Source organism: Ambystoma mexicanum, chromosome 3p (genome assembly GCF_040938575.1).
Source record: "Ambystoma mexicanum isolate Mex_15411 chromosome 3p, UKY_AmexF1_1, whole genome shotgun sequence".
Lineage (NCBI taxonomy): Eukaryota > Metazoa > Chordata > Amphibia > Caudata > Ambystomatidae > Ambystoma > Ambystoma mexicanum.
The window spans coordinates 19,989,599-20,061,687 of record NC_090925.1 but is presented as its reverse complement, the minus strand read 5'-3'; the positions used below and the strand labels follow the sequence as shown (position 1 = coordinate 20,061,687).

The 72,089-nt window shown below is 47.2% G+C and overlaps 1 protein-coding gene across 1 annotated transcript; it reads left to right on the top strand.

Moving 5' to 3' along the window:
* Positions 1 to 41,927: 41,927 nt before the first annotated feature.
* On the top strand, positions 41,928 to 42,887 carry LOC138579669 (taste receptor type 2 member 40-like). Its single transcript, XM_069649908.1, has one exon. The coding sequence runs from the start codon at positions 41,928 to 41,930 to the stop codon at positions 42,885 to 42,887; it is 960 nt and encodes a 319-aa protein (XP_069506009.1).
* Positions 42,888 to 72,089: the final 29,202 nt, after the last annotated feature.

Sequence of the window (72,089 nt, the reverse complement as noted above, 5' to 3'; positions counted from 1 at the left end):
ATGGTCAGGAAGAATCTGGATACTCTGGTGATGAAGACGAGTCAGACAATACATAGAGGGTCAGGATGAATCTGGATACTCTGGTGATGAAGACGAGTCAGACAATACATAGAGAGTCAGGAAGAATCTGGATACTCTGGTGATGATGAGGGTCAGGAAGAATCTGGATACTCTGGTGATGAAGACGAGTCAGACAATACATAGTGGGTCAGGAAGAATCTGGATACTCTGGTGATGAAGACGAGTCAGACAATACATAGAAGGTCAGGAAGAATCTGGATATTCTGGTGATGAAGAGGAGTCAGACAATACATAGAGGGTCAGGAAGAATCTGGATACTCTGGTGATGAAGATGAGTCAGAGAATACATTGAGGGTCAGGAAGAATCTGGATACTCTGGTGATGATGAGGGTCAGGAAAAATCTGGATACTCTGGTGATGAAGACGAGTCAGACAATACATAAAGGGCCAGGAAGAATCTGGATACTCTGGTGATGAAGACGAGTCAGACAATGCATAGAGGGTCAGGAGGAATCTGGATACTCTGGTGATGAAGAGGGTCAGGACGAATATGGATACTCTGGTGATGAAGACGAGTCAGACAATACATAGAGGGTCAGGAGGAATATGTATACTCTGGTGATGATGAGGGTTAGGAAGAATCTGGATACTCTGTTGATGAATACGAGTCAGACAATACATAGAAGGTCAGGAAGAATCTGGATACTCTGGTGATGAAGAGGAGTCAGACAATACATAGAGGGTCAACAAGAATCTGGATATTCTGGTGATGAAGACGAGTCAGACAATACATTGAGGGTCAGGAAGAATCTGGATACTCTGGTGATGAAGACGAGTCAGACAATACATGGAGGGACAGGAAGAATCTGGATACTCTGGTGATGAAGACGAGTCAGACAATACATAGAGGGTCAGGAAGAATCTGGATACTCTGGTGATGATGAGGGTCAGGAAAAATCTGGATATTCTGGTGATGAAGACGAATCAGTCAATACATAGAGGGTCAGGAAGAATCTGGATACTCTGGTGATGAAGACGAGTCAGACAATACATAGAGGGTCAGGAAGAATCTGGATACTCTGGTGATGATGAGGGTCAGGAAGAATCTGGATACTCTGGTGATGAAGACGAGTCAGACAATACATAGAGGGCCAGGAAGAATCTGGATACTCTGGTGATGAAGACGAGTCAGACAATACATAGAAGGTCAGGAAGAATCTGGATACTCTGGTGATGAAGAGGAGTCAGACAATACATAGAGGGTCAGGAAGAATCTGGATACTCTGGTGATGAAGACGAGTCAGACAATACATTGAGGGTCAGGACGAATCTGGATACTCTGGTGATGATGAGGGTCAGGAAAAATCTGGATACTCTGGTGATGAAGACGAGTCAGACAATACATAGAGGGTCAGGAAGAATCTGGATACTCTGGTGATGAAGACGAGTCATACAATACATAAAGGGTCAGGAAGAATCTGGATACTCTGGTGATGAAGACGTGTCAGACAATACATCGAGGGTCAGGAAGAATCTGGATACTCTGGTGATGAAGACGAGTCAGACAATACATAGAGGGTCAGGAGGAATCTGGATACTCTGGTGATGAAGAGGGTCAGGAAGGATATGGATACTCTGGTGATGAAGACGAGTCACACAATACATAGAGGGTCAGGAGGAATCTGGATACTCTGGTGATGATGAGGGTCAGGAAGAATCTGGATACTCTGGTGATGAAGACAAGTCAGACAATACATAGAGGGTCAGGAAGAATCTGGATACTCTGGTGATGAAGACGAGTCAGGCAATTCATATAGGGTCAGGAAGAATCTGAATACTCTGGTGATGAAGACGTGTCAGACAATACATAAAGGGTCAGGAAGAATCTGGATACTCTGGTGATGAAGAGGAGTCAGACAATACATAGCGGGTCAGGGAGAATCTGGATACTCTGGTGATGAAGACGAGTCAGACAATACATAGAGGGTCAGGAAGAATCTGGATACTCTGGTGATGAAGACGAGTCAGACAATACATAGAGGGTCAGGAGGAATCTGGATACTCTGGTGATGATGTGGGTCAGGAAGAATCTGGATACTCTGGTGATGAAGACGAGTCAGACAATACATTGAGGGTCAGGAAGAATCTGGATACTCTGGTGATGAAGACGAGTCAGACAATACATAGAGGGTCAGGAAGAATCTGGATACTCTGGTAATGATGAGGGTCAGGAAGAATCTGGATACTCTGGTGATGAAGATGAGTCAGACAATACATTGAGGGTCAGGAAGAATCTGGATACTCTGGTGATGATGAGGGTCAGGAAGAATCTGGATACTCTGGTGATGAAGACGAGTCAGACAATACATAGAGGGTCAGCAAGAATCTGGATACTCTGGTGATGTAGACAGGTCAGACAATATATATAGGGTCAGGAAGAATCTGGATACTCTGGTGATGAAGACGAGTCAGACAATACATAGAGGGTCAGGAAGAATCTAGATACTCTGGTGATGATGAGGGCCAGGAAGAATCTGGATACTCTGGTGATGTAGACATGTCAGACAATACATATAGGGTCAGGAAGAATCTGGATACTCTGGTGATGAAGACGAGTCAGACAATATATTGAGGGTCAGGAAGAATCTGGATACTCTGGTGATGAAGAGGAGTCAGACAATACATAGAGGGTCAACAAGAATCTGGATACTCTGGTGATGAAGACGAGTCAGACAATACATTGAGGGTCAGGAAGAATCTGGATACTCTGGTGATGAAGACGAGTCAGACAATACATAGAGGGACAGGAAGAATCTGGATACTCTGGTGATGAAGACGAGTCAGACAATACATAGAGGGTCAGGAAGAATCTGGATACTCTGGTGATGATGAGGGTCAGGAAAAATCTGGATATTCTGGTGATGAAGACGAATCAGTCAATACATAGAGGGTCAGGAAGAATCTGGATACTCTGGTGATGAAGACGAGTCAGACAATACATAGAGGGTCAGGAAGAATCTGGATACTCTGGTGATGATGAGGGTCAGGAAGAATCTGGATACTCTGGTGATGAAGACGAGTCAGACAATACATAGAGGGTCAGGAAGAATCTGGATACTCTGGTGATGAAGACGAGTCAGACAATACATAGAAGGTCAGGAAGAATCTGGATACTCTGGTGATGAAGAGGAGTCAGACAATACAGAGGGGGTCAGGAAGAATCTGGATACTCTGGTGATGAAGACGAGTCAGACAATACATTGAGGGTCAGGACGAATCTGGATACTCTGGTGATGATGAGGGTCAGGAAAAATCTGGATACTCTGGTGATGAAGACGAGTCAGACAATACATAGAGGGTCAGGAAGAATCTGGATACTCTGGTGATGAAGACGAGTCATACAATACATAAAGGGTCAGGAAGAATCTGGATACTCTGGTGATGAAGACGTGTCAGACAATACATCGAGGGTCAGGAAGAATCTGGATACTCTGGTGATGAAGACGAGTCAGACTATACATAGAGGGTCAGGAGGAATCTGGATACTCTGGTGATGAAGAGGGTCAGGAAGGATATGGATACTCTGGTGATGAAGACGAGTCACACAATACATAGAGGGTCAGGAGGAATCTGGATACTCTGGTGATGATGAGGGTCAGGAAGAATCTGGATACTCTGGTGATGAAGACAAGTCAGACAATACATAGAGGGTCAGGAAGAATCTGGATACTCTGGTGATGAAGACGAGTCAGGCAATACATATAGGGTCAGGAAGAATCTGGATACTCTGGTGATGAAGACGTGTCAGACAATACATAAAGGGTCAGGAAGAATCTGGATACTCTGGTGATGAAGAGGAGTCAGACAATACATAGCGGGTCAGGGAGAATCTGGATACTCTGGTGATGAAGACGAGTCAGACAATACATAGAGGGTCAGGAAGAATCTGGATACTCTGGTGATGAAGACGAGTCAGACAATACATAGAGGGTCAGGAGGAATCTGGATACTCTGGTGATGATGTGGGTCAGGAAGAATCTGGATACTTTGGTGATGAAGACGAGTCAGACAATACATTGAGGGTCAGGAAGAATCTGGATACTCTGGTGATGAAGACGAGTCAGACAATACATAGAGGGTCAGGAAGAATCTGGATACTCTGGTAATGATGAGGGTCAGGAAGAATCTGGATACTCTGGTGATGAGGATGAGTCAGACAATACATTGAGGGTCAGGAAGAATGTGGATACTCTGGTGATGATGAGGGTCAGGAAGAATCTGGATACTCTGGTGATGAAGACGAGTCAGACAATACATAGAGGGTCAGGAAGAATCTAGACACTCTGGTTATGAAGATGAGTCAGACAATACATAGAGGGTCAGGAAGAATCTGGATACTCTGGTGATGAAGACGTGTCAGACAATACATAAAGGGTCAGGAAGAATCTGGATACTCTGGTGATGAAGAGGAGTCAGACAATACATAGCGGGTCAGGGAGAATCTGGATACTCTGGTGATGAAGACGAGTCAGACAATACATAGAGGGTCAGGAAGAATCTGGATACTCTGGTGATGAAGACGAGTCAGACAATACATAGAGGGTCAGGAGGAATCTGGATACTCTGGTGATGATGTGGGTCAGGAAGAATCTGGATACTTTGGTGATGAAGACGAGTCAGACAATACATTGAGGGTCAGGAAGAATCTGGATACTCTGGTGATGAAGACGAGTCAGACAATACATAGAGGGTCAGGAAGAATCTGGATACTCTGGTAATGATGAGGGTCAGGAAGAATCTGGATACTCTGGTGATGAAGATGAGTCAGACAATACATTGAGGGTCAGGAAGAATCTGGATACTCTGGTGATGATGAGGGTCAGGAAGAATCTGGATACTCTGGTGATGAAGACGAGTCAGACAATACATAGAGGGTCAGGAAGAATCTAGACACTCTGGTTATGAAGATGAGTCAGACAATACATAGAGGGTCAGGAAGAATCTGGATACTATGGTGATGTAGACATGTCAGACAATACATATAGGGTCAGGAAGAATCTGGATACTCTGGTGATGAAGACGAGTCAGACAATACATAGAGGGTCAGGAAGAATCTAGATACTCTGGTGATGATGAGGGCCAGGAAGAATCTGGATACTCTGGTGATGTAGACATGTCAGACAATACATATAGGGTCAGGAAGAATCTGGATACTCTGGTGATGAAGACGAGTCAGACAATATATTGAGGGTCAGGAAGAATCTGGATACTCTGGTGATGAAGACGAGTCAGACAATACTTAGAGGGTCAGGAAGAATCTGGATTCTCTGGTGAAGAGTGGATGCATGATGAACAGATCAGGAAAACAAGAGGACAAGTCAATCAACAACTTTTATAAAAGACGTGACCTTGACGAACGATAAAGCGACCAATATGGTGGATCGAGGAAATGAACTAGTAAATCTTTACTTGGGGGAGGGATGTAACGTCCACATATGGTCGGCCCGTTGTCCTGATTGATGGACGATGACAGGAAGGAAAATGATGTGGTGAGGAGGAGTAGAGAAACAGAAATAAAGTAGTTTAGGCTTCATCATTGAAGTGTGTAGACGTGTGTTATTGAGTGGGATACGTAGATCGTTAAACTCAGCCTGCAGTATTTACCTTTCAGGTATCCCAGATGGATCCCCCAATGATCCGAATCTGGTGATTGGGGTGTTGAGATGTGTCATGACTCGATCATGACAGGATGTTAATAAAAGGAGTCTCCGTATGCACGTGCCTCAGAACGGCGGCAAACTCCATGAATGGCACTGTGTCTCCGTATCTCACTTGTGGGGCCTACAGGCTGCCACCGTGTGACCCTGGTCCTGCCACCCTGCTCATCTGGGTGCCCCTAGATCAGCATGTGTAACATGGGTGCCCCTAGGCCAATGTCCCTCTGTTTAAGCACAGAGCAACTGCAAGTCTGGGAGCCCCCCCCTGGGAGCTGATGTCTTGCTGTGTGATCACGGACAGAAGGGTGATCCCTGCAACTGTGTGCATCTGCTAGGTGTGTCACGCAACCCCTTGGGCTGGCCCGTGTTCCTGTGAGCCAGCCTGCATCTGTCACAACTGAAGAGCGTGCTGGGTGCCCCCGGTGCTGTTTTTGACGGGCCTGTGTGACAACAGGTCCATTCACAAAAATTATGAGAGAGAACAGCATCCGGTTACCCCAAATCAGCAGAGCAAGGGCACTGCTCCCTGGGGATGGGGAGACAGATAACATGTGCCCAGAGAGGCAGCAAGCTTGCACCCTCTAGTCTCAGCCAGGAGCCGGAATGCCTAGGCCAAAGCTTCTCTAAGTACACATGGCCAACAAGCTGCCTTGTCCCCATTGTCGCTGTGTGTGGCACTGATTAACTAAAGCACAAATATGTTGTGGTACCCTGAGCAGCACACCTCACTTTATACTCCTCTGACAGGAAGTCCAGGCCACCTGCTTGTCCTTCTTCAAAAAGTACACAAATTAGTTTATGGCCCTTAGGAACGTGCATATGGGATGGATGGGTTCACACAAGAGTAATTCTGAATCCAAATAATGGAACCAACTCAGGAAGATGGCAAAGTACTGTTTTATTAACAATTATCTAAACAGGGAGGTTACAACGAACATCAATGGACGTACGCTCAGTCTCTCAATGATCTCCACACAAAGTACAGTCCTTATTCTAGATAATGCATCAGAATGACATCATACTATGTGGCAATAGTGAAAAACCTATCAAGGGTTGGGATTGGTTAAGGGAAACAGCTAAGTATATATTTCTATAGGAGCTAGGATTGTTATTGGCTGCCCGTTATCAGGTGGACAACTTATGCCTACCTCCAAAAACATGTAATTTCAGAAACATTAGATATACCGTTTCTCATTGGTCTTCATACTATAAGGTCCTTCGTTATATGGTGAAATCATATGGGCATATCCCCATTTTTTGTTTTAGAGGGGTTGGACTTCTGAGGGAGAGAGAGCAAACCACAAGGAATCTAAGACCGACTACCCCTTTCTCAATCCGCTTGTATATGTGGCAGATTTTCACAATCGTACTGTTTGCTAATTTTAGTAACAGTACATTTATCATGTCAATGCAGGGAGACTACTAAGTTTCCGACAAATTTTATTTAAAAAAACACTAATATTTCACAAGTAAAAAACAGTTTAAGACCTTATGTGCACTTTCCACAAGGCACATCAACATAAATTAAATTAGTCAACAACTTTTGCAATCCGATATTTTACCAGATCGTGGGGTTAGTACGTGACATAATATGTGTACACAATTTTGACAATTTTTGTATTTCAACTGGATTTTGTATATTTTGTCAAATTTAGGCTGTTATTATACATAAGCAAATTGAGAGTCAGCTGTTATCCTCTCACGTATTAGGATTTCTATTGCTATCCATTGGATTGTCTACATATGTTTCGGCACTGAAAAAAACATTAGACACTATCCCTAGTGGTGAGTCTAGAAGGTCACCAGGTAAAGAATATCCCAAGGGTTTTCACCGAAAACCCTACATTTAAAGTGAAATTCAGTGGCGTAGGGAACAAATGCTCCAGTGATTGGCTAATTCTAATAATCGAAATCTCTGAAGAGGAAGCCAAAGAACAAAAAGCTGAAATAGACACTCTTGAACAAAAGATCAAATCTGATCAAATGATCCAAGAGATTAAAGAAAAACTTGAAAAAATAGAAATAGAAATGGTGCAGTTTAAAAAACTTAAAAAAAATCTGGAAATTAAAAAAAGATGGGGAGCTGTACAAAGAAACAAAAACATATCCCTATCTAGTCGAAACCTACTATGAGGACCAAAATAAGCTAAACCAAACGACAGGCAGATTTCAAGAAAACCAGAGAAAACAGTTTGTATCCTTCTCAAACACTAGCAATAGCAAAATCAGTAGCGACTCAGACAACAGCACAAATGCCAGTACGTCACGGCGGGAAACCCAAAAATAGCAGCGGGAAATAGCGGGGGAAAGGGGAATACAGCAGACAGCAAGACCCACCTCGCATGCAAACCCGGAACGGGAGGGGACCAATACACAACTGGTATTCTCTATCTTTAATTTATTCAGTCACAAGTTGTCCGAGGGGGAGAAAAGTGTACTCAGTCGAGGATTAAGTTTTGCACCTATGGTAAGAGCAAATAATTTCCAGACTGAAGTTGAGTTACAAACGTTTTTTAGACTCATTCGCCTGACATATTTCTCCGGTGCCTCCTCAAATACTGAGAAAGAAAAAGAAAAAAACACCACAGGTCTTAAACCTCCCTTTAGTTCCTGCCCTTTAACATCCATGGTGAGTCCTGCCATTGTGGCTTTTGAAAACAAATAATTGAGGAAAAAACAAAAACCTTTGAAATCTATAAATGTTTCACCAGACAATCAAAAGAAGAAAGATTGTCTTTAAAAAGCCTACAGGAAAACCAATTGTTTGTAATTAATCCTGCAGACAAAGGGGGCGGGATAGTACTATGGGACACAAGTGCTTATAACATCGAAGTCACTAATCAATTGAATAATGACATCGTCTATCGAAAGACCCCCAGATTACAAGAGGACATTTTGAGCCTTATGAATTATGCATTATCCGAAGGCTGGATTGATCAGACGAAAAAAAACTTTTTCTCACCAAACGCAATCCAACAACACCTACGTTTTACATTCTACCGAATGTCCACAAAAGCATGAACAAACCACCAGGCAGACCAATAGTGTTGGCTATTGATTCTATATTGGAACCCTTATCCATCTATGCCAACTGGTTCTTACGGCCCTTTGTTTAGCAAATGAAATCATACTAGTATGGTAGAAATTCTCAAAGATTTTCACACTCTCCTGGGAGACCTCCTGGAAACATTAGATGTAGTATTGTTGCATACAAGTATTACCCAGTCGGATTGTATACATGTTCTTGAACAATATTTGAATAAACAAACAACAACACTTTCGCAAGTACCCACAACCTTCATATTAGAATGCATAAGGCTAGCAATCACTGAAAACCTTTTTCTATATGAAGGCACATATTACAATCAGAAACATGGGACAGGCATGGGGGCAACTTTCGCCCCGACATTGCGAATGTATATATTGACAACTTTGAGATTAATTCAATTTACCATCAAGAGAATCCCTTCAGTAACATCATTTTGTGGCATCGTTGCATTGAAAATATTTTTCTAATCTGGAGAGGCTCACGGGAAACATTGTTAGAATTTACAGATTGGCTGAACCAAAAAAATAAACATATCAAGTTAAACTATGACAAAGAAAAAATGCTGTTCCTTCACCTTGAATTGTAAAATCACAGGATGGTTGTTTAGAGACTGTACTCTTTAGAAAGCCTACAGATAAGAATATGTTGCTCGAATATCACAATTTCCACCCGGTAAATTTAAAGGAAAATCTTTCGGTGGGCCAATTTCTCAGAATCCAGAGAAACTATACGCAAATATCAGATTACATAATACATGGGAAAGCTCTAGAAAAACGCTTGAGGGATAGAGGCTATCGGAAAAAACAAATTCATGTCGCATATAAGAGAGCCAAAAATGTAAACAGAACTATGTGCATCAATCCACAACCGAAACCTAGTGTGGAAAAAATAACATGCATTAGCACATATAGTCCCATAAATCACCATCTATGAAAAAACATTCTCAAGAACTGGCATATTATAAAAACTGTGGATTTTAATCCAGCCCCTCCCAGGTTTGCTTTTAAAAGACAGAAGAATATAAAAGATAGCCTGGTTCATACTTATCCCGAAAATAGACATACAGTGACAAAACAAAAAACCCTATGGGATCTACCCCCTGTAGTGGATCATTTTAAGTGTGGTAACTGCTCGGACTGCCCACTTACACAAAACATAAAAAAAGATAAATTTAAAAGGAAAAGACCAGATACTGAACACCTTCACAAATTGCGTGTCACAGTGGGTGGTTTACAGGATTAAATGTCCTTGCGATCTGCTATATATTGGCAAAACTATCCGCCCTGTGAGGCAACGCATTGGGGAGCACAGATCGTGCATTAGAAACCAGATTGAGAATAAACCCTAGTTGCCCACTATATGCGGCTCAACCACAAACCCACTGACATTTTCTAGTTTGTAATACAAACATCGCATGCATCGAAACAAGGAGGGGACAGAGATTCTATGCTTAAGAAATGTGAACAAAGATGGATTGTCAATCTAGATACAGTTAATCATGGACTAAATTCATCAATAGAATGGGAAAGTTTCACATAGACATCATATGTCAATGAGAGAACAAGGCCCTTCCATCAGCTGTGGTAATAAGAAGACACCCTAAAAGTGCAAAAAACAAAAAACAAATCCTTCAAATCAACCTTGACTCTTGAGTCTCCCCAGTGCAAGCATTTTTCATAATTTAGTATAGATAACCCTTAGGTGAACCGCTTAATACTAGAATGAACAATATGATGGATCAACGTTTCTGAAATAACTTCTGTCCGGGGAATGCCTAATAAATTAACCAAATGTAAATATGTTGCATAAGTAAATGATACGCATTGCGACACACTAGCTATAAATGTATAATATCTTCCAATATCAATGCACATACGGTGTAAATACATCAGAGAAACCACAGTCCAGCTAATGAAAAATTTCGAATTGTTGGAAACATTTCGATAATGCGGCAAATGAATATAGAATCCTCGATTACACATTAGATTGAAGATAGGGATTGATAGGTTCCTCCATTGCCATTGGAAAACCAACAGAATAAAAAAACAAACGTGTTAGATATGAGAAAACACCAACACAATATGGCGGCTATTCACACCAGAATACGAATCACAGAACCCAGACACACTAACCATGCAGCGGTCCCCTGACCGCCACAGAAAACAATCCCAATTTTAGGCGAGTAGCCGAGCAGAATGCAGCAGATTCTCGTGGATGTTTCACTCCAAGGCTGGAGAAAATAACATGATCAGCGGTGGGAATACAAACACCTTTTGGAAATACCAAATATGTAAGTAATTTAAGGATACAGGCGCCGCAGTAATTACAACAGTAGCATCCCCGTACTGAGCTAAACAAAACAAATGAACAAGCACTTGATTGACTTTAAAGAAATAATAGGAAAAATATGTCTGAAATATGTTTAAATTACCTATAGCCGTGCTAGACATATAAAGAACTAAAGTATGCCATCAGTAGAAACATTGAACTAACAGACAAGTGTATTCTGTATTACAGATTTTGCGACACTGACAAAGAATTAAGCTCACAAGTTATAAATGTCTAGAGCAAAATCATCAAAGACATAAACAGAGGCACAAAGAAATGATTTCTCCCACACGCTGAATCACACAAGAAGATTCTTTGACAAGCTGATGCGCCATCCCCAGTGAGGCAAGGTTAGCTATTTTTTTAAACGTATAGATAAAGGGATATAACTGAATAGAGTGTACATCCTAGTGATACATATTTTTATTGTGTATCACAGATATGAATAAATGAGAGAAACTTTAAACGCAGATGGAAATGAACGTGTAAAAATGAATTTGGCAACCTTCTAACACACAAAAAGCGATATCCTCCTTTGTTCAAGATAAAGAAGAAGCCTCCAATCCGACTAAGGGTATAAAGCAGGTTAGCCTTTCACAATATATGGGCTGATACTTTCCCCAGATCACGTCTCCCAATTTGGGTTTTAGTCGACGTTTGTTTGGTTTTATTGCAGTGCCTTTTTCAAATTCACCTTTGGGGTTCCTGTGTATACTTTGCTAACATTAAGAATAAAAATGTGTCCTGAAGACGGCCAAAACAAGAAGGAAGAGACACTAGGCATAGTGTCTAATGTTTTTTTCAGTGCCAAAACTTATGTAGACAATCCAGTGGATAGTAATAGAAATCCTAATGCATGAGAGAGGATAACAGCTGTCTCTCAATTTACTTATCTATAACAGCCTAAATTTGACAAAATATACAAAATCCAGTTGAAATACAAAAATTGTCAAAAGTGTGTACATATATTGTTATGTCACATACTAACCCCACGATCTGATAAAATATCGGATTGCGAAATATGTTGACTAATTTGTTTTATGTTGATGTGCCGTGTGAAAAGTGCACATAAGGTCTTAAACTGGTTTTTACTTGTAAAATATTAGTGTTTTTTTTAAATAAAATTCATCGGAAACTTAGTAGTCTCCCTGAATTGACATGATAAATGTAATGTGACTAAAATTAGCAAACAGTACAATTGTGAAAGTCTGCCACATATACAAGTGGATTGAGAAAGGGGTAGTCGGTCTTAGACTCATTGTGGTTTGCCCTTCATTATATGGACTGATTGAATTGGTTGGCACACTTGTGCCATGTCTGGAACATTTGGTTCATCTAGCAGCACGTAAGACCAGACCCAGGTGCAGGGAGATAGGACATGAAACTACCTTACCACTCAATTAGCCCAGCATCTCTCATCATGCATGCCTTCTGTCATGAAATGTTCTTTGGCCTTGGCCTTGCAGAGTTTCCTTGTCTTTGGGAATGCACAGGACTGAGGTCACTCGCTATCGTGTCTCTGACTACAGGTTCAAGCTCTATTACCATCCTTGGCTCACGTGATAGGAGACCATGATTTGGTCCATTTTGCAGCTTTTAAATGCTTTAAATGAATTAAAGTTTGGCATCCTTTGTGTTCTATCTTGCACCTTAATGTGAGTAGGTTCATCCTCTGCATACTCGTTCTTCTTCAGAATAGATAGTGGACTTTCATTCTTGAATCTTGACTCCAGGCCAGGCAGCCTTGCCATGCAGCTTCACAAGCCTATTCTTGCTGCAACAAAGTTTTCTATTCCTACTCCATGTGTTCTGGCCTACTAAATTCATGATAACAATGCCCAGTTTCTATACAATGGCGGCTTCGCCAGCATTCTATTCACTACTCATAGCTAGCTTCTGTGGTGTATAGTGAGTGTCAACCCCTCCCCAACCAACTGAATATTGATAACATGATAGGCAGATCAAATATTTCCATCGTCGAAGACATCAACATTAGATTGCCTTTATTAAAGGTAAAAAGTGCACATGGCACTGTGCATATTTGGGTTAGGATGGCCCAGGAAATGAAGGGTACTTTTAATGTTATACACACACCATAATGGTACCTGGATACAAGGTAAGAGGTGCTTAATTAAATAAATAAATAAATAAATAGCTCCCTTATGCAAAATACAGTGTCAGAATTTTTTTTATTTCAAAAAGGATAACTCAAGTGCAAAATTAGTCCATTAGTCTCGGGAGGATAGCTCAGCGGGAACGTGCTCGCCTTGGAAGCAAGACGACACGAAGCAACACAGGTTTGAACCCCGGGTCAGCGCTTAGAAACCTCTAGGTATTTAAGCGCATTATAAATACACAACTAAAACCAAAAGAACAATTTCGCAACTAAAAAAACAAACAAAAAACAAGCAATTCCTGTAACAGTGCCTCGATGCCCACAGGCTGTGTGAGCGCTTTAAAAATGCAAACTAATAATAATAATAATAATAATAATAATAATAATAATAATAATAAAATGGTTTCCAGGCCCCAGCCAGGTGTGAGAGATTATGACTCATGCCAAAGGTTTTCAGACAAACAACAGATGCTGATACATTGAAGATAGTCTTTGGCAGCATCTCGCAGTGCAGTAATTAGGTTTGTTACGTCAAAATTGGAAATTGGCAGAAAAAGCACACAGGATTGTGATGAAGGCAGATAAGTAAGGAAGCTTAGTTACATTTATCCATGTTCTTATTGAAAAGGGCACAGCGTGTGTCATGCAGACTATTCTGAGAGACCAGCTGTATTATTTTGGCACCATATAATAAAGCATATATATTTCTCCAACAGTATAGAGCACTAACTAACTTGCCATGACTTCAGCAATCATATAAAGATTCGATATCGGTGCGGGAAAAAAAATGTTTTGCAGGAGTTGAGCACTTTCATAGTTGTGTCCAGCCAAGTCTAAAATAAGCTTATCAGTTTTGTGTGTCAGAGAAAGTTGTGGATGCCAGTTATGCTAATGTGGGCTTGGTGTACACCAGTTAAGCCATCCAATGATAGTTATGGAATGTTTTGTTTCTAACTAAGGGGGCCTATCGGAAAGACCAAGGTAGTCATTTACATAAAGATGTTGCATCATCCAAATAGACTACAAAGCAGGTTAGAGGAAAAAAAATGTCTTTGTCATGATCTCTGCTTCCAAAAGGTCAGGACTTACCCAACTCCCTTGGAAGCAGACCCATAACCCAGGTTCCGAGTGCCAACCAGTCCCAATTGGGACCTTTTGGACCCTGTCCTGGCGCCAGTGGCACCAGGCTCATAAATATGCCCAGTCCCAGCGCTGGAAGCGCCGGGCTCATAATGCTTGGGTGGACTTACCTGCAGCAGACCATGCTGCTTACTTACCTGCCAGTTGGGCCTCTAATCCTCTTCTGTTTGGGACTACTTTTCCTGTTGGGTGGGGCAGGAGCCACTCCCTAGGTTCAGAACACTGGAACTCTTCTGGAAAGCAGGAACCCTTTTCTTACCTAGGCGTGGCTGTGGAAGGAGACACCTAAGCACCACAGGAGGCTATTTAAACCACTGTAACGCTCACCTGATTCCCGCAGATGTGCCGGTTTTGACTGGGTGAATGCCGTATCTTCAAAGGTGATGTATAACACACGGTTGGCTCTTTGGGCTGGACCTCTGTGCACTGTATGTCTGACTCGAAGAGTAAGATGTCTGCAGATAGAAAATATGGGATTAATGAACTGGGGTTAATGGGTGCCACTCTCCTCTTCCCTTTCTCTTCTCCTGTAGAACCCCAAAGGTTAACGCCCTCACCTTAGGTAAGTGAACGCCGAGCTCTCCATCTGCCTCGGGGCAGGGTGCCGTAACCAGTTTCTTCACTGGATAAGGGTGCAGGCCTCTTGACCTCAGAGGACTGCTGTCCGTCGTTAACTGCACGAACGGTAAGTTCTGGGCACTTCAAATGTCTTAAAAGTCTTTTGTAATGATATCTCTTGTTTTGCAGGGTTCCGGCGATGGCGGATGGCGGGCTGATGAGAGTTGAGGATCGAACCCGCGTGAGGAATAGAAGCGCCTGGAAGCACGTAAGTAAGCGCTTGTAGCCTGCTTCACGATGCGCACTAACTGTCCCTTTTATCTTGCAGGTACAAGTTCGGAGCTTTAGAGAAGCTGAAGGGTGCTGGAATACCCACTGGATTTGGCGTGGGAAGGAGTAATGGCACGTGAGTAATAAAGTTGCCCAATGTCTTTAAACGCACCTTCTTTTGTCTTTCAGATGTGGGATGCAGCGCCGAAGGCCTCCGGAGCGTGCGAAGAGCTGGTAAGCTTTTGTCTTTCAGATGCCGGAATGCAGTGCGAAGACCTCCGGAGCATGCGAAGAGTAGGTAAGCCTTTGTCTTTCAGATGCCGGAATGCAGCGCGAGGCGTTGGTGACAGCCGATGGACCAGGTAAGAGATGCGCTGCCACTGAAGACCGTAGTGCTAACCTGTTCTTTCTTTGTCTTTACAGGTGCTGCTGAAGACTGGATTCAGGATGGTAAGCCTTTTTCCCTTAGGCCCAGGATCAGATGCAGAAGACACGAAATTTAGCAGATGTGCCTGGATGGCCCCCAACATGGGCCTCCACAGTTAAGTTATGTTATGTTATTGTGCATTTGTAAAGCACATTATATACCATTGGTATGATTTCAAAGCGCTGTGGGTTGAATGCCTCCGGGCACTGTAGTCCAGGTCAGTGGAGAGAGTAGCGTAGTGTATAGTGCTTGGGTGCACTCAGTATGTGTGCAGCCAGTGCAGTTTGGGCAGTGAGTAGCTGCATTCTAATGCTAGGCGCCGTGCAGTGGTTGTGTGACATTAGTAGAAAGAGTGCAGCAAGCCCGTTGACCTCAGAGCATGCATTCTGCCGGTGGTGGAGCTTGTGTATGTGATTATGTGTGCAGCTAGGCTGATTTCTTCATGGGGAATATCTGCGTTCTAAAGACTGTTGAGGTGTACATGGAGGTGTGTAGGTATGTGTGCAGCTAGGCCGAATTAATCAAGGGCTATAGCTGCATTCTATTGTTTGTTGGTGCCGAGGAGAGAATGTGCATATCGTTTTGTGTGAATGTCTGTGCGGATTGGTGGGGTACCTCTATTCTTGATTACCTTCCAGTGCCCAATGAGTGAGGGGGGAGAGAGCGGCATGTTCATACCGCCCAGTGTCAATGTATGACCCTGGATGATAATGTTGGCACCCTGCTCCCCATACACCAGTGGTCTGTTGCAATCCACAGCAGCTTATCACAACTCCTATTTGCCAAGGAAGTAAGGGCACCTATCTTATTAGAGATTTTCCTCGGTTTGATTCTGTACGAATGCTTCCACTATAGTCTGGTGAATGTATTGATTATCTGCATGTTCATAGTAAAAGAGTTTAATACCACCCCAGATAGCACCCACGCAGGTTACTTATATAGTGGTTATAGAAATGGCTGTTGGACTGCTTGTGGTACTTACTTTTCAACACAGTTGAAAAACATATAGAGAAAGATTAAATAAAGGTATTAATTATTAGAAGACTACAAACTAAGGGGGCCATTCATAGCTGGGTGGATTATTTAATACCGCTGAAGAAGTTACCAGCTGCGGTGTGGTATTTTCTAAAATCTGCCTTACTCCAGGTTTGCGACCAGCAGAGGAGGTATTTCTGGAATACCGCCAGTTCTATTTCAGAAATACCACCTCCGATGGCGGTAAAGTAAAAAGGTGTTTAGACATTGTTCTCAGACATTGTCCGCATCAATGTGAAGGGAGGCATGGACCATGTACAGCGGTGGCTCATGTCGCTGCTGCTGATTTTCTTTAAACTCAAAGGGTCAATTCTGGCCATTTTATGCATAATATGGTTACAGTGGTGAGAGGAGGCAATCAGAGATGCCCACCTCTTGACCCCCTCAACATGGCCATTTGTGAAAACATGTTGCACTCTATTGAAGGGACGCACCTGTGCTTCCGTTCTGTGCAGTAAAAAGGAAGGTTTAAACAATTTGCGGCCAAGTTAGATTTTTTACCTCCACCTTCAATGTGAAGGTAAAAACAGGTGGAATTCCACCGCTGGTATTCCCATGAAATACAATCAATGGTATTTGAGCCAACCCTGAATTTGCTGGATGGTAAAATCAATAGTATTTGCCAAACACTGTCGGTTTTACGGTTACCACCCAACTCTGAATGACCCCCTAAGTCTGTGATCGTTTTTCATTGTCTTGTCCAGAGTACTTCTCTCTTGTGTGACCAACAAATGACACACATGCAAATCAACACCAGAATAAGATATATAGATACAAAGTCACATGAACACAGACACATCCTTACAAGTATACGTTACACCGTCACAATTACACTCAAACACATTAACCCAGTCACAGAAACTGACACACACTCACACACACACAGCACACGTTATTTGGAAGGGCACATACATATAACAGGCCACTCTTGCACCCTCTCCATCACTAGGTCCACGATGTATTCCCCTTGCAGTTCTCTCTGCTTCTGTGAGTTATGCAGCCACGCCCACTTGCCCTCTTGCGCTCTGTAGTATCCGAGTGCAGACTCCATAGCCACAATTAACAGAAAACCCTTCACCACGGCTTCTTGTCGTGTATGTCAGAGGCTGACTGTCAAATTAAGGTGGTCTACTGTCCAACTACAAGCCAGGGCAACAGAAGGTGGTGTGGGGCAATTAAAGGGTTTGAATGGCAAGGAATTGGTGACTCAGCAATGCAGGCAAGGGAAGGAGGTGCGTGCAAGGGAAGGAGGTGCATGCAAGGAGCTTCAGGCAAGGGAAGGAGATGCAGGCAAGGGAAGGAGGTGCAGGCAAGGGAAGCAGGTGCAGGCAAGGGAAGGAGGTGTGTGCAAGGGAAGGAGGTGCGAGCAATGAGGTGCAGGCAAGGGAAGGAGATGCAGGCAAGGGAAGGAGGTGCGTGCAAGGAGGTGCAGACAAGGGAAGCAGATGCAGGCAAGGGAAGGAGGTGTGGGCAAGGGAAGGAGGTGCGTGCAAGGAGGTTCAGGCAAGGGAAGGAGATGCAGGCAAGGGAAGGAGGTGCAGGCAAGGGAAGGAGGTGCAGGCAAGGGAAGGAGGTGTGGGCAAGGGAAGGAGGTGTGTGCAAGGGAAGGAGGTGCGAGCAAGGAGGTGCAGGCAAGGGCAGGAGATGCAGGCAAGGGAAGGAGGTGCGTGCAAGGAGGTGCAGGCAAGGGAAGCAGATGCAGGCAAGGGAAGGAGGTGTGGGCAAGGGAAGGAGGTGCAGGCAAGGGAAGGAGGTGCATGTAAGGAGGTGCAGGCAAGGGAAGGAGGTGCAGGCAAGGGAAGGAGGTGCAAGCAAGGTAAGGAGGTGCAGGCAAGGGAAGGAGATGCAGGCAAGGGAAGGAGATGCAGGCAAGGGAAGGAGTATCATGCAAGGGAAGGAGGTGCAGGCAAGGGAAGGAGATGTAGGCAAGGGAAGGAGATGCGAGCAAGGAGGTGCAGGTAGAGGAAGGAGGTGCAGGCAAGGGAAGGAAGGGCAGACAAGGGAAGGCGATGCAGGCAAGGGAAGGAGGTGCAGGCAAAGGAAGGAGATGCAGGCAAGGGAAGGAGGTGCAGGCAAGGGAAGCAGGGGCGTGCAAGGGAAGGAGGTGCAGGCTAGTGAAGGAGGTGCATGCAAGGGAAGGAGGTGCAGGCAAGGGAAGGAGAGGCAGGCAAGGGAAGGAGATGCAGGCAAGGGAAGGAGGTGCATGCAAGGGAAGGAGGTGCAGGCAAGGGAAGGAGAGGCAGGCAAGGGAAGGAGATGCAGGCAAGGGAAGGAGGCGCATGCAAGGGAAGGAGGTGCAGGCAAGGGAAGGAGAGGCAGGCAAGGGAAGGAGATGCAGGCAAGGGAAGGAGGCGCATGCAAGGTAAGTGAAGGAGATTGAATTAACAGTTAAGTTATGGAGCAAAAGGGGAACAGAGGTCTGAAAGTAAATTGTAAGAAACAGGGGGGCATTGAGAGTGTGGTGGAAGGGAAAGGCACCAGAGCATGATGGGTAAGGAAGATAGGGTAAATGAGACAGAGGTACACATTTGCATCGGTGGGTCAGCAGGCTGACTGTTGCTGAGATCTATGTCTGACAAGCATGCCAGTGCACCACATCGTGGGACTGGCTTGATCCCCTTTCTTTTTTCTTTCATACTTGCTTTATGAACATATCTTTCAAATAATAGTTCTCTAATATTTGTTCAGGTTGCTTTATCATGTTACTTGGTGCTTTGAAAATACACATTAACACAATTGTACAGACTAAGAATATAATGATAGTAAGTTTTCATTATAATTATAATCTTAGTCTGTTTCTCAGTTGTATTTGCCTCAGGATACAGACAATTAATAGGCTTCACACTTGTAGAAACATTGGTGCTTTGACAAGCAGATTTATTGAGCACTGTACTAGCTCAGCCATTGAATAACAACTTTGCAGAAAGCATTTTTTTCCTTCTAATATTGAAGATGGAATATGAGAAGATGAAGTTTCCACTGCTTTCTGAATTGGACACTGTGGAACCAGGAAGACAGGGCTTAAACCCCCACCTTCCACACTTCACACATTATGGGCCTCATTACGACCCTGGCGGTAAGGGGTTTACGCCAGCGTTAGCTGCGCCGACCCCTTACCGCCAATTACGAGGTCCCCTAGCGCCATGGTGCTTTTAACACCTGCTTTTAGCAGGTGTTAAAATCCATGGCGCTAAGGGACCATGGAGTTAATTACGCCACCGTACTTTACGGTGGCGTAATTAACGCCTTCCCCACTCCCATTATGCCCTATGGGGCAAAAATGGGAATGGGGAAGGGTAAATGGGGATTGGGGACTTACCGCCCCGCCTAGGTCGGAATGGGGCGGTAAGTCCGCCAACCACCATGGCGTAAACGTAGTTTACGCCATGGTGGTAAAGTCACGGCCCAGGCGGTAACTTACCGCCTGGGTCGTAATGAGGCCCTATGTGATCCTGAGCAAATCACTTTATCCAACTTTGGCACCTCTTTACATTGTTCTGAAGCTAAAGATGCAATGGAATGGGAGGAGATGCAGCCTTCTGTCAAATTACAAACTGTAACACATTGAAAACTGGCCTCAATCCCAGCGTTCCCATTTGACCTATTATATTATCCATGTGAAATAATGTTACTGTTTATTAAGCGGGAGAATTTCCAGGGAACCACAAACATGCATGGAGATTGTGTTGCCTGAAGGGAAAATAATGTCAGTAATGCCTGCTCTATATACTGGAGAATGTGTGGGAGTGGGAGGATGGTATTGGTTATGTCAATAATGTCTGCTCTATATACTGGATAATGTGTGGGAGGGGGGAGGATGGTATTGGTAATGTCAATGATTCCTACTCTATATATTGGAGAATGTGTGGGAGGGGGAGGATGGTATTGGTAATGTCAATAATGCCTGCTCTATATACTGGAGAATGTGTGGGAGGGGGAGGATGGCATTGGTAATGTCAATAATGCCTGCTCTATATACTGGAGAATGTGTGGGAGTTGGAGGATGGTATTGGTAATGTTAATAATGCCTGCTCTATATATTGGCGAATGTGTGGGAGGGGGAGGATGGCATTGGTAATGTCAATAATGTCTGCTCTATATATTGGAGAATGTGTAGGAGGGGGGGTGGTATTGGTAATGTCAATAATGCCTGCTCTATATACTGGAGAATGTGTGGGAGGGGGAGGATGGCATTGGTAATGTCAATAATGCCTGCTCTATATATTGGAGAATGTGTGGGAGGGGGGGTGGTATTGGTAATGTCAATAACGCCTGCTCTATATATTGGAGAATGTGTGGGAGGGGGGGTGGTATTGGTAATGTCAATAATGCCTGCTCTATATATTGGAGAATGTGTGGGAGGGGGAGGATGGCATTGGTAATGTCAATAATGTGTACTCTATATATTGGAGAATGTGTGGGAGGGGGAGGATGGCATTGGTAATGTCAATAATGTCTGCTCTATATATTGGAGAATGTGTGGGAGGGGGGGTGGTATTTGTAATGTCAATAATGCCTGCTCGATATACTGGAGAATGTGTGGGAGTTGGAGGATGGTATTGGTAATGTCAATAATGCCTGCTCTATATATGGGAGAATGTGTGGGAGGGGGAGGGTGGCATTGGTAATGTCAATAATGTCTACTCTATATATTGAAGAATGTGTGGGAGGGGGGGTGGTATTGGTAATGTCAATAATGCCTGCTCTATATATTGGAGAATGTGTGGGAGGGGTGGGGTGGTATTGGTAATGTCAATAATGCCTGCTCTATATATTGGAGAATGTGTGGGTGGGGGAGGATGGCATTGGTAATGTCAATAATGTGTACTCTATATATTGGAGAATGTGTGGGAGGGGGAGGATGGCATTGGTAATGTCAATAATGTGTGCTCTATATATTAGAGAATGTGTGAGAAGGGGGTGGTATTGGTAATGTCAATAATGCCTGCTCTATATACTGGAGAATGTGTGGGAGGGGGAGGATGGCATTGGTAATGTCAATAATGTCTGCTCTATATATTGGAGAATGTGTGGGAGGGGGGTGGTATTTGTAATGTCAATAATGCCTGCTCTATATACTGGAGAATGTGTGGGAGGGGGAGGATGGCATTGGTAATGTCAATAATGCCTGCTCTATATATTGGAGAATGTGTGGGAGGGGGAGGATGGCATTGGTAATGTCAATGATGTCTGCTCTATATATTGGAGAATGTGTGGGAGGGGAAGGATGGTATTGGTAATGTCAATAATGTCTGCTCTATATACTGGGGAATGTGTGGGAGGGGGAGGATGGCATTGGTAATGTCAATAATGCCTGCTCTATATATTGGAGAATGTGTGGGAGGGGGAGGATGGCATTGGTAATGTCAATGATGTCTGCTCTATATATTGGAGAATGTGTGGGAGGGGAAGGATGGTATTGGTAATGTCAATAATGTCTGCGCTATATACTGGAGAATGTGTGGGAGGGGGGAGGATGATATTGGTAATGTTAATAATGCCTGCTCTATATACTGGAGAATGTGTGGGAGGGGGGAGGATGGTATTGGTAATGTCAATAATGCCTGCTCCATATACTGGAGAATGTGTGGGTGGGGAAGGATGGTATTGGTAATGTCAATAATGCCTGCTCTATATAATGGAGAATGTGTGGGTGGGGGGGGGGTGGTATTGGTAATGTTAATAATGCCTGCTCTATATACTGGAGAATTTGTGGGAGGGGGGAGGATGGCATTGGTAATGTCAATAATGCCTGCTCTATATACTGGAGAATTTGTGGGAGGGGGGAGGATGGTATTGGTAATGTTAATAATGCCTGCTCTATATACTGGAGAATGTGTGGGAGGGGGGAGGATGGTATTGGTAATGTCAATAATGCCTGCTCTATATACTGGAGAATGTGTGGGAGCGTGGAGGATGGTATTGGTAATGTCAATAATGCCTGTTCTATATATTGGAGAATGTGTTTGGGGGATGTATTGGTAATGTCAATAATGCCTGCTCTATATACTGGAGAATTTGTGGGAGGGGGAGGATGGTATTGGTAATGTCAATAATGCCTTCTCTATATACTGGAGAATGTGTGGGAGCGTGGAGGATGGTATTGGTAATGTCAATAATACCTGCTCTATATACTGGAGAATGTGTGGGTGGGGAAGGATGGTATTGGTAATGTCAATAATGCCTGCTCTACATATCGGGGAATGTGTGGGAGGGGGGAGGATGGTATTGGTAATGTCAATGATGCCTGCTCTATATATTGGAGAATGTGTGGGAGGGGAAGGATGGTATTGGTAATGTCAATAATGTCTGCTCTATATACTGGGGAATGTGTGGGAGGGGGAGGATGGTATTGGTAATGCCAATAATGTCTGCTCTATATACTGGGGAATGTGTGGGTGGTGGAGGATGGCATTGGTAATGTATATAATGTCTGCTCTATATACTGGGTAATGTGTGGGAGGGGGAGGATGGTATTGGTAATGTCAATAATGCCTACTCTATATAATGGAGAATGTGTGGGAGGAGCAGGATGGTATTGGTAATGTCAATAATGTCTGCTCTATATACTGCAGAATGTGTGGGAGGACTATGGTATTGGTAATGTCAATAATGCCTGCTCTATATACTTGAGAATGTGTGGAAGGGGGAGGATGGTATTGGTAATGTCAATAATGCCTGCTCTATATACTGGAGAATGTGTGGGAGGGGAAGGATGGTATTGGTAATGTCAATACTGCTTGCTCTATATACTGGAGAATGTGTGGGAGGGGGGAGGATGGTATTGGTAATGTTAATAATGCCTGCTCTATATACTGGAGAATGTGTGGGAGGGGGGAGGATGGTATTGGTAATGTCAATAATGCCTGCTCTATATACTGGAGAATGTGTGGGTGGGGAAGGATGGTATTGGTAATGTCAATAATGCCTGTTCTATATATTGGAGAATGTGTGGGAGGGGGAGGATGGTATTGGTAATGTCCATAATGCCTGCTCTATATACTGGAGAATGTGTGGGAGGGGGGAGGATGGTATTGGTAATGTCAATAATGCCTGCTCTATATACTGGAGAATGTGTGGGAGGGGAGAGGATGGTATTGGTAATGTTAATAATGCCTGCTCTATATACTGGGGAATGTGTGGGAGGGGGAGGATGGTATTGGTAATGTCAATAATGGATGCTCTATATACTGGAGAATGTGTGGGAGGGGGAGGATGGTATTGGTAATGTCAATAATGGCTGCTCTATATACTGGAGAATGTGTGGGAGGGGGAGGATGGTATTGGTAATGTCAATAATGCCTGCTCTATATACTGGCGAATGTGTGGGTCGGGAAGGATGGTATTGGTAATGTCAATAATGCCTGCTCTATATACTGGAGAATGTGTAGGTGGGGAAGGATGGCATTGGTAATGTCAGTAATGCCTGCTCTATATACTGGCGAATGTGTGGAAGGGGGGAGGATGGTATTGGTAATGTCAATAATGCCTGCTCTATATACTGGAGAATGTGTGGGAGCGTGGAGGATGGTATTGGTAATGTCAATAATACCTGCTCTATATACTGGAGAATGTGTGGGTGGGGAAGGATGGTATTGGTAATGTCAATAATGCCTGCTCTACATATCGGGGAATGTGTGGGAGGGGGGAGGATGGTATTGGTAATGTCAATGATGCCTGCTCTATATATTGGAGAATGTGTGGGAGGGGAAGGATGGTATTGGTAATGTCAATAATGTCTGCTCTATATACTGGGGAATGTGTTGGAGGGGGAGGATGGTATTGGTAATGTTAATAATACCTGCTCTATATACTGGAGAATTTGTGGGAGGGGGGAGGATGGTATTGGTAATGTCAATAATGCCTGCTCTATATACTGGAGAATGTGTGGGTGGGGAAGGATGGTATTGGTAATGTCAATAATGCCTGCTCTATATACTGGAGAATGTGTGGGAGGGGACGGATGGTATTCGTAATATCAATAATTCCTGCTCTATATATTGGAGAATGTGAGGGAGGGGGAGGATGGTATTGGTAATGTCAATAATGCCTGCTCTATATACTGGAGAATGTGTGGGAGGGGGGAGGATGGTATGGGTAATGTCAATAATGCCTGCTCTATATACTGGAGAATGTGTGGGAGGGGAAGGATGGTATTCGTAATATCAATAATTCCTGCTCTAAATATTGGAGAATGTGAGGGAGGGGGAGGATGGTATTGGTAATGTCAATAATGTCTGCTCTATATGCTGGAGAATGTGTGGGCGGGGGAAGATGGTATTGGTAATGTCAATTATTCCTACTCTATATATTGGAGAATGTGTGGGAGGGGGAGGATGGTATTGGTAATGTCAATAATGCCTGCTTTATATATTGGAGAATGTCTGGGGGGGGTGGTATTGGTAATGTCAATAATGCCTTTTCTATATACTGTATAATGTGTGGGAGGTGGAGGATGGTATTGGTAATGTCAATAATGCCTGCTCTATATATTGGAGAATGTCTGGGGGGGGGTGGTATTGGTAATGTCAATAATGCCTTTTCTATATACTGGAGAATGTGTGGGAGGGGGGAGGATGGTATTGGTACTGTCAATAATGCCTGCTCTATATATTGGAGAATGTGTGGGAGGGGGGAGGATGGTATTGGTAATGTCAATAATGCCTGCTCTATATACTGGAGAATGTGTGGGAGGGGAAGGATGGTATTCGTAATATCAATAATTCCTGCTCTATATATTGGAGAATGTGAGGGAGGGGGAGGATGGTATTGGTAATGTCAATGATTCCTACTCTATATATTGGAGAATGTGTGGGAGGGGGAGGATGGTATTGGTAATGTCAATGATGGCTGCTCTATATACTGGAGAATGTGTGGGAGGGGAAGGATGGTATTCGTAATATCAATAATTCCTGCTCTATATATTGGAGAATGTGAGGGAGGGGGAGGATGGTATTGGTAATGTCAATGATTCCTACTCTATATAATGCAGAATATGTGGGAAGAGGATGGTATTGGTAATGTCAATAATGCCTGCTCTATATACTTGAGAATGTGTAGAAGGGGAGGATGGTATTGGTAATGTCAATAATGCCTGCTCTACATTCTGGAGAATGTGTGGGAGGGGGGGTGGTATTGGTAATGTTAATAATGCCTGCTCTATATACTGGAGAATGTGTGGGAGGGGGGAGGAGGGTGTTGGTAATGTTAATAATGCTTGCTCTACATTCTGGAGAATGTGTGGGAGGGGGGGTGGTATTGGTAATGTTAATAATGCCTGCTCTATATACTGGAGAATGTGTGGGAGGGGGGAGGATGGTATTGGTAATGTCAATAATGCCTGCTCTATATACTGGAGAATGTGTGGGTGGGAAGGATGGTATTGGTAATGTCAATAATGCCTGCTCTATATATTGGAGAATGTGTGGGAGGGGGAGGATGGTATTGGTAATGTCAATAATGCCTGCTCTATATACTGGAGAATGTGTGGGTGGGTAAGGATGGTATTGGTAATGTCAATAATGTCTGCTCTATATAGTGGAGAATGTGTGGGAGGATGGAGGATGGTATTGGTAATGTCAATAATGTCTGCTCTATATACTGGGGAATGTGTGGGAGGGGGAGGATGGTATTGGTAATGTCAATAATGTCTGCGCTATATACTGGAGAATGTGTTGGAGGGGGAGTATGGTATTGGTAATGTCAATAATGTCTGCTCTATGTACTGGAGAATGTGTGGGAGGGGGAGGATGGTATTGGTAATGTCAATAATGTCTGCTCTATATACTGGAGAATGTGTGGGAGGGGGAGGATGGTATTGGTAATGTCAATAATGTCTGCTCTATATACTGGAGAATGTGTGGGATGGAGAGGATGGTATTGGTAATGTCAATAATGTCTGCTCTATATACTGGAGAATGTGTGGGAGGGGGAGTATGGTATTGGTAATGTCAATAATGTCTGCTCTATATACTGGAGAATGTGTGGGAGGGGGAGGATGGTATTGGTAATGTCAATAATGTCTGCTCTATATACTGGAGAATGTGTGGGATGGAGAGGATGGTATTGGTAATGTCAATAATGCCTGCTCTATATTCTGGAGAATGTGTGGGATGAAGAGGATGGTATTGGTAATGTCAATAATGTCTGCTCTATATACTGGAGAATGTGTGAGAGCGTGGAGGATGGTATTGGTAATGTCAATAATGTCTGCTCTATATACTGGAGAATGTGTGGGAGGGGGGAGGATGGTATTGGTAATGTCAATAATGCCTGCTCTATATACTGGAGAATGTGTGGGAGGGGGGGGTGGTATTGGTAATGTCAATAATGCCTGCTCTATATACTGGAGAATGTGTGGGAGCGTGGGGGATGGTATTGGTAATGTCAATAATGCCTGCTCTATATACTGGAGAATTTGTGGGAGTGGGGAGGATGGTATTGGTAATGTCAATAATGCCTGCTCTATATACTGGAGAATGTGTGGGATGGAGAGGATGGTATTGGTAATGTCAATAATGTATGCTCTATATAATGGGGAATGTGTGGGTGGGGGAGGATGGTATTGGTAATGTCAATAATGCCTGCTCTATATACTGGAGAATGTGTGGGTGGGTGAGGATGGTATTGGTAATGTCAATAATGCCTGCTCTATATATTCGAGAATGTGTGGGAGGGGGAGGATGGTATTGGTGATATCAATAATGCCTGCTCTGAATATTGGAGAATGTGTGGGTGGGGGAGGATTTTATTGGTAATGTCAATAATGCCTGCTCTATATACTGGAGAATGTGTGGTTGGGTAAGGATGGTATTGGTAATGTCAATAATGCCTGCTCTATATATTGGAGAATGTGTGGGAGGATGATATTGGTAATATCAATAATGCCTGCTCTATATATTGGAGAATGTGTGGGAGGGGGGAGGATGGTATTGGTAATGTCAATAATGCCTGCTCTATATACTGGAGAATTTGTGGGAGTGGGGAGGATGGTATTGGTAATGTCAATAATGCCTGCTCTATATACTGGAGAATGTGTGGGAGCGTGGAGGATGGTATTGGTAATGTTAATAATGCCTGCTCTATATACTGGAGAATGTGTGGGAGTGGGAGGATGGTATTGGTAATGTCAATAATGCCTGCTCTATATACTGGAGAATGTGTGGGAGGGGGAGGATGGTATTGGTAATGTCAATAATGCCTGGTCTATATACTGGAGATTGTGTGGGAGCGTGGAGGATGGTATTGGTAATGTCAATAATGCCTGCTCTATATACTGGAGAATGTGTGGGAGCGTGGAGGATGGTATTGGTAATGTTAATAATGCCTGCTCTATATATTGGAGAATGTGTGGGAGGGGGAGGATGGTTTTGGTAATGTTAATGATGCCTGCTCTATATACTGGATAATGTGTGGGAGGGGGGAGGATGGTATTGGGAATGTTAATAATTCCTGCTCTATATACTGGAGAATGTGTGGGAGGGGGGAGGATGGTATTGGTAATGTCAATAATGCCTGCTCTATATACTGGAGAATGTGTGGGTGGGGAAGGATGGTATTGGTAATGTCAATAATGCCTGCTCTATATACTGGGGAATGTGTGGGAGGGGGAGGATGGTATTCGTAATGTCAATAATGTCTGCTCTATATACTGGGGAATGTGTGGGAGGGGGAGGATGGTATTCGTAATGTCAATAATGTCTGCTCTATATACTGGGGAATGTGTGGGAGGGGGAGGATGGTATTCGTAATGTCAATAATGTCTGCTCTATATACTGGGGAATGTGTGGGAGGGGGAGGATGGTATTGGTAATGTCAATGATGTCTGCTCTATATACTGGGGAATGTGTGGGAGGGGGAGGATGGTATTGGTAATGTCAATAATGTCTGCTCTATATACTGGGGAATGTGTGGGGGGATGGTATTGGTAATGTCAATAATGTCTGCTCTATATACTGGGGAATGTGTGGGAGGGGGAGGATGGTATTGGAAATGTCAATGATTCCTACTCTATATATTGGAGAATGTGAGGGAGGGGGAGGATGGTATTGGTAATGTCAATAATGCCTGCACTATATACTGGGGAATGTGTGGGAGGGGAGGATGGTATTGGTAATGTCAATAATGTCTGCGCTATATACTGGGGAATGTGTGGGAGGGGGAGAATGGTATTGGTAATGTCAATAATGCCCACTCTATATACTGGAGAATGTTTGGGAGGGGAGGATGGTATTGGTAATGTCAATAATGTCTGCTCTATATACTGCAGAATGTGTGGGAGGAGGATGGTATTGGTAATGTCAATAATGTCTGCTCTATATATTGGAGAATGTGTGGGAGGAGGATGGTATTGGTAATGTCAAAAATGCCCACTCTATATACTGCAGAATGTGTGGGAGGAGGATGGTATTGGTAATGTCAATAATGCCCACTCTATATACTGGAGAATGTGTGGGAGGGGGAGGATGGTATTGGTAATGTCAATAATGTCTGCTCTATATACTGCAGAATGTGTGGGAGGAGGATGGTATTGGTAATGAAAATAATGCCCACTCTATATACTGGAGAATGTGTGGGAGGTGGAGGATGGTATTGGTAATGTCAATAATGTCTGCTCTATATACTGCAGAATGTGTCGGAGGAGGATGGTATTGGTAATGTCAATAATGTCTGCTCTATATATTGGAGAATGTGTGGGAGGGGGAGGTGGTATTGGTAATGTTAATAATGCCTGCTCTATAAACTGGAGAATGTGTGGGAGTGGGGAGGATGGTATTGGTAATGCCAATAATGTCTGCTCTATATACTGCAGAATGTGTGGGAGGAGGATGGTATTGGTAATGTCAATAATGCCCACTCTATATACTGGGGAATGTGTGGGAGGAGGAGGATGGTATTGGTAATGTCAATAATGTCTGCTCTATATACTGCAGAATGTGTGGGAGGGGGGAGGATGGTATTGATAATGTCAATAATGCCTGCTCTATATACTGGAGAATGTGTGGGTGGGGAAGGATGATATTGGTAATGTCAATAATGTCTGCTCTATATATTGGAGAATGTGTGGGAGGGGGAGGTGGTATTGGTAATGTTAATAATGTTTGCTCTATATACTGGGGAATGTGTGGGAGGGGGAGGATGGTATTGGTAATGTCAATAATGCCTGCTCTATATACTGGAGAATGTGTGGGTGGGGAAGGATGATATTGGTAATGTCAATAATGTCTGCTCTATATATTGGAGAATGTGTGGGAGGGGGAGGTGGTATTGGTAATGTCAATAATGTTTGCTCTATATACTGCAGAATGTGTGGGAGGAGGATGGTATTGGTAATGCCAATAATGTCTGCTCTATATATTGGAGAATGTGTGGGAGGGGGAGGATGGTATTGGTAATGTCAATAATGTCTGCTCTATATACTGCAGAATGTGTGGGGGGAGGATGGAATTGGTAATGTCAATAATGTCTGCTCTATATACTGCAGAATGTGTGGGAGGAGGATGGTATTGGTAATGTCAATTATGCCCACTCTATATACTGGAGAATGTGTGGGAGGGGGAGGATGGTATTGGTAATGTCAATAATGTCTGCTCTATATACTGCAGAATGTGTGGGAGGAGGATGGAATTGGTAATGTCAATAATGTCTGCTCTATATATTGGAGAATGTGTGGGAGGGGGAGGATGGTATTGGTAATGTCAATAATGTCTGCTCTATATACTGCAGAATGTGTGGGAGGAGGATGGTATTGGTAATGTCAATAATGTCTGCTCTATATACTGCAGAATGTGTGGGAGGAGGATGGTATTGGTAATGTCAATAATGCCCACTCTATATACTGGAGAATGTGTGGGAGGGGGAGGATGGTATTGGTAATGTCAATAATGTCTGCTCTATATACTGCAGAATGTGTGGGAGGAGGATGGTATTGGTAATGTCAATAATGCCCACTCTATATACTGGAGAATGTGTGGGAGGGGGAGGATGGTATTGGTAATGTCAATAATGTCTGCTCTATATACTGCATAATGTGTGGGAGGAGGATGGTATTGGTAATGTCAATAATGTCTGCTCTATATATTGGAGAATGTGTGGGAGGGGGAGGTGGTATTGGTAATGTTAATAATGCCTGCTCTATATATTGGAGAATGTGTGGGAGGGGGAGGATGGTATTGGTAATGTCAATAATGTCTGCTCTATATACTGCAGAATGTGTGGGAGGAGGATGGTATTGGTAATGTCAATAATGTCTGCTCTATATACTGGAGAATGTGTGGGAGGAGGATGGTATTGGTAATGTCAATAATGCCCACTCTATATACTGGAGAATGTGTGGGAGGGGGAGGATGGTATTGGTAATGTCAATAATGTCTGCTCTATATACTGCAGAATGTGTGGGAGGAGGATGGTATTGGTAATGTCAATAATGCCCACTCTATATACTGGAGAATGTGTGGGAGAGGGAGGATGGTATTAGTAATGTCGATAATGTCTGCTCTATATACTGCAGAATGTGTGGGAGGAGGATGGTATTGGTAATGTCAATAATGTCTGCTCTATATATTGGAGAATGTGTGGGAGGGGGAGGTGGTATTGGTAATGTTAATAATGCCTGCTCTATAAACTGGAGAATGTGAGGGAGTGGGAGGATGGTATTGGTAATGTCAATGATGTCTGCTCTATATACTGGGGAATGTGTGGGTGGGGGAGGATGGTATTGGTAATGTCAATAATGTCTGCTCTTTATACTGGAGAATGTGTGGGAGGGGGGAGGATGGTATTGGTAATGTCAATAATGCCTGCTCTATATACTGGAGAATGTATGGGTGGGGAAGGATGGTATTGGTAATGTCAATAATGTATGCTCTATATACTGGAGAATGTGTGGGAGGGGGGAGGATGGTATTGGTAATGTCAATAATGTCTGTTCTATATACTGGAGAATGTGTGGGAGGGGGAGGATGGTATTGGTAATGTCAATAATGTCTGTTCTATATACTGGAGAATGTGTGGGAGGGGGAGGATGGTATTGGTAATGTCAATAATGCCTGCTCTATATACTGGGGAATGTGTGGGTGGGGAAGGATGGTATTGGTAATGTCAATAATGTATGCTCTATATACTGGAGAATGTGTGGGAGGGGGGAGGATGGTATTGGTAATGTCAATAATGTCTGCTCTATACACTGGAGAATGTGTGAGAGGTGGGAGGATGGTATTGGTAATGTCAATAATGCCTGCTCTATATACTGGAGAATGTGTGGGATGGGGGAGTATGGTATTGGTAATGTCAATACTGCTTGCTCTATATACTGGAGAATGTGTGGGAGGGGGGAGGATGGTATTGGTAATGTTAATAATGCCTGCTCTATATACTGGAGAATGTGTGGGGGAGGATGGTATTGGTAATGTCAATAATGCCTGCTCTATATACTGGAGAATTTGTGGGAGTGGGGAGGATGGTATTGGTAATGTCAATAATGCCTGCTCTATATACTGGAGAATGTGTGGGTGGGGAAGGCTGGTGTTGGTAATGTCAATAATGCCTGCTCTATATATTGGAGAATGTGTGGGGGGGATGGTATTGGTAATGTCAATAATGCCTGCTCTATATATTGGAGAATGTGTGGGGGGATGGTATTGGCAATGTCAATAATGCCTGCTCTATATATTGGAGAATGTGTGGGGGGGATGGTATTGGTAATGTCAATAATGCCTGCTCTATATATTGGAGAATGTGTAGGAGGGGGAAGATGGTATTGGTAATGTCAATAATGCCTGCTCGATATACTGGAGAATGTGTGGGAGGGGGGAAGAGGGAATTGGTAATGTTAATAATGCTGCTGTATATACTGGAGAATGTGTGGGAAGGTGGGAAGATGGTATTGGTAATGTCAATAATGCCTGCTCTATATACTGGAGAATTTGTAGGAGGGGGGAGGATGGCATTGGTAATGTCAATAATGCCTGCTCTATATACTGGAGAATTTGTGGGAGGGGGGAGGATGGTATTGGTAATGTCAATAATGCCTGCTCTATATACTGGAGAATTTGTGGGAGGGGGGAGGATGGTATTGGTAATGTTAATAATGCCTGCTCTATATACTGGAGAATTTGTGGGAGGGGGGAGGATGGTATTGGTAATGTCAATAATGCCTGCTCTATATATTGGAGAATTTGTGGGAGGGGGGAGGATGGTATTGGTAATGTCAATAATGCCTGCTCTATATATTGGAGAATGTGTGGGAGGGGGAGGATTTTGTTGGTAATGTTAATAATGCCTGCTCTATATAGTGTAGAATGTGTGGGAGGGGGAGGATGGTATTGGTAATGTCAATAATGCCTGCTCTATATATTGGAGAATGTGTGGGGGGGATGGTATTGGTAATGTCAATAATGCCTGCTCTATATATTGGAGGATGTGTTTGGGGGATGGTATTGGTAATGTCAATAATGCCTGCTCTATATATTGGAGAATGTGTGGGAGGGGGAGGATGCTATTGGTAATGTTAATAATGCCTGCTCTAAATACTGGAGAATGTGTGGGTGTGGAAGGATGGTATTGGTAATGTCAATAATGCCGGTTCTATATATTGGGGAATGTGTGGGAGGAGGGAGGATGGTATTGGTAATGTCAATAACGCCTGCTCTATATACTGGAGAATGTGTGGGTGGGGAAGGATGGTATTGGTAATGTTAATAATGCCTGCTCTATATACCGGAGAATGTGTGGGAGGGGGGAGGATGGTATTGGTAATGTCAATAATGCCTGCTCTATATACTGGAGAATGTGTGGGTGGGGAAGGATGGTATTGTTAATGTCAATAATGCCTGCACTATATACTGGAGAATGTGTGGGAGGGGGGGGATGGTATTGGTAATGTCAATGATGCCTACTCTATATATTGGAGAATGTGTGGGAGGGGGAGGATGGTATTGGTAATGTCAATAATGTCTGCTCTATATACTGGGGAATGTGTGGGAGGGGGAGGATGGTATTGGTAATGCCACTAATGTCTGCTCTATATACTGGGGAATGTGTGGGTGGGGGAGGATGGTATTGGTAATGTCAATAATGTCTGCTCTATATACTGGGGAATGTGTGGGAGGGGGAGGATGGTATTGGTAATGTCAATAATGCCTACTCAATATACTGGAGAATGTGTAGGAGGGGGAGGATGGTATTGGTAATGTCAATAATGTCTGCTCTATATACTGCAGAATGTGTGGGAGGACTATGGTATTGGTAATGTCAATAAGGCCTGCTCTATATACCTGAGAATGTGTGGAAGGGGGAGGATGGTAGCGGTAATGTCAATAATGTCTGCTCTGTATACTGGAGAATGTGTGGGAGGGAAAGGATGGTATTGGTAATGTCAATACTGGTTGCTCTATATACTGCAGAATGTGTGGGAGGGGGGAGGATGGCATTGGTAATGTCAGTAATGCCTGCTCTATATACTGGCGAATGTGTGGGAGGGGGGAGGATGGTATTGGTAATGTCAATAATGCCTGCTCTATATACTGGAGAATGTGTGGGAGGGGGGTGGTATTGGTAATGTTAATAATGCCTGCTCTATATACTGGAGAATGCGTGGGAGGGGGAGGATGGTATTGGTAATGTCAATAATGCCTGCTCTATATACTGGAGAATGTGTGGGATGGGGGAGGATTGTATTGGTAATGTCAATAATGCCTGCTCTATATACTGGAGAATTTGTGGGAGGGAGAGGATGGTATTGGTAATGTCAATAATGCCTGCTCTATATACTGGAGAATGTGTGGGTGGGGAACGATGGTATTGGTAATGTCAATAATGCCTGCTCTACATACTGGAGGATGTGTGGGGGGGGGGGGTGGTATTGGTAATGTTAATAATGGCTGCTCTATATACTGGAGAATGTGTGGAAGGGGGGGGGATGATATTGGTAATGTTAATAATGCCTGCTCTATATATTGGAGAATGTGTGGGAGGGGAGGATGGTATTGGTAATGTCAATAATGCCTGCTCTATATACTGGAGAATGTGTGGGATGGGGGAGGATGGTATTGGTAATGTCAATCATGCCTGTTCTATATACTGGAGAATTTGTGGGAGTGGGGAGGATGATATTGGTAATGTCAATAATGCCTGCTCTATATACTGGAGAATTTGTGGGAGTGGGGAGGATGGTATTAGTAATGTCAATACTGCTTGCTCTATATAGTGGAGAATGTGTGGGGGGGATGGTATTGGTAATGTTAATAATGCCTGCTCTATATATTGGAGAATGCGTGGGGGGGATGGTATTGGTAATGTCAATAATGCCTGCTCTATATATTGGATAATGTGTGGGGGGGATGGTATTGGTAATGTCAATAATGCCTGCTCTATATATTGGAGAATGTGTGGGAGGGGGAGGATGGTATTGGTAATGTCAAAAATGCCCGCTCTATATATTGGAGAATGTGTGGGAGGGGGAGGATGGTATTAGTAATGTCAATACTGCTTGCTCTATATAGTGGAGAATGTGTGGGAGGGGAAGGGTGGTATTGGTAAGGTTAATAATGCCTGCTCTATATACTGGAGAATGTGTGGGAGGGGGAGGATGGTATTGGTAATGTCAATAATGCCTGCTCTATATACTGGAGAATGTGTGGGTGGGGAAGGATGGTATTGGTAATGTCAATAATGCCTGCTCTATATATTGGAGAATGTGTGGGAGGGGGAGGATGGTATTGGTAATGTCAATAATGTCTGCTCTATATACTGGGGAATGTGTGGGAGGGGAAGGATGGTATTGGTAATGTCAATAATGCCTGCTCTATATACTGGAGAATGTGTGGGAGGGGGAGGATGGTATTGGTAATGTCAATAATGCCTGCTCTATATACTGGGGAATGTGTGGGTGGGGAAGGATGGTATTGGTAATTTCAATAATGTATGCTCTATATACTGGAGAATGTGTGGGAGGGGGGAGGATGGTATTGGTAATGTCAATAATGTCTGCTCTATACACTGGAGAATGTGTGAGAGGGGGGAGGATGGTATTGGTAATGTCAATAATGCCTGCTCTATATACTGGAGGATGTGTGGGATGGGGGAGTATGGTATTGGTAATGTCAATACTGCTTGCTCTATATACTGGAGAATGTGTGGGAGGGGGGAGGATGGTATTGGTAATGTTAATAATGCCTGCTCTATATACTGGAGAATGTTTTCGGGAGGATGGTATTGGTAATGTCAATAATGCCTGCTCTATATACTGGAGAATTTGTGGGAGTGGGGAGGATGGTATTGGTAATGTCAATAATGCCTGCTCTATATACTGGAGAATGTGTGGGTGGGGAAGGCTGGTGTTGGTAATGTCAATAATGCCTGCTCTATATATTGGAGAATGCGTGGGGGGGATGGTATTGGTAATGTCAATAATGCCTGCTCTATATATTGGAGAATGTGTGGGGGGATGGTATTGGCAATGTCAATAATGCCTGCTCTATATATTGGAGAATGTGTGGGGGGGATGGTATTGGTAATGTCAATAATGCCTGCTCTATATATTGGAGAATGTGTGGGGGGGAATGCTATTGGTAATGTCAATAATGCCTGCTCTATATATTGGAGAATGTGTAGGAGGGGGAAGATGGTATTGGTAATGTCAATAATGCCTGCTCGATATACTGGAGAATGTGTGGGAGGGGGAAGAGGGAATTGGTAATGTTAATAATGCTGCTGTATATACTGGAGAATGTGTGGGAAGGTGGGAAGATGGTATTGGTAATGTCAATAATGCCTGCTCTATATACTGGAGAATTTGTGGGAGGGGGGAGGATGGCATTGGTAATGTCAATAATGCCTGCTCTATATACTGGAGAATTTGTGGGAGGGGGGAGGATGGTATTGGTAATGTTAATAATGCCAGCTCTATATACTGGAGAATTTGTGGGAGGGGGGAGGATGGTATTGGTAATGTCAATAATGCCTGCTCTATATACTGGAGAATGTATGGGAACGTGGAGGATGGTATTGGTAAAGTCAATAATGTCTGCTCTATATATTGGAGAATGTGTTTGAGGGATGGTATTGGTAATGTCAATAATGCCTGCTCTATATATTGGAGAATGTGTGGGAGGGGGAGGATTTTGTTGGTAATGTTAATAATGCCTGCTCTATATAGTGTAGAATGTGTGGGAGGGGGAGGATGGTATTGGTAATGTCAATAATGCCCGCTCTATATATTGGAGAATGTGTGGGGGGGATGGTATTGGTAATGTCAATAATGCCTGCTCTATATATTGGAGGATGTGTTTGGGGGATGGTATTGGTAATGTCAATAATGCCTGCTCTATATATTGGAGAATGTGTGGGAGGGGGGATGGTATTGGTAATGTTAATAATGCCTGCTCTAAATACTGGAGAATGTGTGGGTGGGGAAGGATGGTATTCTTAATGTCAATAATGCCGGTTCTATATATTGGGGAATGTGTGGGAGGAGGGAGGATGGTATTGGTAATGTCAATAATGCCTGCTCTATATACTGGAGAATGTGTGGGTGGGGAAGGATGGTATTGGTAATGTTAATAATGCCTGCTCTATATACCGGAGAATGTGTGGGAGGGGGGAGGATGGTATTGGTAATGTCAATAATGCCTGCTCTATATACTGGAGAATGTGTGGGTGGGGAAGGATGGTATTGTTAATGTCAATAATGCCTGCACTATATACTGGAGAATGTGTGGGAGGGGAGGATGGTATTGGTAATGCCACTAATGTCTGCTCTATATTATGGGGAATGTGTGGGAGGGGGAGGATGGTATTGGTAATGTCAATAATGCCTACTCAATATACTGGAGAATGTGTAGGAGGGGGAGGATGGTATTGGTAATGTCAATAATGTCTGCTCTATATACTGCAGAATGTGTGGGAGGACTATGGTATTGGTAATGTCAATAATGCCTACTCAATATACTTGAGAATGTGTGGAAGGGGGAGGATGGTAGCGGTAATGTCAGTAATGTCTGCTCTGTATACTGGAGAATGTGTGGGAGGGGAAGGATGGTATTGGTAATGTCAATACTGGTTGCCCTATATACTGGAGAATGTGTGGGAGGGGGGAGGATGGCATTGGTAATGTCAGTAATGCCTGCTCTATATACTGGCGAATGTGTGGGAGGGGGGAGGATGGTATTGGTAATGTCAATAATGCCTGCTCTATATACTGGAGAATGTGTGGGAGGGGGGTGGTATTGGTAATGTTAATAATGCCTGCTCTATATACTGGAGAATGTGTGGGAGGGGGAGGATGGTATTGGTAATGTCAATAATGCCTGCTCTATATACTGGAGAATGTGTGGGATGGGGGAGGATTGTATTGGTAATGTCAATAATGCCTGCTCTACATACTGGAGAATGTGTGGGGGGGTGGTATTGGTAATGTTACTAATGTCTGCTCTATATACTGGAGAATGTGTGGGAGGAGGATGGTATTGGTAATGTCAATAATGTCTGCTCTATATACTGGGGAATGTGTGGGAGGGGGAGGATGGTATTGGTAATGCCACTAATGTCTGCTCTATATACTGGGGAATGTGTGGGTGGGGGAGGATGGTATTGGTAATGTCAATAATGTCTGCTCTATATACTGGGGAATGTGTGGGAGGGGGAGGATGGTATTGGTAATGTCAATAATGCCTACTCAATATACTGGAGAATGTGTAGGAGGGGGAGGATGGTATTGGTAATGTCAATAATGTCTGCTCTATATACTGCAGAATGTGTGGGAGGACTATGGTATTGGTAATGTCAATAATGCCTACTCAATATACTTGAGAATGTGTGGAAGGGGGAGGATGGTAGCGGTAATGTCAATAATGTCTGCTCTGTATACTGGAGAATGTGTGGGAGGAGAAGGATGGTATTGGTAATGTCAATACTGGTTGCTCTATATACTGGAGAATGTGTGGGAGGGGGGAGGATGGCATTGGTAATGTCAGTAATGCCTGCTCTATATACTGGCGAATGTGTGGGAGGGGGGAGGATGGTATTGGTAATGTCAATAATGCCTGCTCTATATACTGGAGAATGTGTGGGAGGGGGGTGGTATTGGTAATGTTAATAATGCCTGCTCTATATACTGGAGAATGTGTGGGAGGGGGAGGATGGTATTGGTAATGTCAATAATGCCTGCTCTATATACTGGAGAATGTGTGGGATGGGGGAGGATTGTATTGGTAATGTCAATAATGCCTGCTCTACATACTGGAGAATGTGTGGGGGGGTGGTATTGGTAATGTTACTAATGGCTGCTCTATATACTGGAGAATGTGTGGGAGGGGGGGATGATATTGGTAATGTTAATAATGCCTGCTCTATATATTGGAGAATGTGTGGGAGGGGAGGATGGTATTGGTAATGTCAATAATGCCTGCTCTATATACTGGAGAATGTGTGGGATGGGGGAGGATGGTATTGGTAATGTCAATCATGCCTGTTCTATATACTGGAGAATTTGTGGGAGTGGGGAGGATGATATTGGTAATGTCAATAATGCCTGCTCTATATACTGGAGAATTTGTGGGAGTGGGGAGGATGGTATTAGTAATGTCAATACTGCTTGCTCTATATAGTGGAGAATGTGTGGGGGGGATGGTATTGGTAATGTTAATAATGCCTGCTCTATATATTGGAGAATGTGTGGGGGGATGGTATTGGTAATGTCAATAATGCCTGCTCTATATATTGGAGAATGTGTGGGGGGGATGGTATTGGTAATGTCAATAATGCCTGCTCTATATATTGGAGAATGTGTGGGAGGGGGAGGATGGTATTGGTAATGTCAATAATGCCTGCTCTATATATTGGAGAATGTGTGGGAGGGGGAGGATGGTATTAGTAATGTCAATACTGCTTGCTCTATATAGTGGAGAATGTGTGGGAGGGGAAGGGTGGTATTGGTAATGTTAATAATGCCTGCTCTATATATTGGAGAATGTGTGGGAGGGGGAGGATGGTATTGGTAATGTCAATAATGTCTGCTCTATATACTGGGGAATGTGTGGGAGGGGAAGGATGGTATTGGTAATGTCAATAATGCCTGCTCTATATACTGGAGAATGTGTGGGAGGTGGAGGATGGCATTGGTAATGTCAGTAATGCTTGCTCTATATACTGGCGAATGTGTGGGAGGGGGAGGATGGTATTGGTAATGTCAATAATGTCTGCTCTATATACTGCAGAATGTGTGGGAGGAGGATGGTATTCGTAATGTCAATAATGTCTGCTCTATATACCGGGGAATGTGTGGGAGGGGGAGGATGGTATTGGTAATGTCAATGATTCCTACTCTATATATTGGAGAATGTGTGGGAGGGGGAGGATGGTATTGGTAATGTCAATAATGTCTGCTCTATATACTGGGGAATGTGTGGGAGGGGAGGATGGTATTGGTAATGTCAATAATGTCTGCTCTATATACTGCAGAATGTGTGGGAGGAGGATGGTATTGGTAATGTCAATAATGCCCAATCTATATACTGGAGAATGTGTGGGAGGTGGAGGATGGTATTGGTAATGTCAATAATGTCTGCTCTATATACTGCAGAATGTGTGGGAGGAGGATGGTATTGGTAATGTCAATAATGTCTGCTCTATATACTGGAGAATGTGCGGGAGGGGGGGTGGTATTGGTAATGTCAATAATGTCTGCTCTATATACTGGAGAATGTGTGGGAGGGGGGAGGTGGTATTGGTAATGTTAATAATGTCTGCTCTATATACTGGAGAATGTGTGGGAGTGGGAGGATGGTATTGGTAATGTCAATAATGCCTGCTCTATATACTGGAGAATGTGTGGGAGTGGGAGGATGGTATTGGTAATGTCAATAATGTCTGCTCTATATACTGGAGAATGTGTGGGTGGGGTGGGTGTTATTGGTAATGTCAATAATGCATGCTCTATATACTGGAGAATGTGTGGGTGGGGAAGGCTGGTATTGGTAATGTCAATAATGCCTGCTCTATATATTGGCGAATGCGTGCAGGGATGGTATTGGTAATGTAAATAATGCCTGCTCTATATAGTGGAGAATGTGTGGGAGGGGACGGGTGGTATTGGTAATATCAATAATGTCTGCTCTATATACTGGTGAATGTGTGGCAGGGGGAGGATGGTATTGGTTATGTCAATAATGCCTGCACTATATACTGGAGAATGTGTGGGAGGGGGAGGATGGTATTGGTTATGTCAATAATGCCTGCACTATATACTGGAGAATGTGTGGGAGGGGGAGGATGGTATTGGTAATATCAATAATGTCTGCTCTATATACTGGAGAATGTGTGGCAGGGGGAGGATGGTATTGGTTATGTCAATAATGCCTGCACTATATACTGGAGAATGTGTGGGAGGGGGAGGATGGTATTGGTTATGTCAATAATGCCTGCTCTATATACTGGAGAATGTGTGGGAGGGGGGTGGTATTGGTAATGTTAATAATGCCTGCTCTATATACTGGAGAATGTGTGGGACGGGGAGGATGGTATTGGTAATGTCAATAATGTCTGCTCTATATACTGGAGAATGTGTGGGAGGGGGGAGGATGGTATTGGTAATGTCAATAATGCCTGCTCTATATACTGCAGAATGTGTGGGAGGGGGAGGATGGTATTGGTAATGTCAATAATGCCTGCTCTATATACTGGAGAATGTGTAGGTGGGGAAGGCTGGTATTGGTAATGTCAATAATGCCTGCTCTATATACTGGAGAATTTGTGGGAGGGGGGAGGATGGTATTGTGGGAGGGGGAGGATGGTATTGGTAATGTCAATAATGTCTGCTCTATATACTGCAGAATGTTTGGGAGGAGCATGGTATTGGTAATGTCAATAATGTCTGCTCTATATACTGGAGAATGTGTGGGAGGGGGTGGATGGTATAGAGATGACTTGTTCTGGAAGTTGGAGCCACTGCATTGAGAGCTTTGACCATTGTAGCATGGGCCAGAAAAGTAAACTGGCACACAGGTCAAAGTTGCCAATCCTCCAGTGATGTACAGTTCTGTCAATGGGCACGGCACGCAACAGGTTAAAATAATTTGCTACCAGTGGCTGGATTCAAATAATACAAGTACCATTTGCATCAGTCAAATGAACGCCGACATCTTGCAACATAAAACGCTTCACTGAGCAATAGCCTTTTATCTGCGGTAAACAACGCAATCCTTCGTCTCTGAACAGAGGATCTTACGAACCAGCACAAGAGACAGAATTGGAGAATTTCCCGAGGCCACGATGCTGTCATTTATTGAAATAACCGAGATAGTTCTGAACGGGTTGCTCTGCGTGATGGGAGTGATGGCAAACGCCTTCATTGTCACAGTCAATTTCATGACCTGGATGAAGAGAGCCAATGAGTTCAACGTCAGCAACGTCCTCATCTCCAGCCTGGCAGTCGCCAACACCTGTCTGCAGTGTGTATATTTAGCCGGGACTCTCTTATTTGTTTTATGGGGAGACACTTTTATTCAGGACAGAGTCTTCAAAACATATATGACTTTAGAGTCTTTCTTGGTTGCCTCCAGCCTCTGGTTTTCCACCTGGCTCTCTGTCTACTACTGCATGAAGATTGTGAACTGCACACACCCATCTTACGTCTGGATTAAAGCCAGATTCCCAGGGATCGTGCCCTGGCTACTCACGGGCTCTGTGCTGGTCTCCTTGGCAAGCAGCATGCCAGTAGGATGTGACATCCATCTCGAATCTACTTCCAAAGCACCGTCCAATCATTCACAGGAGATGTCCTCTAATGTCTCGGCTGATGGACCCATAACCACGCTGGTGTTTGGAAGTGGCTGCTCCACCACCTTTGCCATACAGGAGGGCCTTTCTTTTCCAGCTTTCCTACTACTCTCCTCCTCCGCTGGGGCGATCATGACCTCTCTGTATAGGCACATGCGACGCATGGCACAGAATGCAGACAGCTTTCGGAGTCCGGATCTTACGGCTCATGTGGGTGCTCTCAAGACCGTGGCCATGCTCCTGGTCCTCAATGTCTCCTCTTATGTGACGACCTCCATTGTATATTTACTGGATCCCCACCTTCACAGTGTAGGGATTTTAATCTGCGATCTGGTGATCTTTGCCTTCCCTGCCATGTGTGCCATCATTCTCATCCTTGGAAACTCCATGCTGAAGGCAATGCTGGCCAAGAGCTTTGATCATGTCAAGTGCTGTCTGGGAGAAGGTCGCTAGAGCACATGCCTGGTCCAGGTGTCTGGTAACATTACAGCCACACTAGCATTGGGAGAGTTCATCAGTAAAATGTGACTGTAGTAAAATAGATGAATTTAAAGCTTGTCCTGCTAGAGAAATGCACAGCTTGAGACAAGTCGCTGTCTAGAACATCTGATGCAGCTTAAAATCAGAAGAATCGTGTATGTCATCCTTGCAAGTAAATTAAATGCGTGTGGAGAGATACATTTGGCACATGTTATATGTCTAGCTAGGACCAAAGTGTGTTGTGGTGTGAGTGACTCCGTGGCCTCAGCCTCAGTCGTGGTTTAGGCATATTCTTTGTGGCGAGTGATTGTAATATTGACATCACAAAACGAAATATTGAAAATAAGAAAATAGGTTTTTTTCTTGCTGTTTCACAGAATCTTCAAGTGATGCATCGCATGGATCTCCATTTAATTGAAAGTGCCCTCTCGACATTCCCTTAGCCCAATCATAACCACTGGCACGGCTCTGGGCACCTCTCCAGACCATAATTGCTCATCCTACCAAGCAATTACAGAAGGGGAAGTACCATATGCAAATCAGGCATGGTCCACCCCCAAACGGGCCGTCCAGCCCAACCCGCTAGTTTACATCCCCCTCCCCCACTGCCCAAAGCCGGTGTTCTGTGCCTGCTGCTGCTGCTTGGGTAAATTAGGACCCCTGCTGGCTCTTATACGCTCCCATCGTGGCAATTTTTGAACTTATGGAATTAATTTCCAGACTCTTTGGTGCTTGGGAGCCCCATTCACGCCATTTCTCTGGTTCCTTGCCCCACCTCCTTTCCTGCTCAATACCCTTCTGATTGGGCCGCTGAGGCCAACAAGGATTTCTATGAGGGACTAGAAGACCTCTCTTCCACTGCTCAAAGCTGCTTTTCTGTGTCTCTTTCTGCTTGGGTAAGGAGGACCCCTGCTGGCTCTTATCTGCTTCCATTGTGGACATTTTGGAATTTATTTATTTCAATTCCATGCTCTCTGGCCCTTGTGAGCCTCAGCCACGATATTTCTCTGTCTCCGTGCACCCCTGCCTCCATGTCTGCCCACCACCCTTCGATTGGACTGCTGAGGCCAACAAGAAAGTCCACAAGAGGCTAGACCCCTCTCCTATCGCCAAAAGCCGCTTTTTTGTGCCTCCTGCTGCGTGGCTAAGTTAGGACCTCTACTGGCCCTTAGCCGCTCCCATCACTGCAATTTTTGAACATATTTAATTAATTTCTGCACTCTCCATGAGAGCCCCATCCATGCCGTTTCCCTGTGGCCCGCCTTCTCCCCGCCCACGACCCTCCAATTGGGCCGCTGGTCCCTTTCTTAAGTCAACCTCCCGGGGCAGCCCATGCCCGGGCAGCCCTTGGCTAAGGGCCACAGGCACAGCGCAGCTCCTAAACAAGCAGCCCTACTCTGTGTTCACCTCGGAAGCCTGTCACAGTCAACCAGCAGATATTGATAAGGTAAGTGTCTTCTGAGCAGGGAGTACAGCCATTGCTGTATGCCAGTAAAGCCCCACCACGCTTACCACCCACTATACCATTGCACGCCTGTGTTAATCAGCCTATCTCACATTTATTTGGGATACATTTTGCTCTCTGCCATTACTTTTCTGTTCCAATGCTAGGTGTTTTTTCCACTACTGCTGTGTTCCAATTTGAAGTGTTCTTCCAACTACTGCTGTGTTTCAAATCTAGGTGTTTTACCACTACTGCTGTGTTCCAATATTAGGTGGTTTGCCCACTACTGCTGTTTTTCAAATTTAGGTGTTTTTCTCATTACTGCTGTGTTCCAAATCTAGGTGTTTTTTCACTGCTTCTGCATTTCAATTCCAGGTGTTTTCTCATTACTGCTATGTCTGTAATCTAAGTACTCTTCCCTTTACTACTGTTGTCAAGTGGGGTGGCCTAGTAGCCTCTTGTCCTAATGCCCCTCCACCCTCCACTCACCAAAGCCAGACTCCAGTCACCCACCATAACAGCCAATACACACTCGAGCTAGGCACACAATAAACCTAGACCACCACTCCCCTCACACAATTCACACACCCTAAAATCACACTCTCCCAGAGTCACACTCCTGTACCCAACCACACACCACATGTCCTCCAACTCACAGACATGAGGAGCTCTCTGGCATTCCAAAAAACATCCCAGTCACATCCCTAACATAACCCTTGACCCCTCATTCAGGAACCCTCCCTGATACTTCCCATACCCTTTTCCACTAAAATCCTTCAATCCCAATTCTACCCATAGATTGACCCCCGCCACCTCCTCACACCCTCCAACTCTCAGACCAGAGGAGCTCTCTGGCCCAAAAATTGGAACACTACCCTAAATAAATGATATTAGTAACAACACATACAGTCGTTGGGGCCCTCAAAAGGAGAGACACCACATACAGGTAATGGGAGAGACCCTAATTTGCAAAGTGCATACAAAGGAGACAGAAGGATAGAGGTGAATTCTCTCTACCGTTGCCTGTATACCCTCTAAGTGCTAGGAGGCACTGGTGTGCCGCTTATCTAAAAGGTAGCAGACCACGGAAAGGAAATATCTACCCATTTCTAGTTGGTACTTGCCTATAACTGTAATTAGGGAGTAGCGCGAAAATCTCCTGAAGCCCAATAGAAGTCAGGCACAGTGCATGCACAATGCAGGGTTTGAAGTGACTCAGCAGTAAAACAAGGCAGGCAGCTTGAGCACACAACAATACAGTCTACCTATGGTAAATAACAAGTTTTAATGACTTGTAGAACTGAGTCGTTGTGTGGGGATATTAATAAAACATAAAAGGTTATATGTATAGTAAAACCGGGTTGTCTTTTGACCCAAACTGTACATGTGAACCTATGGATATAGGAGGGGGGTTGTTGGTTGCTTGCACCCTCCTTGTGAGTACTGCTATACAGCCCGTGAAGTGAATCAATGGCCCTGTAGAAGACCTAAGTGAATTAGAATAAACAATGGCAAATATTGCCTGTTTATAAAATACGATTCATAAGCATGAGCACACCATGTGTTCTGCAGTTGTAGTAGGTATCTAATAAATAGGCAATATTTGGCATTTATTCTAATTCAATTAGGTTCAGTAACAGCTGATGTGACCCTGGTATTGTTTTGTTCCTCGACGCAAATTCCGGTACAGGAAAATATCTCCACGCCTCGTCCGAGGTCTGACTTTTTTAAGTCAATGTCCTCTATTTTTGGAGAGGAAAGTGCCTCTGAGGGCGATATTTCTCTGTTAGGAGTCAAATATGGCTCTAGAGAAGGGCCTGAGGAACTCATTGGCCCTGAGTCAAGGTTGAAAGACCCCTGGGACGCCCCCCACTCTGCCTCTGGCCTTGATACATCACCAGAGTTGGAGTTTGAGAAACCAGAACCTTCAGAACACGCAGATTCAGGGTACTGGCACCTTATGAACAGGGTGACTGAATACATGGGTTGGAGTAGAACCTCACTAACCTTCGAGCAGGTCAGCAAAAAGAACCAGTTCTACCCTACCATAGGGTCCTACAAAGGAAGGTAGAGGCTAACTCGGAGACTCCTGAGTCTGGTTCAGCTGTTAACAGGAGCTTTAACAGAAAGTATAGACCATCATCCAGCGACCCTGATTATCTCAGGAAACATCCTACCCCTGAGAGGTTGGTGATCCAGAATGCAACAGCTTCCAGACAGTCAGCCTATCCATCTATTCCCTTAGATAGAGAGGCTAAGAAGGAGGACGCATGGGCTCGCAAGGTGCTTACCTCCGGCAGTATGGCTATAAAGTCCACAAATGTCACCTGTACCCTGGCCAGGTTTAGCCATACCCTGTAGAACTGCATTCAAGGGGTGGATTTTATAGGCTTTCTGAATATAGTTATGGATGGCAAGGAGGCGATGGGAGAGTGTCTCCAATCAGGACTGGATACTGCTGACAGCATCAGCAGATCCATGGCTGCAAGCACCACACTGCGCAGGTTTGCGTGGTTGAGAAAGTTGGGGTTTGCACCGGATGAGCAGGCAAGGCTTCTCAACATGTCTTTCGATGGCTCGAGGCTTTTCGGGAGCAAGGCGGACAAAAGCCTGGAGAAGCTGCAGACCTCCAGGGGGGTGGCTAAGTCTCTTAGCGCCTCCATTCGGCAACATCAGCAACCTTATTCGGGCTCATCTTCCTGGAGAGGTTGTTTTTTTTGTTACTACTCCTCATTTGGTAGAGGAAAAGGACAGGCTGTACCGAAAGGACAAAGGAAATTCCCTTGTGGTGGACGAGGAAGGGGTGCTAAATCACCCTCAGCAGTGGCATCTGTGTCCTCAGCTGCTGCTGCAGCCGCCTCGAAACCACTCTGAGGCCTTAGCCCACAAGACCCTGGTGGGAGGCAGAATCTCTCAGCATCGGAACAAATGGCGGGGTATTACTTCAGATGCTTGGGCACTGGAAACAGTAGCTCAAGGTTACTGCCTTCCCTTCCTAAAAACCCTCAGGACCATCCACTGGGAACCAATTGTGTCAAAATTCCAGATCCGCTCCTTGTGCACGAAATCTTATCCCTGCTAGAGAAAGGTGCAATAGAACATGTACCTCTAGCGGAGAGGAACAAGGGTTGGTACCCCCTTTACTTTCTCATCCCCAAGAAGGACGGAGGACTGAGACCCATCTTGGACTTGAGATACTTGAACAAGTTCCTCAGGAAGGACAAGTTCAAGATGGTGACCCGTTCTCAGATCCTTCAAGCTCTCCAACTCGAAGTCTGGTTGGTATCATTGGACCTTCAGGATGTTTACTTTCATGTGCCAATGTATCTCAAGCACAGAAAGTACCTGAGGTTTGCTGGTTGCGGCTCTCAGTATCAGTTTTGAGTTCTGCAATTCAGCTTGACCACGGTCCCAAGGGGTTTCACCAACTTGATGGCGGTAGTGGCAGCGCATCTCAGGATAGGGGGGATAGGGGGGATCCATGTCTACGCCTACCTGGACGATTGGTTAATCAGGGCTCGTTCACCCGAATAGGCCCAGGAACATCTGAGGATCACCTGCTACTTCCTTCACAAACTGGGCTTCTCCCTCAATTACAAGAAGTCCCATATGATACCATCTCAAAAGCTCCAGTTCATGGGGCGGTCTTGCTTACTTCCTCAGGGAAAGACTCGCTTCCCGAGGTGAGGGCTCAGCACACACTGCAGATGGTAACAAAATTCCAAAATGCTCAGCATCTACCGGCCTATGATTTTCTGAGGTTGCTCGGCCTCATGGCATCCTGCATTTATCTGGTACTAGAGACCAGATTGAGAATGAGATCCCTTCAATGGGCCCTTATGACTCAGTGGTCCCATTTTTCAGCGAATATGCCAGATCTTCTGCAAGTTCCGAGCAGAGTCTCTCAGGACCTTCTGTGGTGGGCTTGCAACGACAATATCCTCAAAGGAGAATCTTTTTTGCAACCATGGCGGAGATAACAGTAGTGACGGTCGCCTCACTCAGGGGGTGACGAGCCCACACCAACGATCTGACAATCAGCAGTCGTTGGTCTCCATTGGAGTCTAATCTACACATCAACCTTTTGCAGCTGACTGCAATCAGACTAGCGCTGAAGGCCTTCCTGCCCTCTGTAAGGGGAAAGAATGTCCTGATAATGAAGGACAACATAGTAACCATGTAATACCTCAACAGGAGAGGAGGCGTAGGGTCACTACCACTGTGCAGAGAGGCAATGCAGCTCTGGTTCAGGGCAATACAAGAAGGAATCTCTGTGGGCAGTTCACCTAGCCGGAGAGCAGAACACAACGGCAGATGCTCTGAGTAGGCAGAGCACAGTCTCCCACGAGTGGGAACTAGCTCAGAAAGTCCTTCAAGAGATCTTCACCCTTTGTGGAACCCTTCAAGTGGATCTGTTCACGATCGAGTTAAATCAGAAGTGCGAATAGTATTGCTCTAGAGGAGCTAGGGGACGCATTCGTAGTGGACTGGGATTTTCCACTCCTGTACGTGTTTCCTCCAGTCGCCGTGATTCCTCATGTGATCAGGAGGTTGAAAAAGTTTGGGAAACCCATGATCCTAATTGCCCCGGATTGGGCCATTAGAATGTGGTACCTGGACCTTCTAGAAATGTCCATCTGCCCTCCAATATGTCTTCCACAAAGAGAGGATCTTTTCTTGCAAGAGGAAGGTTGGGTTCTCCATCCAGAGGTCAAAGCTCTCAGCCTTCACGCATGGTTTCTGAGAGGCTGCGATATAAGGATTGGGACTTTCCGGGCGACGTCATGGAGATTTTGCTTTCGGCCAGAAGACCAGCAATAAAATCTGTGTACCGGTGTCGTTGGAATAGGTTCAGTAACTGGTGCAAAGACAAGAGTGTCGACCCTTTTCAATGTGGCACTCCTATGGTGCTTTCTTTTCTGTTGCATCTAGCCAATCTGGGGCTCCAGATTGGCACAATGGAAGGATCCTTGGCAAGCACTCCACTGAGGATGTTTCATACTTCAAGATTCCATTAGTCAGTTACATTCCTGCCCATTAAGGCTCTTGACATTGAAAACTGCTCTTCTTGTGGCACTAACATCAGCCCGCAGGGTAAGCGAGTTGCAGGCTCTTTCCTGCAAGCCTCCTTATACTATTTTTCATAACAACAAGGTCGTTTTTAAAGTTAAACCATCTTTCTTGCTGAAAGTAGTTTCTGACTTTCACCTGTCGCAAAAAAGAATACTTCCAACTTTCTACCCACCCCTCATTTGGGCAAAGAGGAGGAGAAGTTGCACAAACTGGACCCAAAATGGGTTCTTAGTTTTTATATAGCGAGAATAGCAAAATTACGGCAGGATGACCAACTCTTTGTGGGTTATAATGGTCCTAAATTGGGATAAGGGGTGACTAAGCAGACTACATCCCGCTGGATAACTATTGCTATTGTGAAGTGTTACAGGCTAGCGGGGAAGGAACCGCCGGAAGGGCTAAGAGCTCATTCCACAAGGGGTATGTCTACTTCTGCGGCTCTTCAGAGGGCAGGCCCCGTAACTGACATCTGCTCAGCTGCAACTTGGACCTGAATTCATACTTTTGTTAAGCATTACTGCTTAGATTCCTCATCTTCCCAAGAAGGCCGATTTGCAAAAGCAGTACGTCATTCCATCCATGATAAAGCTAAATAGTACTCCCGCCTCCTAGTTTCATACTGCTTTGGGAGTCGATCATAGATGAGGAATATGTGAGAGGACAAGTTACTTACCAACTGGTAATGATCTTTCGACTGGATGTTCCTCCCATGTATTCCTCATCGCCTCACCCAACATACCCCGCTGCACAATTTGCGTGATTTACACTTTGCATTTGCAAAGAGCTTACAGTCTGGAGCACGCCTGCATGGTTCCTCGTATTATATATTGAAAAAACAGAACTGAAGCCAACGGGCGTGGCACAAGCTATTTCTACTGCGAGTGACGTCGACCCGCCACAGCGGCCTTCAAGGGACATCGACGCCACAACCTTGTGCACAGGGCCCTCTCCCAAAAGAATGCTCTAAAGCAGCGAAGCTGGCGAGATACAACTATCTAATTGGGTGTCAGTCAGACCCACCTACTTGCACCTAGGTCTGGGCTCACGTGTTGCTAAGTGAACCAAATGTTCCAGACATGGCACAAGCATGGCAACTAATTGTAGAGGTCCATATAACAAAGGACCTTATAGTTTGAAGACCAATTAGAAACCGTGTACTTAATGGTTTTGAAGATGACATATTTTAGAGGTAGGCATTTATTGTATACCTGACAGTGGGCAGCCAATCACAATCCTAGTTCCTGTATAATATTATTTAGATGTTCCCCTTAACCCTCAGTAGGTTTTTCATTATTTGCCATGTGCTATGACGTCACATCTGACATATCTTTAGTATAAAGTCTATGTTGTGTGAAAAGATTGCTGAGAGAAATCGAGCGTACGTCCATTGATGTTCGTTGTAACTCACTGTTTTAGATAATTATCAATAAAACAGTACTTTGTCATCTTTCTGAGTTGGTTCAGTTATTTTGACTCAGAGTTATTCTGTGAACCCATCCAATGTATGCACATTCCTAAAGGGCCATAAGCTAACCATCCCGCCCTCCAAATCCACACCCAGATACCCCATCCCTCCCTCTGGATCCACACCCATATGCCCCATCCCTCCCTCCAGATCTGCATCCAGATGCCCCATCCCTCCCTCCAGATCTGCATCCAGATGCCCCATCCCTCCCACCAGATCTGCATCCAGATGCCCATACCTACGTCCAGACCCAGGTGCTCCCATCCCACCCCTCAGATCCACACCTAAATACCCCATCCCTCCCTCCAGATCCACACCCAGATGCCCCATCCCTCCTTCCAGATCCACACCCAGATGCCACATCCCTCCCTCCAGATTCATACCCAGATGCCCCATCCCTCCCTCCAGATCCACACCCAGATGCCCCATCCCTCCCTCCAGATCCACACCCAGATGCCACATACCTCCCTCCAGATCCACATCCAGATACCCCATCCTTCTACAGATCCACACCCAGATGTCCCATCCCTGCCTCCAGATCCACACCCAGATGCCCCATCCCTACCTCCATATCCACACCCAGATGCCCCATCCCTCCCTCCAGATCCACACCCAGATGCCCCCTCCCTCCAGATCCACATCCAGATGCCCCAATGCGCTGTCCAGATCCACAGCCAGATGCATCCTCCTCCCTCCAGGTCCACACCCAAATATCCCATCCCTCACTCCAGAGCCTCAACCTGATGCCCCATCCCTCCCACCAGATCCACACCTCGGTGCACACATTCCTCCTGCCAGATCAACATCTGATGCCTCCAGATCCACACCCAAATATCCCATCCCCCCTCCAGATCCACACCCAAATATCCCATCCCTTACTTCAGATCCTCACCCAAATGCCTCGTCCCTCCTTCTAGTTCCACACACAGTAGGCACTTCCCTTCCTCCAGATCTGCCCCCAGGTGCCCCATCCCTCCCACCAGAACCACACAGAAATATCCCATCCCTCCCTACCGATCCACACCCAAATATCCCATCCATCCCTGCAGATCCACACCCAAATATGCCATCCCTCCCTCCAGATCCACACCCAAATATCCCATCCCTCCCTCCAGATCCACAGCCAAATATCCCATCCCTCCCTACCGATCCACACACAGAAGGCACTTCCCTCCCTCCAGATCTGCACCCAGGTGCCCCATCCCTCCCACCAGACCTGCACCAAAATATCCCATCCCTCCGTCTAGATTCACACCCTGGTGCACACATTCCTCTTCCAGGTCAACATCTGGTGCCCATCCCTAGCTCCAAATCCACACCCAGATGCCCCACCCCTCCCTCCATATCCACACACTGGTCCCTCCAGCCCTGCCTCCAGAGCCACACCCAGATAACTCATCCCTCCCTTGAGATCCACACTGAGATGCCTCATCCCTCCCTCCAGATCCAAACCCAAATATCCCATCCCTCCCTCCAGATCCATACCCAAATATCCCATCCCTCCCTCCAGATCCACACCCAAATATACAATCCCTTACTCCAGATCCTCACACAAATGCCCCATGCCCCATCCAGATCCACACACAAATATCCCATTCCTTACTTCATATCCTCACTCAAATGCCCCATCCCTCCCTCCAGATCCACACCCAAAAAACCCTTCCCTCACCCCAGATCTGCACCCTGGTGCCTCATCCCTCCCTCCAGATCCACACCAAGATGCCCCATCCCTCTCTCAAGACACACACACAGAGGCCCCACCCCTCCCTTTAAATCCACACCGAGATGCCCCATCCCTCACCACAGAGCCTCAACCAGATGCCTCATCCCTCCCACGAGATCCGCACCCAGTTGCCCCATCACTCCCTCTAGATCCACACCCTGGTGCACACATTCCTCCTTCCAGATCAACATCTGATTCCCCGTCCCTCCCTCCAGATCCAGACTCAAATATCCCATCCCTCCCTCCAGATCCACACCCAAATATCCCATCCCTCCCTCCAGATCCACACCCAAATATCCCATACCTTACTTCAGATCCTCACCCAAATGTCTCATCCCTCCCTCTAGATCCACACTCAGTAGGCCCTCCCCTCCCTCCAGATCTGCCCCCAGGTGCCCTCACCCCTCCCACCAGATCCACACCGAAATATCCCGTCCCTCCCTACCGATCCACACCCAAATATCCCATCCCTCCCGCCAGATCCACACCCAACTATCCCATCCCTCCCTCCAGATCCACGCCCAAATATCCTATCCCTCCCTCCAGATCACACACAAATATCCCACCCCTCCCTCCAGATCCACACCCAAATATCCCATCCCTCCCACCAGATCCACACCCAAATAGCTCATCCCTCCCTACCGGTCCACACACAGAAGGCCCCTCCCTCCAGATCTGCACCCAGGTGCCCCATCCCTCCCTCCATCTCCACACCCAGATTCGACATCCCTCCAGATCCACATGTTGATGCCCCATCCCTCCCTCCAGATCCACATCCAGATGCCCTATCCCTCCCTCAGATCCACATCCAAATGCCCCATCCCTCCCTCCAGATCCACACCCAGATGCCACATCCCTCCGTCCAGATCCACACTCAAAAATCCCATCCCTCCCTCCAGATCCACACCCAAATATCCCATCCCTCACTCCAGATCCTCACCCAAATATCTCATCCATCCCTCCAGATCCACACCCAAATATCTCATCCCTTACTTCAGATCCTCACTCAAATGCCCCATCCCTCTCTTCAGACCCACACCCAATAGGCCCTTCCCTCCCTCCACATCTGAACCCAAGTGCCCTCATTTCTCCCTCCAGATCAACACCCAAATATCCCATCCCTCCATCCAGACCCACACCCAAATATCCCATCCCTCCCTCCAGATCCACACCCAAATATCTCATCCCTTACTTCAGATCCTCACACAAATTCCCCATCTCTCCCTCCAGATCCACACCCAGTAGGCCCTTCCCTCCATCCAGATCTGCACCCAGGTGCCCTCATCCCTCCCTACCAATCCACACAAACATATCCCATCCCTCCCTCCAGGTCCACACCCAAATAGCCCATCCCTCCCTCCAGTTCCACAACCAAATATCCCATCCCTCCCTCTAGATTCACACCCAAATATCCCATCCCTCCATCCAGACCCACACCCAAATCTCCCATCCCACCCTCCAGATCCACACCCAAATATCCTATCCCTCCTTCCAGATCCACCACCCAAATATCCCACCCCTCCCTCCAGATCCACACCCAAATGTCCCATCCCTCCCTCCAGATCCACCCCCAAATATCCCATCCCTCCCTACCGATCCACACACAGAAGGCCCTTCCCTCCCTCCAGATCTGCACACAGGTGCCCCATCCCTCCCATCACATATGCACCCAAATATCCCATCCCTCCCTCTAGATTCACACCCTGGTGCACACATTCCTTTCCAGATCAACATCTGATGCCCCTTCCTCCCTCCATATCCACACACTGGTGCCTCCATCCCTGCCTCCAGAGCCACACCCAGATAACTCATCCCTCCTTTGAGATCCACACTGAGATGATTCATCCCTCCCTCTAGATCCAAACCCAAATATCTCATCCCTCACTCCAGATCCACAACCAAATATCCCATCCCTCCCTCCAGACCCACACCCAAATATACAATCCCTTACTCCAGATCCTCACACAACTGCCCCATACTTCCCTCCAGATCCACACCCAAATATCCCATTCTTACTTCAGATCCTCACTCAAATGCCCCATCCCTCCCTCCAGATCCACACCCAATAGGCCCTTCACTCCCTCCAGATCTGCACCAAGGTGCCCTCATTTCTCCCTCCAGATCCACACCCAAATATCCCATCCCTCCCTCCAGATCTACACCCAAATATCCCATCTCTCCCTCCAGAACCACACCCAAATAACTCATCCCTTACTTCAGATCCTCACCCAAATTCCCCATCCCTCCCTCCAGATCCACACCCAGTATTCCCTTCCCTCCATCCAGATCTGCACCCAGGTGCCTTCATCCCTCCCTCCAGATCCACACTGAAATGTCCTATCCCTCCCTCCAGTTCCACACCCAAATATCATATCCCCATCCAGATCCACACCCAAATATCCCATCACTTACTTCAGATCCTTCATGCCCCATCCCTCCCTCCACATCCACACCCAGTATGCCCTTCCCTCCCTCCAGATCTGCACCCAGGCGCCCTCATCCCTTACTCCAGATCCACACCCAAATATCCCACCCTTCCTCCAGATCCACACCCAGGTCCCTTCATCTCTCCCTCCAGATCCACACCCAAATGTCCGACCCATCCCTCGAGATCCACACCCAGATGGCCACCCCTCCCTCTCTCCAGATTTGCACCCAAGTGCCCCATCCCCATGATGTGCCGAACGTCTGTGAATTCTCGCCAACCTTTTCTGTTCTCTTGCAACATTATGTGTTTTACTGACCTCCGCAACTGTATTCGCTCTCCCCTCTGCTTCTCTGCTCTTTTCACTGTTTTATTATGTGTTCTCGTCTCCTCTCCCTTCCCCCTCTCTCCCTCTCCTGCCCCCTCCCTTACATTTTTTCTCTGCACTTGTTCTATCGCAATTGTCCCTGGACCAAGTATGATGGATAAGATTGTTTGTCTCCCCCCCATACTTGCTTCCCCCGCCCGGGCCTAGTTCGATGATCGCTTGTTTTGTTCGTCTCCCTCATCTCTTGTGATTCTCTGGCTCTGACGGAGATGTCGTCAGGCCTAGTGCGGTACTCGTGTGTCTGTTCCCGTTTCTTTCCTTGTCTGTGTCTTTGCACCTGCACTGTCTGGGATGTCGCTAGGCCAAGTGCAATGGTTAATCTTTGCATACCTGTTGATCATAGCCTGTTGGAATGTTTTCTTGTTTTCCCTTGTTCCCTCCCTTGTCGTGGGGCACTTTGAAATGCATTGTGCGTTGGTGCTGTATAAATAAACTATCATATAATATCACTATGCTTACTCTCTACTCTGCACCATCACACAATCAAGGGCAGCTACACCCCTCGATCAATTATGCCTCGCTGCTCACATCCGAACATTACCCCATGACCACCTCATCATTCTAATAAAACGCAGCTATATCCCACGACAAACCAGCCTAGCTGTACACATAAGCGTCCCACAGGCCTGAAGCAGCCATAACACAGTCTTGGTGACCACCCGACCGATATCAATACCACCACACCTAATGCTAGCATTCAGCTGCCATCAGGCAATTACATCAGCTGCACACTTAATTGGTTAACTGGTGCACCCACGCACCCTTCAACACCCTACTCTTTCAACTAACCTGGACTACGGTCCCAGAGGGCGTTCAACCTACTAGCGCTTTGAGGTCATACCAATGATATATAGAGCGCTATATGGATGCCAAATAACATAATGTAACATAAAATATCCACATCCAATGCCCTCATCCCTCCCTCCCTCCAGATCCACACCAAGGTGTCCCCATCCCTCCCTCCCTCCGGATCCGCACCCAAATATCCCATCCCTCCCTGCAGATTCACACCCAAATATCCCATCCCTCCCTCCAGATCTGCACCCAAATACCCCATCCCTCCCTCCAGATCCACACCCAAATATCCCACCCCTCCCTCCAGATCAACACCCAGATGCCCCATCCCTCCCTCCAGATCCACACCCAAATATCCCATCCCTCCCTCCAGATCCACACCCAAATATCCCATCCCTCCCTCCAGATCCACACCCAAAATTCCCATCCCTCCCTCTAGATCCACACCCAAATGCCCCATCCCTCCCTCCAGATCCACACCAAGGTGCCCCCATCTTTCCCTCAAGATCCACACCCAAATATCCCATCTCTCCCTCCAGATCCACACCCAAATATCCCATCCCTCCCTACATCACAACACCCAGATGTCCCAACCCCCCTCTAGATCCACACCCAAATGCCCCATCCCTCCCTCCAGATCCACACCCAAATATCCAATCCCTCCCTCCAGATCCACACCCAAACTTCCCATCCCTCCCTCCAGATCCACAAGCAAATATCCCATCTGTCCCTCCATATCCACACCCACATATCCCATCCCTCCCTACAGATCAACACCCAGATGCCCCATCCACCCCTCTAGATCCACACCCAAATGCCCCATCCCTCCCTCCAGATCCACACCCAGATGCCTCACCCCTCCCTCCAGATCCACACCCAAATATCCCATCCCTCCCTCCAGATCCACACCCAAATATCCCATCCCTCCCACCAGATCCACACCCAAATATCCCATCCCTCCCACCAGATCCACACCCAAATATCCCATCCCTCCCACCAGATCCACACCCAAATATCCCATCCCTCCCTCCAGATCCACACCCAGATGCCACATCCCTCCCTCCAGATCCACACCCAAATATCCCATCCCTCCCTCCAGATCCACACCCAAATATCCCATCCCTCCCTCCAGATCCACACCCAAAATTCCCATCCCTCCCTCTAGATCCACACCCAAATGCCCCATCCCTCCCTCCAGATCCACACCAAGGTGCCCCCATCTTTCCCTCAAGATCCACACCCAAATATCCCATCTCTCCCTCCAGATCCACACCCAAATATCCCATCCCTCCCTACATCACAACACCCAGATGTCCCAACCCCCCTCTAGATCCACACCCAAATTCCCCATCCCTCCCTCCAGATCCACACCCAAATATCCAATCCCTCCCTCCAGATCCACACCCAAACTTCCCATCCCTCCCTCCAGATCCACAAGCAAATATCCCATCTGTCCCTCCATATCCACACCCACATATCCCATCCCTCCCTACAGATCAACACCCAGATGCCCCATCCACCCCTCTAGATCCACACCCAAATGCCCCATCCCTCCCTCCAGATCCACACCCAGATGCCTCACCCCTCCCTCCAGATCCACACCCAAATATCCCATCCCTCCCTCCAGATCCACACCCAAATATCCCATCCCTCCCACCAGATCCACACCCAAATATCCCATCCCTCCCACCAGATCCACACCCAAATATCCCATCCCTCCCACCAGATCCACACCCAAATATCCCATCCCTCCCTCCAGATCCACACCCAAATATCCCATCCCTCCCTCCAGATCCACACCAAGGTGCCCCCATCTTTCCCTCAAGATCCACACCCAAATATCCCATCTCTCCCTCCAGATCCACACCCAAATATCCCATCCCTCCCTACATCACAACACCCAGATGTCCCAACCCCCCTCTAGATCCACACCCAAACTTCCCATCCCTCCCTCCAGATCCACACCCAAATATCCAATCCCTCCCTCCAGATCCACACCAAGGTGCCCCCATCCTTCCCTCAAGATCCACACCCAAATATCCCATCTGTCCCTCCATATCCACACCCACATATCCCATCCCTCCCTACAGATCAACACCCAGATGCCCCACCCACCCCTCTAGATCCACACCCAAATGCCCCATCCCTCCCTCCAGATCCACACCCAGATGCCTCACCCCTCCCTCCAGATCCACACCGAGAAGGCCCTTCCCTCACTCCAGATCTGCATCCAGGTGCCCCATCCCTCCCTCCAGATCCACACCCAAATATCCCCTCCCTCTCTCTAGATCCACACCCAAATATTCCATCCCTCCCCATAGATTCACACCCACATGCCCCATTCCACCCTCCAGATCCACACCCAGGTCCCTCCATCCATCTCCTCTATATCCACACCCAGGTCCCTCCATCTATCCCTCCAGATCCACACCCAAGTGCCCATCCCAACCCTCCAGATGCCTCATCCCTCATTCCAGATGCCCCATTTATCTCTCCAGATCCACACCCTTGTGCCTACATTCCTCCCTCCAGATCCCCAATCTAATTCCCCATCCACCCATCAGATCACATCCAGACCTACACCCAAATGCCCCACCTCTCCCTCCAAATCTGCACCCAAATATCTCATCCCTCCCTCCAGCTCCACACCAAAATATCCCATCCCTCCCTCTAGATCCACGCCCAAATATCCCATTCCTCCATCCAGATCCACACCCAAATATCCCATCCCACCCTCCAGATCCACACCCAAATATCCCATCCCTCACTCCAGATCCACACCCAAATATCCCATCACTTACTTTAGAACCTCTCCCAAATTCCCCCTTACCTCCCTCCAGATCTGCACCCAGATGCCCTCATCCCTCCATACAGATCCACACCCAAATATCCCATCCCTTACTCCAAATCCACACCCAGATGCCCCATGCCTCCCTCTAGATCCACACCCAAATGCCCCATCCCTCTCTCCAGATCCACACCAAGGTGTCCCTATTCCTCCCTCCAGATCCACACCCAAATATCACATCCCTCCCTCCAGAGCCACACCCAAATATCAATCCCTCCCTCCAGATCCACAACCAAATATCCCATCCCTCGCTACAGATCAACACCCAGATGCCCCATCACCCCTCTAGATCCACACCCAAATGCCCCATCCCTCCCTCCAGATCCACACCCAGATGCCCCATCTTTCCGTCTAGATCCACACCCAAATGCCCCATCCCTCCCTCCATATCCACACCCAGGTGCCTCCATCCTTGCCTCCCGAACCACACCCAGATGAAACACCTCTCCCTCCATAGCGACACTCAGATGCCTCATCCCTCCCTCCAGATCTGCACTCTAGTGGCTCCCATTCCTGCCTCCAGATCCGCACCCTGCTGGCCCCCATCCCTCCCCCAGATCCGCACTCTGGTGGCCCCCATCCCTCCCTCCATATCTGCACCCCGGTGGCCCCCATCAACTCCCTCTCGTGCCCCATTTAGCCACACATGTGTTAGCCTGTTCACAATGCCTCTTCCCCACAATCCCATGCCACCACTTCGTCATGAATCAGCATTAGAGTCCCCTTACATTACCCCTTGGGCCCAATGCACTGTTTCTTTCTGGCTCCCACCAGCCCCCATCAGCAGCTCACAGAATGCAGAGTCCTCTCCTCTCAGTTCTTTCCCTCTCGAGATGAGGACCTGGCACCTGACGCTGCAGAAGTGCATGGAAGTAACATAATGATTTGAACCTGTGTTGCACTGCACCGTCTTGCCTCCAAGGCCAATGCGTTGCCCCTGGGCTAACCTTCCAAGCGCTATGTAGATATAATGCGGTCCGGTCACAAAGGGATGGCACACTCACTTCCAGTCACTAAATACCATCTCCTCCTGCCTAGCTGAGAGAGGACCACCCATAGGGAGGGCCTCACCAAACACAAGTCCCACATCAAAGCTGCAAGCCATCCTCAGGGGCAGGGCTCATCGGCCAATCCTCATCCAGGTGCGTAGGGAGACGTGCATCCTCACGGGCAGGGCTCATCAGCCAATCCTCATCCCGGCTGCATAGGGAGACACACATCCTCAGGGACAGTGCTCATCGGCCAGTCCTCATCCCAGCTGCGTATGGAGACACACCTCCTCAAGGACAGGGCTCATCGGCCAATCCTCATCCCAGCTGCGTAGGGAGACACATATCCTCAAGGACAGGGCTCATCGGCCAGGCATCATCCCAGCTGAGTAGGGAGACACATATCCTCAGGGACAGGGCTCATCGGCCAGTCCTCATCCCAGCTGCGTAGGGAGACACATATCCTCAAGGACAGGGCTCATCGGCCAGTCCTCATCCCACCTGCGTAGGGAGACACATATCCTCAGGGGCAGGGCTCATCAGCCAGTCCTCATCCCAGCTACTTAGGGAGATGCGCAACCTCAGCGGCAGGGCTCATCGGCCAGTCCTCATCCCAGCTGCGTAGGGAGACACATATCCTCAAGGACAGGGCTCATCAGCCAGGCCTCATCCCAGCTGAGTAGGGAGACACATATCCTCAGGGACAGGGCTCATCGGCCAGTCCTCATCCCAGCTGCGTAGGGAGACACATATCCTCAAGGACAGGGCTCATCGGCCAGTCCTCATCCCACCTGCGTAGGGAGACACATATCCTCAGGGGCAGGGCCCATCAGCCAGTCCTCATCCCAGCTGCTAAGGGAGATGCGCAACCTCAGGGGCAGGGCTCATCGGCCAGTCCTCATCCCAGCTGCGTAGGGAGACGCATATCCTCAAGGACAGGGCTCATCAGCCAGTCCTCATTCCAGCTGCGTAGGGAGACGTGCATCCTCATGGGCAGAGCTCATGGCCAATCCTCATCCCAGCTGCGTAGGGAGACGCACATCCTCAGGGACAGGGCTCATCGGCCAATCCTCATCCCAGCTGCGTAGGGAGACACACTTCCTCAGGGACAGGGCTCATCGGCCAGTCCTCATCCCAGCTGTGTAGGGAGACACACCTCCTCAAGGACAGGGCTCATCGGCCAATCCTCATCCCAGCTGCGTAGGGAGACACACATCCTCAGGGACAGGGCTCATCGGCCAGTCCTCATCCCAGCTGCGTAGGGAGACACACATCCTCAAGGACAGGGCTCATCGGCCAGTCCTCATCCCACCTGCGTAGGGAGACACATATCCTCAGGGGCAGGCCCATCAGCCAGTCCTCATCCCAGCTGCTTAGGGAGATGTGCAACCTCAGGGGCAGGGCTCATCGGCCAGTCCTCATCCCAGCTGCGTAGGGAGACACATATCCTCAAGGACAGGGCTCATCAGCCAGTCCTCATCCCAGCTGCGTAGGGAGACACATATCCTCAGGGGCAGGGCTCATCAGCCAGTCCTCATCCCAGCTGCTTAGGGAGATGTGCAACCTCAGGGGCAGGGCTCATCGGCCAGTCCTCATGCCAGCTGCGTAGGGAGACACATATCCTCAAGGACAGGGCTCATCGGCCAGTCCTCACCCCAGCTGCGTAGGGAGACACATATCCTCAAGGACAGGGCTCATCAGCCAGTCCTCATCCCAGCTGCGTAGGGAGACGCATCTCCTCAAGGACAGGGCTCATCAGCCAATCCTCATCCCAGCTGCGTAGGGAGACGCACATCCTCAGGGACAGGGCTCATCAGCCAGGCCTCATCCCAGCTGCTTAGGGAGACACATATCCTCAAGGACAGGGCTCATCGGCCAGTCCTCATCCCAGCTGCTTAGGGAGACACATATCCTCAAGGACAGGGCTCATCAGCCAGTCCTCATCCCAGCTGCGTAGGGAGACGCACCTCCTCAAGGACAGGGCTCATCAGCCAATCCTCATCCCAGCTGCGTAGGGAGACGCACATCCTCAGGGACAGGGCTCATCAGCCAGGCCTCATCCCAGCTGCATCGGAAGACACACCTCCTCAAGGACAGGGCTCATCAGCCAATCCTCATCCCAGCTGCGTAGGGAGACACACCTCCTCAAGGACAGGGCTCATCGGCCAGGCCTCATCCCAGCTGCGTAGGGAGACACATATCCTCAGGGACAGAGCTCATCGGCCAGTCCTCATCCCAGCTGTGTACGGAGACACACATCCTCAGGGACAGGGCTCATCGGCCAGTCCTCATCCCACCTGCGTAGGGAGACATATATCCTCAGGGGCAGGGCACATCAGCCAGTCCTCATCCCAGTCTGCTTAGGGAGATGCGCAACCTCAGGGGCAGGGCTCATCGGCCAGTCCTCATCCCAGCTGCGTAGGGAGACACATATCCTCAAGGACAGGGCTCATCGGCCAGTCCTCATCCCAGCTGCGTAGGGAGACACATATCCTCAAGGACAGGGCTCATCAGCCAATCCTCATCCCAGCTGCGTAGGGAGACACACCTCCTCAAGGACAGGGCTCATCGGCCAATCCTCATCCCAGCTGCGTAGGGAGACGCACATCCCCAGGGACAGGGCTCATCGGCCAAGCCTCATCCCAGCTGCGTAGGGAGACACACATCCTCAGGGACAGGGCTCATCGGCCAGTCCTCATCCCAGCTGCATCGGAAGACACACCTCCTCAAGGACAGGGCTCATCAGCCAATCCTCATCCCAGCTGCGTAGGGAGACACACCTCCTCAAGGACAGGGCTCATCAGCCAATCCTCATCCCAGCTGCGTAGGGAGACGCACCTCCTCAAGGACAGGGCTCATCAGCCAGTCCTCATCCCAGCTGCGTAGGGAGACGCACATCCTCAGGGACAGGGCTCATCAGCCAATCCTCATCCCAGCTGCGTAGGGAGACGCACATCCTCAGGGATAGGGCTCATCGGCCAATCCTCATCCCAGCTGTGTAGGGAGACACAGATCCTCAGGGACAGGGCTCATCGGCCAGTCCTCATCCCAGTTGCATCTGAAGACACACCTCCTCAAGGACAGGGCTCATCAGCCAATCCTCATCCCAGCTGCGTAGGGAGACACACCTCCTCAAGGACAGGGCTCATCAGCCAGGCCTCATCCCAGCTGCGAAGGGAGACACATAGCCTCAGGGACAGGGCTCATCGGCCAGTCCTCATCCCAGCTGCGTAGGGAGACACATATCCTCAGGGGCAGGGCCCATCAGTCAGTCCTCATCCCAGCTGCTAAGGGAGATGTGCAACCTCAGGGGCAGGGCTCATCGGCCAGTCCTCATCCCAGCTGCGTAGGGAGACACATATCCTCAAGGACAGGGCTCATCAGCCAGTCCTCATCCAGCTGCGTAGGGAGACACACATCCTCAGGGGCAGAGCTCGTCAGCCAGTCCTCATCCCAGCTGCTTAGGGAGATGTGCAACCTCAGGGGCAGGGCTCATCGGCCAGTCCTCATCCCAGCTGCGTAGGGAGACACATATCCTCAAGGAGAGGGCTCATCGGCCAGTCCTCATCCCAGCTGCGTAGGGAGACACATATCCTCAAGGACAGGGCTCATCAGCCAGTCCTCATCCCAGCTGCGTAGGGAGACACATATCCTCAAGGACAGGGCTCATCAGCCAGCCCTCATCCCAGCTGCGTAGGGAGACACATATCCTCAGGGGCAGGGCTCATCAGCCAGTCCTCATCCCAGCTGCGTAGGGAGACGTGCATCCTCAGGGGCAGGGCTCATCGGCCAATCCTCATCCCAGCTGCGTAGGGAGACACACATCCTCAGGGACAGGGCTCATCGGTCAGTCCTCATCCCAGCTGCATCGGAAGACACACCTCCTCAAGGACAGGGCTCATCGGCCAATCCTCATCCCAGCTGCGTAGGGAGACACACCTCCTCAAGGACAGGGCTCATCAGCCAGGCCTCATCCCAGCTGCGTAGGGAGACACACATCCTCAGGGACAGGGCTCATCAGCCAGTCATCATCCCAGCTGCGTAAGGAGACGTGCATCCTCAGGGGCAGGGCTCATCGGCCAATCCTCATCCAGGCTGCGTAGGGAGACACACATCCTCAGGGACAGGGCTCATCGGCCAGTCTTCATCCCAGCTGCATCGGAAGACACACCTCCTCAAGGACAGGGCTCATCGGCCAATCCTCATCCCAGCTGCGTAGGGAGACACACCTCCTCAAGGACAGGGCTCATCAGCCAGGCCTCATCCCAGCTGCGTAGGCAGACACATATCCTCAGGTACAGGGCTCATCGGCCAGTCCTCATCCCAGCTGCTTAGGGAGACACATATCCTCAAGGACAGGGCTCATCGGCCAGTCCTCATCCCAGCTGCGTAGGGAGACACATATCCTCAAGGACATGGCTCATCAGCCAGTCCTCATCCCAGCTGCGTAGGGGGACACATATCCTCAAGGACAGGGCTCATCGGCCAGTCCTCATCCCAGCTGCGTAGGGAGACACATATCCTCAGGGGCAGGGCTCATCAGCCAGTCCTCATCCCAGCTGCGTAGGGAGACGTGCATCCTCAGGGGCAGGGCTCATCGGCCAATCCTCATCCCAGCTGCGTAGGGAGACACACATCCTCAGGGACAGGGCTCATCGGCCAGTCCTCATCCAAGCTGCATCGGAAGACACACCTCCTCAAGGACAGGGCTCATCGGCCAATCCTCATCCCAGCTGCGTAGGGAGACACACCTCCTCAAGGACAGGGCTCATCAGCCAGGCCTCATCACAGCTGAGTAGGGAGACACATATCCTCAGGGACAGGGCTCATCGGCCAGTCCTCATCCCAGCTGCGTAGGGAGACACATATCCTCAAGGACAGGGCTCATCGGCCAGTCCTCATCCCACCTGCGTAGGGAGACACATATCCTCAGGGGCAGGGCTCATCAGCCAGTCCTCATCCCAGCTGCTTAGGGAGATGCGCAACCTCAGGGGCAGGGCTCATCGGCCAGTCCTCATCCCAGCTGCGTAGGGAGACACATATCCTCAAGGACAGGGCTCATCAGCCAGTCCTCATCCCAGCTGCATAGGGAGACACATATCCTCAGGGGCAGGGCTCATCAGCCAGTCCTCATCCCAGCTGCTTAGGGAGATGTGCAACCTCAGGGGCAGGGCTCAACGGCCAGTCCTTATCCCAGCTGCGTAGGGAGACACATATCCTCAAGGACAAGGCTCATCGGCCAGTCCTCATCCCAGCTGCGTAGGGAGATGTGCATCCTCAGGGGCAGGGCTCATCAGCCAGTCCTCATCCCAGCTGCTTAGGGAGACACATATCCTCAAGGACAGGGCTCATCAGCCAGTCCTCATCCCAGCTGCGTAGGGAGACACATATCCTCATGGACAGGGCTCATCGGCCAGTCCTCATCCCAGCTGCGTAGGGAGACACATATCCTCAAGGACAGGGCTCATCAGCCAGTCCTCATCCCAGCTGCGTAGGGAGACACATATCCTCATGGACAGGGCTCATCGGCCAGTCCTCATCCCAGCTGCGTAGGGAGACACATATCCTCAGGGGCAGGGCTCATCAGCCAGTCCTCATCCCAGCTGCTTAGGGAGATGCGCAACCTCAGGGGCAGGGCTCATCGGCCAGTCCTCATCCCAGCTGCGTAGGGAGACACATATCCCCAAGGACAGGGCTCATCAGCCAGTCCTCATCCCAGCTGCGTAGGGAGACACATATCCTCAGGGGCAGGGCTCATCAGCCAGTCCTCATCCCAGCTGCTTAGGGAGATGTGCAACCTCAGGGGCAGGGCTCATCGGCCAGTCCTCATCCCAGCTGCGTAGGGAGATACATATCCTCAAGGACAGGGCTCATCGGCCAGTCCTCATCCCAGCTGCATCGGAAGACACACCTCCTCAAGGACAGGGCTCATCAGCCAGTCCTCATCCCAGCTGCGTAGGGAGACACATATCCTCAAGGACAGGGCTCATCAGCCAGGCCTCATCCCAGCTGCGTAGGGAGACACACCTCCTCAAGGACAGTGCTCATCAGCCAGTCCTCATCCCAGCTGCTTAGGGAGATGCACATGAATCCCTTCATGCTGTGCAGGATCAACAGTGGGACTAAAGCCCTAGGAAAGGAAGGGTCTGGGGCAGAAGGAGCTTCTTTGGAGAGAGCTTGTAAAGAGTGCAGTAGGAGCTGGATCAGGAGGCCAGGGGACAGACCCAAGAGGTTGGGGAATGAAGGGCCCAAGAGCATGGGGCAAGGAGGAGCTAGGAGGCTGGATGGGAGGCTCGGGAGCCTGGGAAGACAGACAGGCCCAGGGGCCTGGGGAGAAAGACCTAGGATTCTGGGGGGAGAGTGACCCAAGAGGTGTGTAAGAGAAGTTGAAGAGGTGGTGACAGAAGCTAATGGGGTTGTGGAGGTGAATCAAAGTGAAGGGGCAAAGAAGCCAGCCCTTAACATAGAAGTGTCTTAGGAGGAGGTGCCTAGAGAGACGGTGGAATACTGCAGGACATGGGGGAGATGGAAGTAAAGGGGGGGTGAAAGAGCAGGGAAGGGGGAGTGGAGGAGAGAGGTGCATCAGGACAACGTGGAGGCAGCAAAAACACACAAGAAGTTGAGAGAACTGACAGGTCAAGAAGAGGCCAATAAGGAGATGGAGGTGGAGGAAGAACTGAGAGTTGTCTTTGGAAGAGGAGTCGAGAAGAAAGCCGGGCAGGCAGAGAAAGAGAGGAAAGCAGGGCAGGCAGAGAAAGAGAGGAAAGCAGGGCAGGCAGAGAAAGAGAGGAAAGCAGGGCAGGCAGAGAAAGAGAGGAAAGGTGTCCCAGATAAGCTCAACGTTGCGCCAGCAGATGCGGGAGGAAGTATGACTGCACTGTGCCGCGACGAGTAGGTGGAAGGAGTTCAGGGCAGTGAAGGCAGGGGGAGGACAGCGATAGGGAGTGGTGAGGAGGGCAACCAGACAGCAGGGATTGGGATCAGTCCTGAAAGTACACAACCAGAGTTAGCAGTCCCTCCCTATGAGACCCCAGCTGACTTATCAAAGACTGTCATATGTCTCTGAGACAGACCGTTATTGGCGACCCACACCCTACTTCCACTGGTCACCCACATTTTGACTGCATCAGTGCACATCCCTCAACCAAGAGAAGAAAAGACAACCAGCAGACCTGTGTAAGCAAGTGTTGTGGGCACTTAGACTACCTTGAACTGTGAGCATTCCTCATCTTCGTGGATTGCCGATAGGGGGACCCCAACTTGAAGACTGTTAAATTTGAAGCTGAACTTTTGGTTCATATATTGCACCCAAGGAGAAGTCATCCTGCTGTCTGCTTGCTTACTTGCTACAACCCAAGAAGAGGCCATCCTGCTGTCTGCTTGCTTACTTGCTACAACCCAAGGAGAAGTCATCCTGCTGTCTGCTTGCTAACTTGCTACAACCCAAGGAGAGGTCATCCTGCTGTCTGCTTGCTTACTTGCTACAACCCAATGAGAAGTCATCCTGCTGTCTGCTTGCTTACTTGCTACAACCCAAGGAGAGGTCATCCTGCTGTCTGCTTGCTTACTTGCTACCACCCAAGGAGAAGCCATCCTTTACTTGCCTGTCATTTATTGAACCCAATGAGATATTTTGTTATTCCTTTGAGTAGAACCTCCTTTACTGTTGTTAGTTCCCAAATACACCCTTCTAAACCCCCATCTGGCTATATGGGGCTCTAAAGCCCCACCCTGCCTTATGACAGACTCCACTCTTCTGCAGAAATAAAACATGGTACAGGGGCCTTGGCTGGCACCCTTGGGGGGTGGAGCACCTGGTTCACACCACCTGGATATGTATCAGAGTTATGGAACGTTACTTAAATCAACGCATTACACTTTGAATAAAGTTTCAACTCCTTTCATCTTGGAATGCATTGGAATAGCATTGACAGAGAAATTCCTGTTTGAAGGCACTTTCTATAATCAAAGACATGGTACGAGCATGGGGGCAACGTTTGCCCCCAACCTGGCCAATCTGTTTATGGATAATTTAGAAGACCTTTCAGTGTACTGGCCAGAAAATCCCTACAAGGAGAATATGACGAGTTGGTTCCGTTATATAGATGATGTTTTCATGGTCTGGAAGCGATCAAGTACCAGATTAGGAGAATGTTTGATTTGGCTGAGTGGCCAAAATGAACACATCAAGTTTACAATGGTGTATGACAATAACAAAATACAATTTCTTGATCTACTAATGCGTAAGATATCACAAGGTACGGTAGAGACCACACTTTATAGGAAGCCAACAGACAAAAATATGCTTGCAGGACTGGCAGTGAGAGTGCGCAGGCAGAAGGCAGACAGCCCCGCCAGAAGCATGCGCTAACCACCAAAGGTTGGTGGAGTCCAGTCTCTGCCCCCTCCCTCTAATGATACACAGGCATTCATGAAGCAGACAAGAGCATGTGGCAGGTTCTGCTGGAGAGGGAGGACCCAGGACCTTTTATTGGTTAGAATCAAAGGCATAACATTTCATGAGAACAATCTTTTGTTTCGGAACGAGAAAAGGAGGCAGGAATAATCCAAGCAGCCAATCAGCATCCGCTTACCTTCTGAAATGAGAAAACACAACAGACAAGAGATGAAAACCATCCTAATTACAGATTTGCCATCAAGGGATCAGGTTTTATGTGAGCAGGCGACATATTTATGTAGTATCCATTTTGCAATGGTAGATGAAATATTGGCCAAAGAAATCATGTTGATATAATGTAATGTGACAGAAATCACAGTGCAAGTGAATCGGGACCATTCGGAGCTGGCAGTCCAACTCCATTCTACAAGAAATGCAATCATGCCTGGTTTTCAGATTACCTCTGTCTGTGTAAATAATGGCCATGTTGGCCCAATGCTGGCAATATATTGCCTGTGGCTACCGTGGAAACGTGGACTGAGTGGCACAGACACACCAGAGACCTTTAAATGATGCAATGCTGATCAGGCCTGCATCATGCCTGCATCACACCTGCATCATGCCTGCAGCACGCCTGCACCATGCCTGCCTCTTGCCTACAAGCTATTGGAGCAATGCTCATGTAATCTCCCAGCACATGTTGTATTTTCAGGGGCCACTGCATGTGTTCAGCACTCCCCACTGCTTGACTTCCAGTTTGTACCCCCAGCAAAGTTTCACTGTGACTACACAATTTATCTCTTCCTCTTTCACTGTGTTTTACGTGTTCAAGTTTATGTAAATATAGTATATTCCCAGAGTTTAGTCCAGGGTGCGAGCAGCAACTTAAGCACACCTTTGCTAATTGCTTGTGACTTGTTCTTCATCCACACTTTCTAGCGCCTGCAGCTCCTGGTGAGCTTTGTGTCATCGCTGTATGCTGGTAGACATCCTGTTTACAGTCTAGTGCTTAGTTGAGCTTAGAGTGTAGTGCTTAGTTGAGCTGTGACACACATAGATGTTATTCTCTTTTTCCTAATATTTACAGAGTTCTATGTGTTCAGGTACATACATGTTGCCACACCAGCAAACCACCATATCATGCTATGACCATAGCTATGTCCATAGCATGTCTATATGATATGCTTGGCAAGTTGGAATCATAGCAGCAGTGAAGACAAACTTGAGCTGGTCTTGGCTTTCAGCAAACACCCCTTTGCGCTGTGCGGGTTCCTCTCAGAAGTGGGTGCACTCCCAGCGATGCAGCACTGCCAGAGAAACAGCCAGGTGTGGGTGCAGGAGTTCCGTAACAGGGACCCACTTGCCAGCCAGGAACAGCATAAGGGCTGTTGTGTTCCATAACACAGCACTACCACTACCTTCACATGGGATGCGTGCCACTGATCCCAGCAGATTACTCAATTCTTTTTTTTTTTTTAAGACAGTTTAAAGCCTTTCTCCTGTGCTGTGCTTGCACCCTTGCATCGTGGCCTGTTTCTCTTACATGGGGCACCCTGTGGAATTACCCTATTGTTCTCTGTCGTCCTATAGATTTATTTTCACAACCCATCCGCAGCTTTGTTTCTGTAGTTTACACATGTTTCCCCCTCCTCTCGTCCCTACCACATTCCCTCTGCCTGATTGGCAAACCATCTATGGCGTGCTTAGTTTAAGATTCAGTATTAGGGCCATGCCTTTGCAACGTTCTTGCGCTGGCTGGGGAGTGTTTACTAAGAGAGCAATTCTAGAGCTGTCTGTATTATTGCACACGTCACCACCTGATGCTGTGTTTGCACTTTGCCTCCTGGAGTTATGCCTATGGAATGGCTTCCTTAGTATTCATAGTTTCTGGCTACATTTGCATATGTGTGCATTCACTCTATAGATATGTACACCACATTAGAGGTTTACTCCAAAACGGAGCATAAGACTCGCATAGAGTCCTCTGTTTCTTTCTCTAATTTTGCAGAGTTCTGTCTGTCAAACCACCAAACTTTGACAGAATTCCCTAGTGTCTGCTTACTATCCACATTACATTTTCCTGTGAGTTGTGGCAACACTTACTGAAAACCAGCTTTACTGCTACGAAACATATACAACATCCTTTTTTACTCCCTAAAAACAGAAGAATTTGCCCAACAAAAATGGGAGAGCCAACATCTGGCTTCTGCCCACAAAGCTCCACTGATATTTTTTGAATCAGTGACCAGCAGAGCAGTGGCATAGGAAGAAACTCTAATAATATTTCTGACCAATCTCAAGACGAATCCTAAGGGGAAAGAACATTTCCCTGTTGGCAAACCTAATTACTTCTTTACTCCCTGAGAAATAAGTTCACTCCAAGTAGGAAGCAAATTCTTATAGGGTCTTGCATGTAACCCGGACATAGGGAGTAAAATGAAAGGACACATAATACAGCTGATAGTTTCGCCCACCCTTCCTCTACAGCCTGGACAAAATTCAACAAGAGCCTTACTGGGGTTTCTTATGGAGCCCCATTGAAGACTATCACATAACTATGCCTTTTAGGTTAATAGCATCAATGCTCAGAGGTAGAACAGCTTGAGAGCCTTCTCCCGGAACTATGAACCCCTATGTACTTCATTTTTATCAGTTAATCAAGATGCAGGGGGATACTAGAGGCAATAAACATTTATATTAAAATGCCTGCAGCAGCTGAGCATAGAAAGAAATAGAAGATGCAGCTATCTAGACTGTTACTACAGTTCCCCATACTTAAGCAATATGCCCCGAGTGGCGGGGGCGTTACCAGAGTCGGTAATGCCCCCGCCGCGAGGGGCATATAGCTATTAGTACCCCGGCCCGCAAACACTGCGTGACCGGGACACTAAAAGCTTTAGAAGACGTCAAAGAAAATGGCCGCCATGGAAAGGGAAAACAGAGTCCGTTTTCCCTTTCCATGGCGGTCATCGGGAGCGGACGCGCTGGAAACAGAAGCGTTTCCAGCGCGTCCGCTCCCGAAAAAAAAGAAGGTAAGTGGGGTTCGGAGGGCGGAAGGGAGGGGAAAGGGAAAAAAAAAGAAAAAAAAAAAACGTACCTGGGTCCCCGGCGGGGGACGATGGAAGTCTCCAGCCATGTGGAGGCTCGGAGCGGGGATGGCCCAGCTCCGAATCTTCACACGGCTGGAGGCTTTATCGTCCCCTGCCCGGGATCAAGGCATAGAAGGTAACTGGGGTGGGGAGGGCAGGGAGGTGGCGGGAGGGAGGGAAGAAAAAAAAAAGCCTCTCCTCTTTCCCTGGCAGGGGGCGAAGGTAGCCTCTCAGCCTTGGGAAGGCTCGGAGCGGGGATGGCCCCGCTTCGAGCCTCCTCATTGGCTGAGGGGCTGACACGCCCCCCGCCGGGGACAAAGGCCGTGGAATCCCGACGGAGGGATTCCCGGCCTGGTAACGACTCGGCGAGGGCCAATCAGAATGGCTCTTTCATTCTGATTGCGCCCTCGCCAGGTACTAATTCAGCAAACATAGAACACATTTCCTTCCCTGTACTGTACTGCCGAAATTCAAGTTTCCTGCATCACGTGTCATGTCCCTCTCAGAGCTCCTAGAGGGACATGACGCGTGATGCAGG

Excerpts from the sequence above, each read along its gene's own strand:
- LOC138579669 (XM_069649908.1), top strand. The coding sequence starts at position 41,928 with ATGCTGTCATTTATTGAAATAACCGAGATAGTTCTGAACGGGTTGCTC.